The sequence below is a fragment of the Phodopus roborovskii genome, unplaced genomic scaffold, assembly GCF_943737965.1.
Source record: "Phodopus roborovskii unplaced genomic scaffold, PHOROB, whole genome shotgun sequence".
NCBI lineage: Eukaryota > Metazoa > Chordata > Mammalia > Rodentia > Cricetidae > Phodopus > Phodopus roborovskii.
Window position 1 is genome coordinate 15276142 of NW_026125397.1, and position 71787 is coordinate 15347928.

Consider the following 71787-nt stretch of genomic DNA (forward strand, 5'->3'; position numbering starts at 1 on the left):
GTCTACAGAGCTAGTTCCAGGACAGGCTGCAAAGCAATACAGAGATCCTTGTGTGAAGTCCAGGCTGGCCTCAAACTTGTACTGTTCCTGCACAACTCCAGTAGGCAGAGATGACCGATACAGGACATCATGCCTGTTGTCCTTTTGTTACAGTTATAGGAATAAAGCTGGAGAAGGGAGTGGGGTCCCAAGGTAAGGGACCACGTGGGAGAGCACAGCAGGTCCCATAGCAGGTGAGGGTGACCGAGGTGGAGGGAATAACACACCAGGCAGACAGAGCTTAAGTGAGAAGTGTATTTAGAAGGGGGGACGAGGGGGAAGGGAAAAGAGACGGAGAGAAGAGAGGAGAGAGGTGAGGAGAAGAGCAGAGCAAAAGAGAGCGTAAGTGGGCGGGGTCTGACTTTCAAGGGGTCCTTGACACCTGCCTGCAGACTAGTACTCATCGAACCCTAGGCTGACCAGAGCACTGCCTGAGTGCATTCTGCCAGGTGACATGGGCGGGCCAGCGTGATGCCTGAATCCTTCCAATGCCAACTAGTAAAATGACCTTTGTGTGCACTAATACTTTATTGTTAGTGTACTGACTTTAAAAAAAAAAAAAAAAAAAGTGGTTTTTTCGGGGCTAGAGTGATGGCTCAGCCGTTAAGAGCTCTGGCTGCTCTTCCAGAAGACCTGAGTTCAATCCCCAACACCCACATGGCAGCTCACAACTGTCTGTATAACTCCAGTTCGCCGGCATCTGACACCCTCATACCAATGCACATAAAATTAAGTAAATTATTAAAGCACTGTAACACTCTGAAATACACAGTCCCTCTAGGAGAGGCCCTGAGAAATCCACAGGCCTTCCCATGGTGATTAAAAAGAAAGAAAAGCAGTGGTTGTTTTCTATACATATACAACCGGGAAAGCACTCTCAAGACTGATCACCGTGGTACCTGCCTGTAAACCTAGCATGTATGAGGAGGAGGGCAAGGACCCAGACTCCAAGGTCAGTCTTAATTACATATGTAGTTGGAGGCCATGCCCCAAACAAGAGACCCTTTCTCAAAACATACATACATACATACATACATACATACATACATACATACATACGAGGAACAAATCAAAATGGAGGCAGGCGCTCCAGGCCAGCCTTGTCACAAGACAAGTTAACGACCAACCTGGACTACAAGGAACTTTATCTCTAAAGCAAAACAGAAAGGCAAGTTGGTCATGTGACAGTAACTGAACGAACGTGTGACCTTTCCTTCCCAAGGGAATATCACCTCAGCACTGAGGGGAGTATCTGTGAGAAATCTGACTGCTCCTCCTGAATCCTGATTTCTCACAAGTTCAGACGAGAAGTTTAATTCTGAGGACTCTTTCACTTTTTCCCATTTTTCGTTTTGGGAGGGGGGATAGTCACTCAAGTTAACAAGCCCCCATGGCTTGCACTGAGGGCTGAAAGTTCCTAGCTAAGAGGGAAGTTCCTTAGTTCCTTTGTCAATCAGGTTGACAAGCTCTGGCGCCTTCCCAGCAAGACCTCTCCTAGGACTGTCCCGGAGAGCAACCAAGCGGAGGGTGGAGGGCTGCAGGTCCCCAATGCAGCCACTGATTTCTCTTGTCTCCCTGCCTCCCACTGGGGACCTCACCACTGTTCTACAAGCTTGGAGCTTGTAGTTTTCAGTCCAGTGGTTTTCACCCCAACCTGTTGGAGCCTAGTGAAGGAATTAAGTCCAAAGCAATGGCTTCCTGAGGGGGTTGGGGAATGCCTGGTGGTAGAGACATTTCCTGACAGACACAAGGCCCTTCTTTGAGAACTACAATTAAAAACATGAATATTTTTTATTATTTATTTAATTTTCTGTGCATTGGTGTTATGCCTGCAAGTATGTCTGTGTAAAGGTGTCAGGTCCCCTAGAATTGGAATTTCAGACAATTGTGAGCTGCTTTGTGGGTGATGGGAATTGAATCAGGGTTCTCTGGAAGAGCAGTCAGTGCTCTTGACACCTAAGCCATCTCTCCAGCCCCGAATTTATTATTTTTTTTAAAAATCAAAACCAAAGCCAGGTGGTGGCACACGCCTTTAATCCCAGCACTCAGGAGGCAGAGGCAGGCGGATCTCTGTGAGTTCTAGACCAGCCTGATCTTCAAGAGCCTTCTAGGACAGCCTCCAAAACCACAAAGAAACCCTGCCTCGGAAAAAAAAAAAAAAAAAAAAAAAAAAATTCAAAACCAAGCACTAGTCTTCTGTGAGTTTTATTTTCAAGGTTGTAGATGATAGGAATTGAACCAGGGTTCTCTGGAAGATCAATCTGTGCACTTAACCCTGAACCATCTCTCCAGCCCCAAATACACACACACACACACACACACAATCAAAACCAAGCACTAAGCTGGGCGGTTGAAGCACGCCTTTAATTCCAACACTTGGGAGGCAGAGGCAAGCAGCTCTCTGTAAGTCCCAGGCCACCCTGGTCAACAGAGCAAGTTCCAGGATAGACTAAACACACACACACACACACACACACAGAGAGAGAGAGAGAGAGAGAGAGAGAGAGAGAGAGAGAGAGAAACCCTATCTCAAAACATAAATTATAAGCACTAGCGTCCTGTATGCTTTATTTTCAAAGATGACAGAAGCAGTCCCTGTCCCTGCACAGCAGTAAACAGGGACATGCAGAAACAGGCAAACTGAAATCACAGGCCCAGAATCGGGCCAGGGAAGCAGATGAGTGCCATGCTTAGCCATCATCAGAGAAGCTTCCTCCTGCAGCAGATGGGAACAAACACAGAGACCAGCCAGAAGATGTGCAGAAAGCTAGAGACCCTGGAGCACTCGGCCTAAATAGGATGTCTCCATGAAATCCCTCCCCTCGGGCCTCAGAGAATTCTGTGGAAGGAGAGGCAGAAAGTGTTTAAGGGAATGGAATGGAACGGAAAGAAAAAAGGGGGAAAGAAATAAAAGAGGAAAGGAGGAAAGGAAAGGAAAGGAAAGGAAAGGAAAGGAAAGGAAAGGAAAGGAAAGGAAAGGAAAGAAAATTTAGGTTATCTTCTGGCCTCCACATTCATAGGAGTGCACACATAGATGCGCGCGTGCGCGCGCGCGCGCACACACACACGCACACACACACACACTCCTTTTTTAAAAAGAAAACAAAAACAGTGAAGAAAACATAAAAGGAGAGAAAATAAAAATGAAAATAAACATAGCAAAGTACTAATATTCATGGCATAAACTGTAACGGCTGTCTTTAAACAATTGTGTCATTGTGTGTGTTTGTTCACTTGTTAAGACAGTTTCGTGTATCTCAGGCTGTCTTTCTTATGTAGCTGCGGATGAGTTTGAATTTATGATCTACCTCTCTCCACCTCCCTCGTTCTAGGTTATGGCTGTGCAGCATCAAGCTCGGCAACGAGTTATGCGCTTGAACAGAATCTGTATGCAAACAGAAAACACAGAGAATGGGAAGGGGCTGGCAAACGAGCTTGCAAGCCTGGGAGCCTCGACCCAGACCCATTTCCCTGCTTGCTCCTTCATTTCCTGCTTCCCGTATCTGACCTCATCAGCGGTTCCCAGCCCCAAGCCAGCTTGCTCTGGAGGCAGAGCCTCCAACACCTTGCCTCTTTCTGCCAACCCATGCTTCAGAACTGTGTCGTTTCCTAAATTAAAATACATTCTACCTTGTAATCCCTGGCTCTCCGGTTCTCAGAAGAAAGTCCAAGTTGATTGACATGCAAATCAAGTGACTTTCACAAGCGTTCTCCCTCACTGGGAGTCACCTCCACCCTATAATGGCTTTTATGCACAGCTTTTAAAGGGCTTGCCGGTCCCCACATGCATTCCCTTGCACAAACTGGCCTCTTTGCCAATGACAACTGACTTTCTCTTAATCTAGTGAATCCCTATTCAACTCATGGTAAATACATGAGTAGTCCTCAGACGCATCGCGTTGTCGACTGCATGGTGGCTTCCTTCTGTCCTGTTGCTGCCACCCTTCACACTGTGGGCTCCTGCAGAGACCCAGAACTCAGGTCCGGTTGGTGCTAAGTGCCTGGGAAATGAACCCTGGAGGAAGTGGCTTTACTCAAGCATTTACTTTCAATTCCTACTGCTCTAAAGTCACTGTGTCCTTTTGGCCGTTTTCTTTGAAAAACCTGAACTCTGTTAACAGATTCATGAAGATGAGGCAGGAGGAGGATGAATTCAAGGTCAGCACAGGCTACACAGTGACACTCTGACTCAAGAAAGGAAAGGAGACAGGACTAGAGAGATGGCTCAGAGGTTAAGAGCACTGAATGCTCTTCTAGAGGACCCAGGATCGATTCCCAGCACCCACAGGGCAGCTCACAGCAATACACCAATGTACATTAGAAAGGAAGAAAGGAAGGAGGAGGAGAGAGGAAGAGGGCAGAATAACTCAGAAGTGGGTAGGCTGTGACATAGGTATGAGAGCTAACTAAAAGGAAGGAACAGAGTTAAACTTCTGGACTCTTGCTTGAGAAGATGAAGGCCAGAGCCAAGGCATTCAGGGCAGGACAGAGAGTTTCTCTTCTGGGAAGCTTTAGGGCTTAACTTCCCTTCCAAATGTCTCTGCTCTCAAGATCTCTTTTGTTTCTTGGGAAATTCTAAACATATTACATGGCCTTTTCAATGAAGGGTCTGTTTCCTGTAACTGATGCCTCCTTTCAATTAAGATCAAACGGAATTCAACATTAAGCGGAGCCACGACTCTCTCTCAAGTTAATGTTAATTATAACTTTGGTGGATGTGTTGCAGCCTGCTCTCGACCTATCTGATTTTACTAACAGACAGGGACAAAACTACTAGGAGACAGAGTGTTTTGCCTCTATCATTATGGTGTTTGCCTGCAATGATCTTCGGGAATTTCTTCCCAGGAAATCTTCATATACGTATTTATTATATGGAGAATGTGCACCTTTATTAGTAGCTAACAATACAGTCTGTGTCTATTCAGTTTCTGTTATGTACTTAAGGCAAGGGGAAAAAAAACCCTCAATTTTGTTTTTGCATATTAGTGTGGAATTTACTACCTTAAAATGTTACCTTCCAAGAATTTGATATTGTAGGGAAATACAGGCAGCCATTTTTTAACTAAAGTCTTGAGAATAATCTTGGAAGCCCTAAGGGAAGGTCACTGGCAACTTTTGTAGGGAAGCAATCCAAAACAGTATGCTCATTGTTGGTGTGAGAGTTAAAAAAGAGGAATTCAGCTTACAGCTAGCCTCATTGCATAAAACACAAGCAAACGATTCAGGTTTAACTGAAATACTCACATTTCTATTATCTAGGCCACCCTGCTTGCTAGACTGATATTATTTAGCACTAATATTGTCAGTTTTTTTTTTTTTTTTATAGAAATACTTGACAAATCAGGCTCTTGTTTTAAAATTACGGCTGCTGGAGCTCATTACACACTATCTCTTCTATAAATGATCTCCAGTTATAAGGAGCTCTCCAGTTGACCTCTTACTTCCTGCCTACCCCGTGTCTATACTTTTCTCTCTGCTCTTACCCATTTGTATGTTTACACGCTTCATGACTGCATATACCCGCCATCTGCGGCATCCTTACCTCAGCCATCTCCATATCCAGTTGAGAATCAGATAGTTTTGTTAGAATGGTGCCTTACTATAGACATTGTTGTTCATAATTATAAACACCTGAAAAACACTAATGGTTTAGAAACAATACTAGTGGTTTCTGAGGTATTCTACAGTTTAACCCACCATCCAATTTCTCCTCAGCCCAAAGCAGTTCGGAGGAGACACTGTCACAGTGTAAAAAAAAAAAAAAAAAAAAAAAACATTGTGGATTTTACACGAGAATGGTGTTTTAGTCCTGCTATAAAACTAAAACAGCCATGAGACACTGGAATATTCTTTAATCTCTCTGCACATTGGGTGCGTGAGTCTATGTTATTGTCAGTAACCCATGATTCTGGGTTGGGTGAGATGGCCCAGTGGTTAGAAACACTTGATGCTCTTGAAGAAGTCCCAGCACCAACATAGAGGCACAAAACCACCCAAAACTCCAGCTCCAAAGGAACCTGAGGGGGACCAGGCATGAACATGCACGAACATGCATACAGGTAAAACACTCATACACCTAAAACTTAAAGACTAAAGTCTTTTAGGAAATAACTAGTAATATACTGTGAATTTAACTCCTAGCCCAGACTTTCTGTAACTGACAAATCAGAGCCTGAGCTGCTGTGGCAGTTAGGTAACTTTCCCGTGCTACTGTGATGTTTTATGACACTGGAAAGCATTTATCTATTGTCAGACTCGCATAGCATCACTGCAGATTGCTAGGAGACAGTAAATGTTTTTACAAGCAAAAAGCCTTCACTTTTTCCTACTGCTATCTACTGAAGGGGGGGAAAAAAGAAAAAAGAAAGGAAGGGAGGGAGAGAGAGAAAGAAAGGGATGGAGGGAGGGGGAGAGAGAGAGGAAGGAAGGGAGGGAGGGAGGGAGGGAGGAAAGAAAGAAGGAAGGAAGGATGGAAGGAAGGAAGGAAAAGAAAACTTAGTCCTGCTTCTGATCTACAACCTACAGGCCCTCTGTTTCCAAGCAAAGGCTGAACCCTTTCAGATCTAACTGAAGAAAGCAGTCTGACTCTTTTTATCTAACCTACAGCATCTCTAAAGAAAGACGGAACACAGCTGGGTAAGCAAAAATTACAGCATACCACTGAGGCTGGCATCACGGGCACAGAGTATGATGGCAAAACTGGGGAGGTAGAGACTAGAGGGAGACAGAGGCTACCATGGACTAATAGCAAGTTCCAGGTCAACCTGAGCTACATTACGAGTTAGATTCTCAAACAAAACAGATTGTCCCTGAAGAGCTATTGTTAGTAGTCCCCTGCTTGATGCAAATCCTCCAAATGGTCTGTGTTTTGAAAAGCAGGGAGGTATGACTCTTCATTCAGATCCCGGAGACAAGACCACACCTGAGCACCTCCCATTCCCCCGTGAGGAGTAAGCTCATAAAACTCTCTCTTCATAAAAACTAACAAGATTGCCTCAACATTAATTAATATAATTAACACATTATCAATAGCTGCCCCTAGCACCCTCCACTATGTGTCCCCAGCTTCCTGTAATCTTAGGTCACAGCCTTTCCAAAGAGCCTGATCTTACCCCCTTTCCCACCGTTACCTCCCAAACCGAAAATCATCCCATTATAAAACCTGGGAAATGAGCCAGACAAAATTATACACTAAACAGAGAACTAGTTAGCCATGAGAGCGGGAATGTGCTTCACGAGTTTACTAAATTGCTGCACTGAAAAAAAGAAATGATAATCCATTGTTGTACTCAGTAATCATTTAGGATTAAATGAAACTAAGCAACTGAAATGAAATGGAGGTGCCTGGGCCACATAGCAAATTTAAGGCCAGCCTAGGTAACAGAGCAAAGCCCTGTGTCAAAATAAAAATATTGAGCCTAGTGTGGTGGTGCAGGCCTTTAATCCCAGCCCTGGAGAGGCAGACACAGGCCATCACTGTGAGCTGAGTTCCAAAACATAGTTCCAAAACAGCCAGGGCTACAAGCAAGTCCCTGTCACAAGAAACGGGGAAAAAAAAAAAAAACCAATAAGACAATAAATAAGTAAATAGATGATCAATTAATAAATAGACATAAAAATATGAAAATGACTTTGGTTTTGATCTCCATCACTGGATTCCATTCTTCTGAGTGGTCTTGTCTGTTAATCATGGTGTCCACTTTGGCTTTTACCTCTTTGTTTCTGCTTTTGCTTTTCAATGTTTCAATGGCCTTACTAAATTTCCCTCCGTATTTTGAACTTTTGCCTCCAACTTGCTGTTCCATTCACTGTGGAAACTATGTTGAAAGGTCTGAGAGAGTTTTCCTTAATTCAAGCATGTTTGACTGGTCCCTGCATATGATCATGAATGATGATTAACGCTTGTAAACTGTAAAGCCCAAACCTCTTCCACAGATCTTTCAGCCATCTCTAATCTTAGATTCCCTTATTTGAGAGTTAGTTGTTTGGTCATGGTTCACGAGTGATAGCTGTGTCATTTTTGTTATTGTTGTTTTGGTTTTTGTTTTTCCGAGACAGGGTTTCTCTGTGTAACAAGCAGCCCTGGCTGTCCTGGAACTCACTTTGTAGACCAGGCTGGCCTCAAACTCACTAAGATCCTCCTGCCTCTGCCTTCCAAGTGCTGGGATTAAAGGCCTGTGCTACCATTGCCAAGAGCTGTGTCATTTTTAAAATACTGCTTTCTTTTGTTTTATTTATAAAATCAAAATAAAGGGTTGGTAATTTTCTTGGTGAGAGAGCCTGCCTAATGAAAGGTACAGGCTTCAACTCTCTGAACTGAGAGTGGTTGCGGGGAAGAAATACAGTCAGCAAAAAGACCACTTAACAATACCAGCCAGCATGGCTGGGGATACACCTGGACTTTTGGTTACTCAAGAGACTGACTGGAAATGTGTAGTAATCCCCGGAGTTCAAGACTGGTCTGGGCATTGTGAGAGGAAGGAGGAAAGTGTGTGTGCATGTGTGTGTGTGTGTGTGTGTGTGTGTGTGTGTGTGTGTGTGAGAGAGAGAGAGAGAGAGAGAGAGAGAGAGAGAGAGAAGGAAGGGAGAGTTCTCCATCTCTTGTTTTCTGCAGTGTTGAAATCTTAGTGTGTTAGAGACAGTGCTAAAGGAAACAACTTTGCAAGATGCCGGACAAAGAAAATTTCTTATCAGCACTGGGAGGCAGAGGCAAGTGTATCTCTATGAGTTTAAGGCCAGCCAGAGTGAGTTCCAAGACAGGCTCCAAAGCTACAGAGAAACCCTGTCTTAAAAGAAATAAACCAGAAAAGAAAGAAAGAGAGAGAGAGAGAGAGAGAGAGAGAGAGAAAGAAAGAAAGAGAAAAGAAAAAAGGAAAATTCCTAATTTTATTCTTGAAGGACAGAGGAAGGGAATTATGTTTTGGGAAGGGAGTTAAGTAAAAATAATTACATTAACACATACATGTATACAAAGTCTTAGAGGACAGGACAACAACAAAATACTACAGTATCTATTACAATGCTAGTTTGTGAGAGAGGCAAAAGGAATAATTTTTCTCGATTTCTCCCACAAAAGTCACAAAATAAGTCTATATTCAATGTAAATAAGGTTATCTTTTAAATTACTTAACTAGAGACCCAAACTCTGGACTTTGAAATCCTAATAGAGGAAATAAGGAGATGGTCTGGGCCTACAGACTAGGAGGCACAGGACAGAAGTGTTGATCTTTCTAGGTTCCACATATACACCCACATGATTCTATAATTATTAAATGTAAACATAAACAAAATATTAACAGTCGGGTGGATAAATCACAAAAATGAGATTGGCATGTTCCCATTTTGTTCTGTGTTGAATACTTAACACCCAAAGCACACTTATGGTTTTCTGCATGGTTCACTAATGTATAGAACCTATATGCCAAAAGACAGGCCAGAAATTGCGTTCTTAATAGGATAATATTGGTACTGCTACTGGAGATGACTTGGATGAAAAGGCTAGGGAGGAATTTGTATACATTATCAAAAGAAGAAAGACACTGAAAAAAATTCAAGCTGACAGGTTAGGAGTTGAAAGTATCCTGGAGAGAAGGCTCAGTGATTAAGAGCACTGTCTGTTCTTCCAGAGGATCTGGGTTCGATTCCCAGCACCCATGTGGCAGCTCACGATGGTCTGTAACTACAGTTCCAGGGGGCCTCACATCCTTACACAGACATCAATAAATCCTTTAAATAGTTCAGTTTTCTGAATTTGGAAAGTCGAGACTAACCCCCAGCCTGAAGTTTGGACTGAACGGAGGACCGGGTGAGCTCATCCTGAGAATTCTCACAGGCGTTGAGAGACACAAACTCCCACACTGCCGACAGCCGGCAAGTGTGTAAATTCAGCACTAACTTGTAATGCAGTGAGAAAAACAATTTAAGGTGTATAATTACAAGGAGAATTAAATCAAGTCACGCAGGAAAGGTGCTGCCCTTGCACAATGGCAACGTCTTCCTGTGGATATTGATTTCTAGCTAGACATCGGGTGAAGGCCGATGGGTAAGGCTGTGGGAGTATCTCGGGTTAAAAAGGATCACTCTGCAAAGGACTAGCATTACTTTAATTAGACCTTTCTGCTCTGGAGCCTGACCCTGGAAATTACAGGTGAATTTGAAACGCAGAAACGTGATGGGGTTCAGCTAACTCATAAAAGAATGAGACGTGCAGCGGCGGAGGCAATGGATCTGTGTGTTCGTTTGTATTCTAGAATCCACGAGGTATTGTGACATAGCTACATTCCGCGTGGAAAGTTAACAGTTTTTCTTCTGGGGGTTTTGAGAGAAGGTCTCACGGAGCCCCAACATGATCATGGCACCTCTGTCTCCTCGTTGCTGGGATTACAGGCCTGTGCCACCACGCCTGCTTTTACTCATACTGAGGTGGAACCCAGCGCTCTGAATGCACTAGCTGCCTCAGCTCCTGGAAAGTGGACATACAAATCACAGGACACTCAGAAGAAAGGCATGCTGGTACATGACTGCCCTCGATCACTCAGGAGACAAGCAGGATGGAGAGTTTGGAACCCCCAATCCATATAGGACCCCTAATCCATCTAGGATCTCCCCAATCTATATAGGATCCCCCCAATCTATATAGGAAGATCTTACCAAGAGGATAAGGAGACAAAAACAAAACAAAATAAAATATGTGGGGAGAATCAGGTGTTTTATTACAATATTCTTTAAGATTTTTTTTCTTTTTTTTCTCTTCTTTGGGGGGTTTTGGAGACAGGATTTCTCTGTGTAGCCCTGGATGTCCTGGAACTCACTCTGTAAACCAGGCTGGCCTCGAACTCATATATCTTCCTGCCTCTGTCTCCCAAGTGTTGGGATTAAAGGCATGTGTCCCCCCACTCCCAACCCGACCCCTCCATCCCCCCACCTGCCACTGGGCTTCTTTTAGAATTATTTTATTATTGTATTTATAATATTTTTTAGTTATTATGTGTATGGCTGTTTCTCCTGCATGTACGTCTATGCACGAAACGCATGCTAATGCCTGAAGAGGCCAGAGAGGGTATCAGATCCCCAGAGACTGGTGTTGTAGACAGTTGTGGTTTGTCATGTTGGTACTGAGAATCGAATCTGGATCCTCTGGGAGAACAGCCGTAAACACAATTTTTTTTCCATCCCAAATAACCAACTCAGAGGCTGAATATGAATTATAAATACTCAGCTGATAGCTGAGCTACTAATTAGCTCCTACAACTTAAATTAACCCGTTTCTATTAATCTATGTATTGCCACATGGCTCGTGGCTTTACCTGTCCTTTAACATGCCTTGCTTCCTGGGCAGCAGCTGGCTGAAGCCTCTCTGACTCTGCCCTTCCTCATCCTATCATTCTCTGGCTTTGCCAACTACTGTGTCCTGTTCAGCTACTGGCCAGTCAGCTTGTTTATTAAACCAATCACAGCAACATAGTTACACAGTGTAAAGGAATACTCCACAGCAAGCAGCCAGTTCTCTTCACCACTGAGCCATCTCTCCAGCCCATCATCTTATTATATTATGTGTATGGGTAGCCCGTGTGTATGTATATCTGGGCACCGTGTGTGTGTGTGTGTGTGTGTGTGTGTGTGTGTGTGTGTGTGTGTGTGTGTGTGTGGTGCCTGTGGCGGTCAGAAGAGGGCATAAGATCCCTTGAACTGGAGTTATGGATGGTTGTAAGCCTCCTCATGCCTGCTGGAAACCAACCCAAGTCCTGGGCAAGCACAAGAAGTGGTCTAAACCTTGGAGCCAGCCCTGTTATTGAAATATGTCCTGACATCACATCGCAACTCTGAGGTCTGCATTTCCCCACTGGGTTGAGACTGACTTAGGCTATCAAAGGCTCACCTGTTGGAGTCTGATCCACTGAGATTTGGTTTTCTGTTTCCTAGCTTATTATATCTCTTTTCTCTCTCTCTTTTCCTTCACTTTACAATGGATGATGGGGTTTAGCTTAGTAAACACTTCAGTACAATACCAAGAATGTTTTGTTAGACTTTTGGGTGTTTCCAAGCCCCTGGTTAAAAATTTAACCATCTTTTAGCTGCTCTCATTGATAGCAAGGGTTGCTCCATATGGTGGATTTACTCCCAACAGTGACCTTAATTCCCTATTGTCTCCTGTTTAGATTAGCACATACTCTTTTCAAATACCAGTTATAACCTTAATGTTTGGCTATGTAACCACCTCAAAAGAATAGTTCTGGGGGGAGGGGAATGTCTTTTTCAATTAGCTAATAAAAATGAATATAGTCTTTTAAAGATCTGTTCCACAAAAGAGCCACATCCTTCAGGCCATCCAGCTGTCCATTGTGAAATAATGACATATGAATACCAGGGACTGAAATCTGCCCACCTACTGGGTAGACCGGTGTTACTGAGTGGCAAAAATGTAGTAAGAAACAGATTTGGAGGGCATGGAATTAATTTTATCTGGAACCTGATATGCTCTGCATTCCTGTGAGCTATCAAAGTATTTTTCCGGGAGACAGCTCTGACTCAGATGAAGCGGTTGCTTATAGTGACAAATGTTTCCCAATGACCAAGCAAGAAAACAAAGACAATCCTTTGGGTCTAACAGTTTATGTGTTGTTGGTGACCAAGGTGAGAAGGCCCAGAGCAGCAGATGGGTGAGATTTCAGTAGGTGGAAGGGTGAGTTGGGCATGTTTTAACAGAGCATGCATGAGATTCCTTCTACAAGTTTGGCTGTGAACACCAGGAAAGAGATAACCCAGTGGCGGCCGAGGTGAGAGGTCACTTACTATTTTCCTCTGTGTTTCTACCAGTTGGAGTTGAGCCCGATTAAATGCTGACTACAGAGAGAGAAGAAGTTGAAAAACAGCAAAATTCAACAGAAGAGCAGCAAGCCTGGGAGCACAGGAAGGTCACACAGAGACTGGAGGTATCAAGGCTGGCTGCTTCCATGCAGTTGTGATAACCAGTACATCAACAGGTGTGGTGGTTGACCTGGGGCTGACCTGAGGAATTGCAAATGCCCAGGGACAGCCCGGGGCCCAGCTGTGACAGACAGCTGCTATTGTTCTCTGGACAGGGTACAGACCCAGGTTCCTAACCACCTGGAGTAATTATTCCGAGGAAGCTTGGCCTTCATATGATTTCTGTAAGACAGCAAAAGCAAAGAGAGAAACAAGCAAAAATGCCTCTACTCACATTTGCGTGTTACAGCTCAAATCAATCCATATATCTGATGCTGTTTACAGTGGAGAACAGGGCTTGAAAAGAGCTGACTCCAAGTTAGACTAAAACTTCAGAAAAAAATTATCACATATTTTTTTTTTAAATGTTGAATTTCCCCAGTATTCAGGAGGAGACAGGGGCAACACATTGTTGAGAGTTTGGGGAAAGTTTTGGCTATGTAGTGAGTTCGAGGGCAGCCAGAGCTACACACAAGACTTTCAAAACATAACACCAACCAGCGATTATCTAAAATGGAGGTGACAGGCTAGGGCTGCAGCTCAGTTGGTAGAGTGCTGGTCTCACATGGCCCAAGTCCTGGACTCAGTCCCCAGCACCACTTAACCCTGGTGCTGCAGGTCTATAATCCCAGTATTCTGGAGGTAGAAGCAGAAGAATCAGCAACTGAAAGTCATTATCTGAGATATAGTTATTTAGCTCAAGGCCAGCCCAGGATATGGCAGACACTGTGTCACAAAACAAAATGAGAGAAAAAAAATGAAGCATGCCCGGAAACTAAAAAGAAATTGAACTTTATAACTTTGTAATGCTGTTTTTCATATTAATGGGGTTCAGTTTGACATTTTCATATATGCATACAGTGTGTACTGATCAAATCCAAACTCTTCCTTTACCAACTTTACAACATTTTCCTATCTGAACATTTCCAAGACACTAAGGATGGTATGCCATAAGCAAGGCTGATAACAGTTGATAAAAACAAGGGCTAAAGTCACAGCTCAGTGCAAGAGGGTTTGCCAAATATACATAATGCCCTCAGTTCCATATCTAGTACTGCAAGAAAAAAAAAAAGTCCTGTCTGGTCTCAAAAGCAAGAATAATAATAAAATTATAATAATAAAGCCTGAAGAACACTTGAGGATGAACAAATTTACCTATATGCTCCTCCAAAAATAAAATACTAAAAAAATATGTCACTATAATGGCTAAAATACCAGGCACCAGGCTACATGCATGTACATGACTCATTGATTGCTTAAGACTCCGACATGGGCCCCAATGCCAAAGCGGTTATAAGTCTAAAACAGAGTGAATGAGCCTTTTAGATTTTATTTTTGCATTAATTTACTGTTTAGTTCATGGACTGCAGCCAGTTCTATGCAATTTGGTGGGTCTATTTTTAAAACACAAAGAGACACATATTAAATTTATAATGCAGTCAGTAACTACCCAGGATCAAGATGCTCCATGCAATTCAAGTGTTACCCTTTTGATACAGTCACATTTTTACTATTGGTGGCTACAATGTTGATGTTTTGTTGGGTTGGTTGTTTTTTGTTTGGTTGGTTGGTTTGGTTTGGTTTTTAGAGGCAGGGTTTCTCTATATAACAGTCTGGCTGTCCTGGAACTTGCTCTGTAGACCAGGCTGGCCTCAACTCATAGAGACCCACTTGCCTCTGCCTTCTGAGGGCTAGAATTAAAGGCATGTGCCACCATTGGCCAGCAAAACTTGTAATCTTATTTAAAACAACAACTATCCATGCATGGTTGGAGCATTCCTAAAATTCCATCACTTGAAAGGTAGGGCCAAGAGGATTGCCACAAATTCAAGGTCAGTCAGTCTTCATAGTTCCAAATCAGCTAGAGCAACATAAGGTAACATTGTCTCAAATAAAATAAAATTAACCAAACCCGAGAAATTCCATAAAATAAGTTCAGATTATACACCCCACCCCACCCCCAATGCCTTTCAATTCCTCTCCACCTTCCTTCACACCTGTATCCACTCAGTTTCTGTATCTCATTAGAAAACAAACTCACATGTAAGGGCTAATAATAAAATAGATAAATCAAAACCAAACAAATCAGAATATGACAAAAAAAAATAAAATAAAAAAAGGAACCAGAGAAAATGCACAAGAAACACCTATGGATGCAGAGACACACTCGTTCACACACATAGCAATCCACAAAAACACAAAATAGGAAGCCACAGATACAGCAAACAAACCCCAAACAAGCCCCCAAAAAGCCCTGGCTTGACATTATGCGACAACAACTCCTGAAGACCAAAGACACTTGTGGAGTGTGTTTTGTGTTCACCATCTACTGCAGGGCATGGGGCCTGCCTTTAAGAATGATTTGTTTCTGGGGAGATTTCCTTGGAGGAAACTAATTGTTTTTATTTGCAAGTGATCATCAATTAGAGACAACTTCTGGGTTAGGAATGGGGGCTTGTGTCCGTGTCCTCCTTTTAGTCCTTGGACCCCATCTGGTTCGGACGTGTGCAGGCCCGGTGCACGCTGCCTTCATCTCCTATGTGTTGGCCCTATTGTCATTAGAGGGCCTTACTTCCTAGGCGTCCTCCAGCCCCTCATGCTCTCCCACCCTTCCACAGGATTCCCTGAGCCCTGAGAGGAGGATTTGATTGATGCATTTCTTTTAGGGCTGAGCATTTCAAGGTCTCTCCGTTTCTGCACAGTTTCAGTCTGTGTGTCAATCTCTTTGTTTCCATTTGCTCCAGGAGGAAGCAAATCTCTGATGATAGCTGGGTAAGGCACTGATTTATGAGCATAACAAAATTACAATTTATTGCTACATCCCTTTAAAAGAACAGTAAGTAGTATCTGTTTTAACTATTTATTTATTTATTTATTTATTTATTTATTTATTTTTGAGTCTTCAAAACAAGGTTTCTCTGTGTAACTGTTCTGGCTATCCTGGGACTCACAAAAATCCACCTGCCTTTGTCTCCTGAGTGCTAGGATTAAAGGTGTGAGCCGGCCACCACCACCTGGCTAGTTTCAGGTTCTTGACCACTCAAGCAGTACTGAGTATGAACTCCATATTATAGAGTTAGCATTAAGTCAAATCAGATGTTGCTTGGTTATTCCCACACGTTTTGTGCCTGCATTGCACTAGCACACTTTGCAGGCTGGAGTGTTTGTAGCTGGGGTCCTCTTTGGTAGTGAACCACCATTTTGTCTTCTATTGAGTTCAGTGTATCTGGTTTTATGCTGAGGTCTTTGATACATTTGAAGTTAGTTTTTTGCAAGGTGATAAGTATGGGTTTATTTGTATTCCTCTTCAAGTAGCCATTCAATTTGACGAGTACCCATTGTTGAAGATGGTGTCTCTTTTCTACTATGTATTTCTGACTTCTTTATTAAAAAATAAATAAATAAATAAAAATAAGGTGTCCATAGCTCTTTGGACTTCTGTCTAGGTCTTCAGTTTGATTCTATTGGTCAATGTGTTTTTGTGTTTTGTGCCAATACTATGCTGGTTTTATTACTATAGCTTTGTAATACAATTTGAGGCTAAGGATAGTGATACCTACATCAATTCTTTTATTATACATGTTTGTTTTATATATTCAAGTTTGTGTGTGTGTGTGTGTGTGTGTGTGTGTGTGTGTTTCCATATGAAGCAGAAATGTTTTTTTCAACTTCTGTGAAGAATGGTGCTGGAATTTTGGCTAAGATTGTATTGAATCTGTAGGATACTTTTTGTAAGATGGCCATTTTCACTTCATTAATCCTACTAACCTACAAGCATGGGAGATCATTCCATCTTCTGATATGTTCCTCGTTTCTTTCTTCATTGTCCTAAAGTGTTTATTATACAAGTCTTTTGCTTGTTTTGTTAGATTTACTTCATGATATTTAATATTATTTGAGGCTATTGTGAAAGATGTTGCTTCTGCAATTTCTTCCTCAGTCCATCTGTCATATGAATATAGGAGGGCTATTGATTTTTCTGCGTTAATTTTGGATCCAGCTACTTTTTGCAAGTGCCTTAACATACCGTGCTGTGGTGGTGCTTGCCTTTAATCCCCACTAGGGAGGCAGAGGCAAGTGGTCTCTGTGAGTTCAAGGCCAGCCTTGTCTACAAGAGCTAGTTTCAGGACATCTTCCAAAGCCACAGAGAAACCCTGTCTTGCAAAACCAAAAAAAAAAAAAAAAACAAGCTTTAATATTTCTAGGAGTTTCCTGGTGGAATTTTAGAGGTTTAGAGGTCAGTTATGCATACAGTTATATCATCTGCAAATAAAAATATTTTTACATCTTCTTTTCCAACTCCTACGCCCTTGATCTTCCTCAAGAGACTTATTGCTCTAGCTAAGACTTTATACACTATATTAAATAGATTTGGAGAGAGTAAACAATCTTTTTCCTTTTGGTGGATATGCTTTGAGTTTTTCTCCATTTAAATTGGTGTTGGCTATGGACTTGCTGGAAATTGCCTTTATTATGTTGAGTTATGCCCCTTATATTCCTAATCTCTCCAGGACTTTTATCAAGAAGGGATGTTAGATTTTTGTCAAAGGCCTTTTCTGCATTTAATGAGATGATTGTGTAGGGTTTTTTTTTTTTTTTTGGTTTTATGTTTTTGTTGTTGTTTGTTTGTTTGTTTGTCTTTCAGACTGTTTATATGGTGGATTACATTTATTGATTTACATGAATTCAACCATCCCTGAATCTCTGGGATGAAGCCTAGGTGATCATGGTGAATGATCTTTTTGACATGTTCTAGGATTGTTTGCAATTATTTTATTGAGAACTTTTGCATCTATGTTCATAAAGGAAATTGGTCAGTAATTGTCTCTCTTTGTTGGGTCCTTACATAGTTTAGTTGTCATGATAACTGTGGCCACATAAGAAGAACTGAACAAAGTTTCTACTCTTTCTATTGTATGGGATAATTTGGAGAGTGTTGGTATTAAATCTTCTATGGAAGTCCAGTAGAATTCTGTGCTAAAATCATCTGGCCCTGGGATTTTCTTGGTTGGTAGACGTTTTAGTGACTGCTTCAGTTTTACTAGGGGCTATGAGTGCAGTGAAATTGTTTATCTGATCTTGCTTTAACTTTGGTAGGTGATATCTATATTGACTAAATTATCCCCACCCCTGCATTTTTGAGACTGGGCCTCCTGTATCTCTGCTGGCCTTGAATTTGAACTCACTCTGAAGCTGACAATTGCCTTAAACTTCCTTCTGACTCTCGTGCCCCACCCCCAGAGTGTTGTGATGATGGGTGGGTACCACCACACCTGGTTTATCAGTAGCAACTTCTTCATCTCCTTGTTTTCCTTTTCTTTAACCTACAATGTAGCCAAGGACAGCCTGGAGCTTGCTACCTTGCTACTAACCCAGGCTAACTTTGAACTCATAATCTCTGCCTGCCCCAGCCTCTTTGGGTTTGCAATTACAGGTATGCACCATAGCAACTATGTCTCATTAAATTCTTTTTTTTTTTTCCCCTCAAGACAGAGTTTCTCTGTGTAGTTTTTGGAGCCTGTCTTGCTGTCTTGGCACTCACTCTGTAGACCAGGCTGGCCTCCAACTCACATACATTTGCCTGCCTCTGCATTCCCAAGTGCGGGGACTAAAGGTGAGTGCCACCACCACTGAACTCAGTGAATTCTTATTATTTGCTGCAAAACTAGAAATGCTGGGTGTGGTGACACAGGACTGTAATCCCAGCACTCTTCATCAGGGGGAGACAGGAGAACCATGTAAATATCTCATATCTCAGGCTACTCTAGGTTATATCCTTGGACCCGATTGCACACACACACACACACACACACACACACACACACACACACACACACGAGTGAGAGAGAGAGAGGATCGGATGATCTATTGTCTGGGTAACTTAGTTGAACCAATGAAATGTAGGATGTGGCGAGAAGGGGTAGGAGTGTCTGCTGTTAAAGCTGACGCCATGGGCATTGCAGGGAATCTAGTCAATTTAGCTTTACTTTTCTCCTCTCCTTCATACACAGTGACCTGTCCTGTGTTGAGAAATCGAGCAGTTAGTTACCCCTAAGCAGCCTCAGATGTCAAAATCTCTCGCACTTCATTTTATAAACAAGTTAAGCAAGCTGAGAGAAAGGGGGGGGGGGGAGAGAGACCTCCATCCTGGGTAGACTCTGCACGCAATGGAAGAGCAAGAATGAAAACAATTGCTCATGTGAAGTCAAGCAAGTGAGCTGGGTCTCCAAGGAAGCGGTCTTTCAAGACAGGAAATGCATACGCTTGCCTCCTTTTCCCCTTCCTGCCCCTTCTTGAGATTTGTGTCATGAGATGCTTTGGCACTGTCTCCTCCATTTCATCAGCAATGTTATCTCTTGTTTCCCATCTTCTCACTTTTCACCTAGCCTCGGTGCAGAAGTATTACAGCACTCTAACCACTGAAGGCTGCCGTCTCTCCTTTTCTACTGGGAATGACTGGGTAGGTCCCTATCAAATCCGTGTGTGGTTTAAAATAAAATGGTCCCCAAAGGGGGTGGCACTGTTAGGAAGTGTGACCTTGTAGGAAGAAGAGCGTCTCTGTGGGGGTAGGTAGCCTTGTGAGGTCTTTTTCTGAAACTTAACACAGCATGACAGCTGACTTCCTGCTGCCTTCTGGTCAAGATGTAGACAGCGCTGTGTCTGCCTGCATGCTGCCATGCTCCCGGTGGTGATGATAAAGGACTGAACCCCTGAAACTGTAAGCCGACGCCTCAATTAAATGTTTGCTTTGTAAGAGTTGCTGTGGTCACCGGGCGTTGGTGGTGCACGCCTTTAATCCGCACTTGGGAGGCAGAGGCAGGCGGATCTCTGTGAGTTCCAGGATAGGCTCCAAAGCCACAGAGAAACCCTGTCTCAAAAACAAACAAACAAACAAACAAAAAAATTGCTGTGGTCATGGTATCTCTTCACATCACTAAAAAACCCTAAGTAAGATACAATTGTTCCTTTGAATTAACTGTAGAAGCACAGAAAGGAATCAGGTTTCCAGAAACTTTTAGTTAGATTTGTTTTTTTAAAGGACCTCACCTTGTAGCTTGGGTTGAACAGGCACACTGTGTAGGCCAGGCTGGCCTTGAACTTGTGGAAAACAGCCTCCCCAGTGCTGAGATTACAGATAGAGCATCACAGCTGGCAAAGCACTGCTGTTTTTTTTTTGTTTGTTTGTTTGTTTGTTTGTTTGTTTTGTTCGTTGTTGTTTTGGGTTTTTTCGAGACAGGGTTTCTTTGTGTAGCTCTGTCAGTCCTGGAATTCACTCTGTAGACCAGGCTGGCCTGCAACTCCCAGAGATCCACCTGCCTCTGCCTCCCAAGTGCTGAGATGAAAGGTGTGCGCCACCTTGGCTAGGCAACAGTTTCTTTACTCTAGAAATGATTGATTTATCTCAGTTTTTGTTTGGTGGAAGCTTGAGTGACTCAAACCTTTGGAGTTAGTGGCATCCTTCTTAGAAAGTTAAAAAAAAAAAACAAACTAAAATTGTATGTGGAAGAATAATAATAATATTTATTAGGGGCTGGAAAGACGGCTCAGCGGTTAAGAGCACTGGCTGCTCTTCCAGAGGACCCAGGTTCAATTCCCAGCACCCAAATGGCAGCTCACACCAGTCTGTAACTCACTTGCAGGGAATCTCACATCATCACATCAATGCACATAAAATTAAATAAATTATTCTTTTAAGAAAAGAATATTTATTATAAATTGATCTAAAAATAGTTGATTGAATTATAAATCTCCTAGAAACAAAACCTAATCTGAACATAAAATAACCCTCAGCTACTACCCAGGCCTATATCCAGGACTTTGAGTTGGCCCACCCCAACATCGGTTGCATCTATGATCTGCCTGCCAAGGACCTCATGCTCTAGAGCCATAGCTGTAGGAACTCCATGACTTGGAGCAAAAGCAGGATATCTGCGAAGGGTCCAGTATTGATGGTGTGGCAGAAGCCAGAGCCTTTGAGTCAGACCAACAATTCATTGCAATGAACATGTCCAAGTAAAACTGTTTGGACAAAAGGGTACACTGCATGACACGCCACAGCTTTCAATGCCACTAAGACAATTAAGTGATGGAGAGTGGGAAAGATGGAGGAACGAAGTGTTTTGCTGCTGTTGGATTGCTTGTTTTTTAATTAATGTTTTTATTTTCCTTACGGGGATGCTGTAAGGGTGAAAGGTATATATGAAGGGACTGGGAAATGAGTTGGAATTTCGATGCATGATGTGAAATTCCCGAAGAATCAATAATAATAATAATAAGAAGAAGAAGAAGACACATTGATTGTTAGTGAAGTATTATTTCTGAACTTCTTGTAGCTTTGAAATTTTCTACAAAAAGTTATTAGCATGTTTCTCTTCGAACATTCTCACATCAGAACAGAGTATGTTGGGGGAGGTAGTTTTCATCTGGACCAAGAGAGAGGAGGAAAGAGTTATGAGTCCATCCATTGTCAGGAAAGCCTACAGAGTATGGACTGAACCACTGGGTTTGGTTCATCACTGTCACCTGGTACCTCATTCGCTCCCCCCAGCTGTGTGGGCTTTGTGCTGGCATTTCCCATCCTACACTGTTATACAGCTCCTACTGTACTCACCTGCATACCCTCCTTCCCACCCCCATACCGGGCTCTCCCCTGATAGCGCTGTGACTTCCCCTTTTCTTGCTCTGGGCATCTGGGCAAACATGTGACTCATCCTTCTATTGGCTGGTCTCACAGGCACAATGTTTCACCAAAAGACTAAAGAGGTTATGTTTGATTGTATGTATGTATGTGGCTGCACGTACACGTAAACGCATATGGAGGCCAGAAGAGAATTTTAGATCTCCTAGAACTGGGGTTACAGGCAGTTGTTAGCTGCACAATGTGGGTGCTGGGAACTGAACCCAGGTCCTGTATTCAAGAGAAGTATCTGCTCTTAATCACCGAGCCATCTCTCCAGCCTCAGATCCATGTTTTAAAATTTTTAGTTACATAATAAGTTAGAGACATGCAAGGGGGGACATGGGGTTAATTGTATACTTTGTCTTGACGCAGGCTGTCGTGTAGTCTAGACTGGCCTCAAATGGTCTGTGTAGCTGCAGTGTGGACTTGATCCCCCTTCCTTCACCTCAGCAGTGCTAAGATCACAGTCTGTGTAGTGCTGAAGACGAGTCAAAGTCAAAGGTGTTTGTGCAAGGTAGACAAGCACTCAATGCACAGAGCTACACCTCCAATTCTCACTATTTTAAAAACTAAAACAGTTGTGGCACACGCCTTTAATTCAAACACTCTGGAGGCAGAGGCAAGCAGATCTCTGATTTCCAGGCCAGCCTGGTCTAGAGTAAGTTCCAGGATAGCCAGGGCTACACAGAGAAACCCTGTCCCAAAAAATCAATAATAATAATAATAATAACAATAACAACAACAACACTCAGGGCATGCTTTCATATGCCTTTAATCCCAGCATGCAGAGGCAGAAGGAGGCAAATCTCTCGAAGTTCAATGCCAGCTTGCTCTACAAAGTGAGTTCCAGGACAGCCAGGACCGTGTAGAGAGATATTGTCTCAATATCTGGGCTGGAGAGATGGCCTAGTGCATAAGAGCCTTGGCCTTTCTTCCAGAGGACCCAAGTTCAATTCACAGCTCCCGCATGGCAGCTCACAACGGACTGTAATTCCAGTTCCAAAGGATCTGACACCCTCACACAGACATACATACAGGTAAACACCAATGCACATGATAAAAATAAATACATTTGAAAAAAAGAAAAATTAAACACAAAACAGAAAAAAGTAGGGGCCTGGTCATTTTAAATGAGGGAACGAACTATCACACACAAATTTCTTTCTTTCTTTCTTTTTTTTTTTTTTTTGTTTGTTTTGTTTTGTTTTTTTGTTTGTTTATTTTTTCCAGATGGGTTTCTCTTTGTAGCTTTGGAGCCTATTCTGGCACTCTGTAGCCCAGGCTGGCCTCAAACTCACAAAGATCCTCCTGCCTCTGCCTCCCAATTGCTGGGATTAAAGGCATGGGTCACCACTGCCTGGCCACAAATCTATTTCTAACCAATGTCACTATTAATAAAAGAAGCATGAATTACAATAAATTAGACTCTTTACATGTCAGAATATCAACTAAAATATTTCAAATTTAATTCTTAAAAATGTTTCAAGCTGGGCATCATGGCTTATACCTGTAAATTCTAGCACTCAAAAGGCCCAGGTAGGATGATGGCCATGAGTTTGAGGCCAGCCTTTGATCAGTGGTAAATCCCAGGCTAGTCTAGGCTATAGTATGGAAATTGCTGTTCAAAATTCTTAAAATGTATCCTTAAAAATGTCTTAATTTTTCAAAAATGGAGCAAAGTTGTTTTATATTACACACAGTAGTAAATTGTGGAGTATTAAATGTTCCCCTGTGGACTCCCCTGTGGAAGAGTCCTCATAATGGTAGCCATGCTTGAGGAGTTCTGCTTGGCAAACATGGTTATATTGGAATAGGAATACAACACAGGTGGAGAGTGTACATAGCATGGATTCAGCCCTGGGCTCAATAGCCAGCACCACCCTACAAAGCTAGACAAGAAAAACTCCAAGTTCAACTACAACTAAAAGTACAAAAGTACCACTAATGCTTTCAACAGCAAAGCAAATATATGGTCTCAGGACACAGCTCAGTTGGTAGTGTGCTCGATTAGCACCTGGAAAGTCCTGAGTTTGATTCCCAGCTCTGCACAAAGTTTGCAATCCCAGCACTCTGGAAGTAGAGATGGGGATGGATACAAATTTGAGGCCAGTCTCATCTACATAGCCAGTTCTGGGCCAATCAAGGATACATAGTGTAAAACTGTCCCCCAAACCTGCTGGAGGCAGAGGGGAGAAAACTCTGTCTCTCTGCACCTTCATCCACCCTTCCTTTTTGTCCTGAGACAGAGTCTTGGTATGCTTTCCTTGTGCTCTCGGCAATGCAACTATCTAGCCTAGGGTGTGATAGAATTATAGGCATGAGCCACCATGACTAGCTTCCACTGTAATTCTTCTCTGGTGAGTTGGTATGGTTTTTGGTTTTGATTGTTGGATTAAGGGTTTTTCTTTTTGTTCCATTTTTAGAATTCTTTAAAATTTTCTGTAATACATTTCTCTTATAGTTTTGGAAACTATATAGCTTAGTGGTAGAGCTATTGCCAAGCATGCCCGGATTCAAGCTCAAGAAAGGCGGAGATATAAATAAACAAATAGACAGACCTTTAGCACAGGCATAAGCTCCACTATGAGGACTCTCTATGCTTATTAGAAGGGGTAACTCATGGGTTGGGAAATCTGAACGATGCCTTGATCTCCACTCTGATAGTTGGTCCTGTTGAAATCCATCTTGTCCTTTAATTACAGCTCTCTGTGTTAAGCAACTAACTAGGCAGAAAGTAAAAGGGAATTGCTGAGTAAAGGGGAACGAGAGGGCTCTGAAACATCCTCAATCTTCCCACAGAAGAATGAAAGATAGGACTTCATCCCCTCCTGAATCCGTAACTGCCATTACTGTGGAGGCTTCCTCCTATCTGTGGGCAAAGAGAAGGCCAGTCACATGGCATGCCCCCTGTATGACTGCAAAGCCTGTGCCTGCAGAACTTGACCTAGGTCCTAGGCTATTTGACTAGCTAATGTTTCTTCCTTTAGTTTTACACACTGCTGGGATAATGCACAGACACCGTAATATTATTTATAATAAAGGCAAGTTTGGCAAATAAAATGTCACACAACGAAAGAGTAATTTTTTGCAGTATGAAATAGTTACTGTACAGAATGTTATACAGCTATTTAAGATGAGGTAAACTTGCTGGGCCACGGTGGCTCATTCCTAGAATTCCAGCACTTGAGAAGTAGAGGCGGAAGAACCAAGTTCTGATCCAGCCGGGGCTGCACAATGAGACCCTGTCTCCAAAAGGGAACAAAACCAGTTTGGTAGATTGAATGCTTGCCTCGAATGCAGGATTGTGCCTTCCTGTATGCCCAGCTCTGGGGTGGGGTGGGTTGGGGGGAGTGTGAAAACCAAAAAGCATTGCCAGGGCTGGCTGGGGACTATGTCCAAGTTCTGACAGACCCTGTCTCCAAGGAATAAGGTAGAGAATTATAGAGCATCTTCCCCAAGCCAGTTTGCACACAAAGGAATACACAAATGGAACACAGAAAAAGAAGAAAGGAAGAATGAAAGATAGGCGGGAGGGGGGAGAGGAGGAAGAGGAGGAGGGAGGAAAAGGAAGGAGGAGGGAGAAAAAAGGAGGAAAGAAAGAATTTGCAGCAGCTGCCACCACGTATTGTGAGGCTGTCCCCCAGAGCTGAGATGCCTGTCCAGAGAGGGCGTCACTACATTTGTTAACCACTGCAGGCCACAGTTTGTTCTAATGCTTGAGACAGTTCAGCGAGTGAAGGCACTTGCCACTCACAGCCCTGGCACCCTGAGTTGGAACCTACAGGATGGCAGGAAAGAACCAACATCCATATGTCAAGTTGTCTCATTTCCAAATTATTCTTTTCATACACACAATGCTGCAGGGGCTTTGTTTTGCTTTGTAATAAAATTGCATATACTAAATATTTATGGGTCGAATGCCAATTTACTAAAGAAGACCCATATCTGGAAAGCAGACTATTATCTCCAAGTATGAGACAAGTGTATAGAAATAAAAAAAAAAAAAATCACTGTACACCCATGGTCTCACCACGAAGGAAAGAGAATGGTAAACTCAAGCCAGTCTTCGCTACGCAGTGGAGATGGGGAGGAAGAGAAGTCAAGACTGATCCTTGGAAGGAGCCTGAGAAGAGCATCATAGTCCTGTCTTCCTCCTGGCTCTGCTTCAAGACCAAGTGCTCCTGACAGAGATTCAGTTGTTAGTGGCTTGCTTAATTGAGAGCCAGTTGCTTGTTAGTGAGTTAATTTTTTTTTTAATGTTTTGCTATTTAAAACAGGCTTGCATTTGAATTACAGGCTGGCCTGGAACAATGTAGTCTAGGTTAGGCTTGGACTCATGACCCTCCTGTCCCTGCTCCCCAAGTGTTATAATCACGGGCATGTGCTATCTCATCCTACATAAATTTTGCTTTTCTGACAATAGATGTCTTCATAACTACAGCTTTGATCCAAATTGTTCTGTCTGTTTGCTGGCTTGTTTAAGAGTTTGGGCATCATTATGTTGACCAGGCTGGATTTGAACTACTGGGTGCAAATGATTCTCTTGTCTAGACATCTCCTGTCTCCCATGCCACAACACTCAACCTGATCCTTTTTCTTTATCATTGTTTATCATTTGTTTCAAGGCAGGGTTTCTCTGTGTAGCCCTGGCTGTCCTGGAACTCATGCGGTAGACCAGGCTAGCCTCGAACTCACAGAGAGACCCATCTGCCTCTGCCTCCTGAGTGCTGGGATGAAAGGTGTGCACCACCACCACCCATCTTGACCCTTCTTCTATGGTATCATTTATTCACTGAATTCTCAGAGTTCCACGACTGACACCATACATACTTCTCCACTAGTGGAGCTGAATTATTTTAAAATATTCCTTACCTGGTGGACAGTGAGACATAGAGATTGGCCTTGTAATTGAAAAAAAAGAAACATATCATTGTTTTCCTTGTCAAAACTTTTATGAAAGTAGACAACACAGAGATGATGTGTTGACATTCAGAACAGACTGTTTACTGGATTTTCCTCTTGAAAGCAGATGGTCCCCTTGTTCATTTTCCTTTTGAGAAAATTGTAAGCATTGCTTAAGGCCTCCTATTCATCAAGGACTTGCTCCAAGAATGCTCTTTTCTTGGTGTGTGTATGAGTGTGTATAGGTCAGAGGATAACTTTCTGTAGTCGATTTTCTTCCATCCTTGGATCCAGGGGTCAACTAAGATCATCAGCCTGGTAAAAGCCCAGTGCTTTTACCCATGATCCATCTCTCTACCTTGCCTCACTTGACCCGACTGTTTTTGAGACAGAGTCTCATGTATTCCAGACTGGTCTCGAACTTCCTATGTAGCTAAGGATTACCATGAGTTTCGGATCCTGCCTGACTCCATCCCAGCCATGTTTTACTTAGTTATTTGTTTATTATTTATTTTTGAGACCAGTTATCCTATGTCATTCAAGTTTGTCTCAAACTCACAGCAATCATTCTGTCTTAGTCCTCCTAGGGCTAGGATTATAAGAATACACTATCATACCTAGTTGTCTCAAGTATGCCCTGGTACACACATCTCTTTTAATCTCCAAAAGACTTTTGCTGGAATGGTTTTTTATTTTCTGTTTCTAGGTCAGGATTGTGACTCAGCGGCAAATACTAGGCTGTCAGTTTGAGTTGACCCCATGATGTCTACCAGCTTCAAAACTTCCTAGGTCCATACATTAAAAAAAAAAAGGGAAATTCCTAAAGAGACTTTAAACACATTGTGTTTAACATTACAGGCATTGAAATCATGAGAGGAGTCTGGCGGTGTGGCGCACGCCTTTAATCCCAGCACTTGGGAGACAGAGGCAGGAGGATCTCTGTGAGTTTGAGACCAGCCTGATCTACAGAACCTGTGTGTTCCAGGACAGGCTCCAAAGCTACATAGAGAAACCCTGTCTCAAAAAACAAACAAAAAAACTTGAGGGGAAAAATGTTCCGTTTCCCAAAGTATGCGCACCCTAATCAGTGATGAAAAATGCGTGTGCTGAGCTATCTGTAAGAGCGGACTGGGAAAATAACATCTAAACAGTCCACACAGCTTTGCCCTGACATCTGCCTATGCTTTGGTGTCTGCAGGGCTGGGAAGGAGACGCTAAAAATACAAGAGACAAGTCTTGTTTTAAAGCCCACCTTTTAGGATGTGTATTTTGAGCTGATGAACGAACACATGACCAAGTCTTCCTGAATGACGCAACAATTTCTTCAGACATCCTTTTCTCTCTTGAGTCCGCTTACTTCATTTTTGCTTGGAATACTGCTTCACTGTAGCACTGAGTGCCTGGCTCTTATGAACGCTTCTTAAGAAGCGGCTAATTTATGGCGTGTGCCTGTTGGAAATCCCCAAGAAACCCTGGGATTTTTGGAAACTCTGAAGATGTGCATGCTTCTAACTTTTGCCAACACACCCAGCCTCATGGTAACGCTGCCGTTAACACAGCTGCCTCATAAAGGTCGTGGGGCATCAAGTCCCAGAGTCCTTCATAAATATGTTAATGAAAAATGAGATGCCAATTACACGCTGGGATTGATCATAAGGTTACCTTTGCCACCGCTAACTGTAAGTTCAGTACTGGTAAAGTTTAGTACTGATATTAGACTGAACTGAAAAAATGAGAAAAGGTTGATGCCCCCCACCCCACCCCCAGTGACATGGCCAGGACCAGGCATCCTACAAGGCAGGTTCTTTTGCCACTGAGCCAAGCTGGCCCAGCACTTAGCCCTTTCTTTCTTTTCTAAGGGGTTTTTCTTTTGTTGTTGTTTTACATGGGAAGGAAGTTTTATGGGGGGAAGGGGGGGGGTAGAGAAGAGAGGTGGGGGAGGGGAGGCAGTGACAGATACCTGTCGCTTCCTCAGATCTTTGTTTTGGTTTTTAAGGTAAAGTCTCTCCATTTAGTTCTGGCTGTCCTGGAATTTTGTAGATGCTTTGTAGAGCAGGCTGGCCTCAACTTTGGACATCCACCTGCCTCTGTGCTGGGATAAAAGGCACTTTCGGCTCCACACGGCAGCTGGCAGCTAGTTCTGTCACCTTTGGCGTGCTTTCATGTGAGCAGCTTCCTACTCTGAAAATCTCTTCTAAGTCAGTTACTTGGGTTTTATTTTGTTGAACACTCCTCGAAGAGCGTATCTTATAACCCAGGCTGGCCTTGAACTCCCGGTCCTCCGGCGGCCAGCTCCCAAGTTGGACTAAGGGTGTAGGCCACCAAGTGCGGTTTATCTTACAGTTTCCTTAGCTCTTCTCACCCATAGTGGCTTATTATCAGAGAGAAGCATCAGTTTAGAGTCTGAGCTTGCTCTAACGCTGACTGAAATCGCTGGTCTCTTGCCAAGCAGTACCCTCGTTCCCACATTTGCTATGTTTGGAGTTTTAGATAATGATCACCTGCATTCCTCATCCTCTTTAATTATGAAATACTTTAATTCTCCAGACAAGTGAGAACCCGAGAGCAAAGATAAAAATTCAGCATGCTTCTTTCTCATAGGTCCCAATGTGCTTTAATTACAAAGGTTAAACATCTGCAGACTTCCCACAGCTACTTTTGAGACAGATCACTTGGCACTTATTTTTATAAGGTAAATATGTGGGAGTGGGATGTAGGGTGTCAAGGGATTTACATGAGGAGTGCTTGACTCCACACATGAGCCAGAAGAATCGAGTCAAAAATGGTTCTGAAATATGACCAAGAAAAAGAAAGCGAAAAAGAATTTGATTTTTTAAAAATCTTTATAGTTAAGTTATTTTAACATCAATTCTAGATTCAAGGTCAGAAACCATTTATAGAGCTCTGGAACGTCTGTATGTCAGGCATGGACACGCGCATCTGTGTCTGTAATTCATAAGGGAAAAGCCTGAGGCAGGAGGGCAGGAACTGAAGGCCAGCCTGAGCTACACGGCCAAAGTCAGCCTCAAAACAACGGGCAACAACACACACACAACAAAAGAAACTTCAACAGCAAAATCTGTGATGAAGTTACGCATGTACTTCCGCGCCGTCACGAACTAGCAAAGCTTCGAGTAGTTAGATGGAAGCAGACTAGTAAATGACACCAGGTAGGTGGTGGTGGTGCACCTTTAGTCCCAGCACTCTGGAGGCACACAGAGGCTGAGGCAAGCTGCGCAGAAACCCTGTCTGGAAAAACCAAACCAAAAAGAAAAAAAATAGAAAATAACAGAAGAGGGAAAGCTTCCCTTTGTTTGTTTCTTTGTTTTTCAAGACAGGGTTTCTCTGTGTAACCACCCTGGCTGTCCTTGAATTAGCTCTACAAATCAGTCTGGCCTTGAACACACAAAGATCCACCTACCTCTGCCTCTGGAGTGCTGGAATTAAAGGCCTGTGCCACCAACCCCCAGTGAGGGAAAGCTTTTAATTCAAAGGATGAGAATCTCAAAAATAGTTTATCATATGTGCTGTTTTTATTTGTAAACTACAAAATAAACATTGTAAGTTATGAGTCCTACAGACTATATCAGGATCGTCTTGGTTATCGAGTTGAGTTTTGGATTGGGTTGTTGTTTTGTTTTGTTTGGCCTAGACCTAGAAGGTCATCTAGCTTCTACCTACAGAGTCCTGAGACCTAGCTTCTGTTACAGTGTTAACATACTGAAATATATATGTTGGGGTGCTGGGTGTGGTTACATTTAAATTACAAATTATTTTAGTCTCACCAAAATATTATATCTTTTTTTTTTTTTTTAATTTTTTTTTTAAGACAAAGTCTCTGGCTGTCCTGGAGCTCGATATGTAAACCAGGCTGGCCTTGATCTCACAGAGATCCCATCTGCCCTGCCTCGATGGTTCTGGGATGAGAGGTGTGTGCCACTATTCCTGGCCTCACTAAAATATGAAACTCATGAATGTAGAATGGTTCTCCTAAGAGATTTTTATTTGTTTTGTTTTGTTTTGGAGACAAGCCTTCAGATAGCCAGAGCTGTTCTTGAAATCAATGTACAGCTAAGGATGATCTTGAACTTCTGATTCTCCTGACACCCCCCCCCCTTCCTGGGATTACAAACATGTTCCATGGTGCTTACTTTTTTGTTTGGTTTTGAGACAGGGTCTTGGTATTATAGTTCAGCTGGGCTGGAACTCACCGTGTAACCCAGGCTGACCTTGCAGTCACCAGTGTCAACCTGTCTCTGCTACCGAAGTACTGCCATCACCTTCTTGTCACCACACCAGGACATAAGCACTGCCTTTAGTTTTCTTGACAGTGTCCCTTAAGTTTTTATTGACACTCAGTGAGTAGCTTGGTTGAGTTGAGGTCGGTATGCTGGAGAACTACTCCAGTCAGTTGCATTCTAGTTGCTCTGAGTTGGGAGAAACTTGAACTGGAGCCACAGCTGTATCAGAAACATCTGTCTTCCAAAGCCTTGGCCATTCAGACTCTGGCACTCTGGCTAAAGGTGAGGGTCCCAGTTCTGTCTAACTAATCTTGATAGTTTACCCACGACTTCTAAAGGGATATAAGTTGAATTCAGAGTTATTTTCTTAGTTTCTGCTTAAAGATGATCTAAATTACTTTTTATATTATTTATGTATGCACTTGTGTGTATGTGTGTGAGAATTCCTGCCACTGCACCTTTAGAGAGAGAGCTCAAAAGATAACTAGGGGGAGTTAGTACGCTCCTTCTACCAAGAGAGTCCCAGGGCTTGATGGGTAGGCTGGTAGGCTTGGCAACTGGCCTCTTTACACACCTACCAAACCATCTCATCAGGCTAGAATAAATATTTTTTGGAGTTTTGTGTGTTTGTGTGTGTGTGTATATATATGTATATATATATATATATACACACACACACACATATATATAATTTTTATGTTTGTGATGTACATGCATATTTGAATATATGAATATATATTGAATATATATATGGGCTCATATGTGTACAGATATGCTGCATCTGAGTATATGTAGGCCCTTATGTGTGCATGTGTGTGTGCACACACATGCGCTCATGCACACACACGCACACACCCCCAAGGTGATGTTTGAAGTCTTCAATAGCTCTTCCGTGTTTCTGCTTTGTCTTCTTGTTTTTTGAGACAGGGCTTCACTGTATCTCTGGTTGTACTGGAACCCCCAGAAATCTGCCTCTACCTACCCCCTGCCTTTGTCTGCTGAGTGCTGGGAGTAGAGGCACACACTATTATATTCATCTAGAATTTTCCAGAGCTCAACCTATGCCCAAATTTTCCATCTGAGATTATGTGTGTATCTCAATAGTCTGTCTTCGGTGTTTACTTTTCTCTATTACCTCCTTCCTCTTTTTGAAACAGTTTCATTTATATAAACCAGGCTATCCTTGAACTCACAAAGATCCACATGCTTCTGCCTCCCCAGAGCTGGGATTAGACATGCAAGCATGGCTCTATTTACTAAGAAAATAAAACAATGGTATTGACTTCACTACCATAGCAATGAAAACCTCTCTTATACTATCTTCGCCAAATCTGGTGCTCAGCATAATTAAAAAGTAACTGCCAAACAAGGGTGTAGAGGAAACTCCCAAAGAGGTTCCAGTGTGTGCCACATTGCTTGGTGGCAGGTGGCTCTGTGCATTAGATGTCTGGGGCAGAGGGTTTGCCTCCTGGGTGTGTGTGTGTGTGTGTGTGTGTGTGTGTGTGTGTGTGTGTGTGTATGCGCTGTTGTTGGGGGGAAATGGGGATGCCTCTCAGGACTGTTTGTATTCAACGAGAAGGTGTGTGGACACTGAAATTTTTCCACATCAGAACTCAAGTAAGCATTTGGCCACTTTCCAGAAACATCTGGCAATGGAGGAGGGGGGGTGGTCCAAAAATATGAAAAAAAGAAACGAAATTTCACCGTTTTTGAAGACCTCCCCATTAACCAACTTTTCCACGGGCTACCTGTTTTTCTTGCCTTCTCCATGTAGTATTTTGTGCAGTTTGTTCCGAGTCTCCTCTTCTGTTCTGGAAGCTGCCAGCTGCAAACTTCCCACATCAGGGGCTCAGTTATATTTGCCTCAACCAAGAAAAAGTAAAAACAGAGGTGAGGAGCCAATAAAGCCTATAAACAAGTTCCTACCATCGGTGCACTGCCGTTTATGGAGAAAACTCACATTTAAGATTTTAATAAGCTCTCCAACTTCATCATTATTTTTTTTTTTTCTCCCTCCAAGCACAAAGCTCAGCTCAGATGTTTTGGTAATGTTGGAAACTGAAGTCTGGAATTTATAGACGAGGTAACGTGTGGGTGGGGACCTAGCACCCTGGGCAGGTGAAGAAGTTGAGCGACTTTCCCAAAATATGATAAAAGGACAGCTCTTGGCCTGGAAGCTTAACTCACGCTTCCAAAGACTAAGGTGAACAAACATCCACTGAGGAAAACAAGGGAGTTGGACTGAGACTAAAGATATGAGACGATTCTGCTGCCATTAAAAGAGTGAACGGGATTGGGGAGATTGCTCACGGGTTTTTTCTTTCTTTTTTTCTTTTTGGAGACAGGGTTTTTCTGTGTAGTCCTGGCACTAGCTCTGTAGATCAGGCTACCCTTGAACAGATCTGCCTGCCTCTGCCTCTCAAGTCCTGGGATTAAAAGCAGACAGCACCGTACCTGGTTCAGCATTTTTCTTTTTTTTTCTCCCCTCCCATCCCGCCCCCCCCCCCAAGACAGGATTTCTCCTGGAACTCGCTCTGTAGACCAGAATGGCCTCATACTCAGAGATCTGCCTGCCTAAGACATGCACCACCACCACCTGGCTTTACAGTTAACAGCTCTTAAAACTCTTGCAGGGGACCTGGGTTCTGTTCCTAGCACCCACCATCTGTGGACTCGCTATTTGTTCTGAAGCCCTCGGGTCTCTGTGGGCACTTGTATGCATGTGGCACCCACAAACTCACACACGTGCACATAAATGAAACTAGTAAGCCTTTAAATATACAATAAAAATAGTGCATTGTGGTGGTGGTGCATCACCTGTAGCTGCCATTGTAAGCTACATCTTAGCTAAGTTATCCCTGTTAGCTTCTAACTGCATCTCCCTGCCTCTCCCTCCGGAGTAACTAGGATTACAGGCCTATAGCACGCAGCCTGTTTACATAGTGAATTCTAAATGAAAAGAAAGCAATAGAAAACATGACCGTCAATCATCTAAAAACAACTTAGGAAGGGACTGGTGAGATGGCTCAGTGGTTAGAGGGCCCCTTGCTCTTCAGTAGGACCTGGGTTCAGTTGCCGGGGATCTGACACCTTCATACAAACATGCATGCAAGCAAAACAACAAAGCACATAAAATAAGAACACATAATTGTTAAAAGATGCTAAAAAAGATTGGAAGAGTTTTTCTGGTTGTGGTGGTACGAACCTTTAAGGCGGGGCCAGGAATTCAACCAAAAACTCATTGTTATCCTCTCCATATTTATGTCTATTAGAAAAATGAACAGACCATAAATGTCCCAATGTCTGGAAGGATTCATTCTGTATGCTTTTGGGGATAGTAACTACTTAACTAACCATACCTGGTAGTGGTCAGTATGTGTGTAGAATAAATTTCTTCTGTAGATTAGGACTTCTCATGTCCACTGACGAGTGTGAAGAGATGGTAAGTTTGACCCTGTTCTCTGTACTTCTTTATGCTCAGATTTTGTACAGTTTTCTTGGGCTGGAAATGCAACCGAGGTTTTTGTTTTGTTTTGAGGGGGTGCAAAGCAGGCCAGAACGGGCTGGGGCTCAGCGGTAGCTAAAGCCTGGAAGCAGCAAGAAAAGCATTTATGGTGGATGGACTACATGACCAGTTTTGTCTTTTATTTTTAGGTTTTGATTCTTTTGAGATTGGGTCCCATTCATATATCCCAAGTTGGCTTTAATCTTACCTAGCTGAGAATGCCTTTAATTCCAGCACTTGGGAGGCAGAGACAGGCGGATCTCTGTGAGTTCAAGGCCAGCCTGGTCTACAGAGCAAGTTCCAGGACAGGCTTCAAAGCTAGAGAAACCCTATGTGTGGGTTGGGAGGGTGTGGGGGGAGAGCATGTTATACTGTATTTTGGAAACTAGTATGTAACACATTGGGTAACATTGTAACATTTTAGTGTTTTTATGACCCACATTCTCCCGGACTTCCCAAAGGGCTCTAGTTTATGCAGTTACTGGAGATCAAACCCAGGACTTTATACATGCTAGGTAAACTGGACAGCAGTGATTCAGCCTTCCTAATGCTGTGACACTTTAATGAAGTTTCTCATGCTGTGGTGACCCTGACCATAAAAATGATTTTTGCTGCTAACTTCCTAACTGGAATTATGCTACTGAGTGGTGCACCTCAGTCCCTATGACCATAGGAAATATATTTTCCAGTAGTTGTGACCCACCAGTTGAGAACCTATATATAGTTAAGTCTCCATCCTTACACGACTACTTCAGAAGACAGAGTCTAAGGATCAAATTTAAGCTGTTAGTCAGGGTTGCTCAGCAAACACCTTGGCCTAGATGAGCCACCTGGCCAACCCAGCATCAGTCTGGACTGAGATGACAAAAACAAGTGCTTAAATCACACCAGAATCACTTTGCCTTTGCCGGGCTCACTCTTGGGACTTTTAGGTTTTGATCTAGGCAATCCTCCCCAAAACTGTAACCACTAGGTCAGGCCTGTAATCCTCCCGTGTCTAGGAAGCTGTGGAAAGAAAATGCAGAGGCTTGCACAACGTACGGAGCCTGGTGGGAAAGTGGAACTGTATTCCCAATTGAACATTTATATGCTTCTCAGTCAGTTAAAGTATCACTCCAAAGTTCCAAAATCAGGGAGGCATAGAACACAGCTCATGGTGAGTGACCTTTAAAAAACAATTATACCGGCTTTCCGACTTCCCGGGTAAAGATGGCAGAGAGCGGTTACAGCTTTTCGCTGACTACATTCAGACCATCTGGTAAACTTGTCCAGATTGAATATGCTTTGGCTGCTGTGGCTGGAGGGGCCCCTTCAGTAGGAATTAAAGCTGTAAATGGCGTAGTATTAGCAACTGAGAAAAAGCAGAAATCCATCCTGTATGATGAAAGGAGTGTACACAAAGTGGAACCGATTACTAAGCATATCGGTTTGGTGTATAGTGGCATGGGCCCAGATTACAGAGTGCTTGTGCACAGAGCTCTGAAACTTGCCCAGCAATACTATCTTGTGTACCAAGAACCCATTCCCACAGCCCAGCTGGTACAGATGCAAGAGTATACCCAATCAGGTGGTGTTCGTCCATTTGGTGTTTCTTTACTTATTTGTGGGTGGAATGAGGGACGACCATATTTATTTCAATCGGATCCATCTGGAGCCTACTTTGCCTAAGAACTATGTGAATGGGAAAACTTTCCTCGAGAAGAGATATAATGAAGACCTAGAGCTGGAAGATGCCATTCATACAGCCATCTTAACTCTAAAGGAAAGCTTTGAAGGGCAAATGACAGAAGATAACATAGAAGTTGGGATCTGCAACGAAACTGGCTTTAGGAAACTCACCCCCACTGAAGTGAAGGATTACTTGGCTGCCATAGCGTAATAAAGATGTGCCTAAACAATCCTGATCTCACACAATCTATCTACTTATTCATGTTTAAAGTATGTTTTGTTTGTGCAGACTTATTTCTACATGGTTTAATGGATTCACATTTTTAAAATAACAATCATAATAAACTGTTAAAACCAATTTCTGGTTTTTAAGAAAAAAAAAAACCAAAAAAACAATTATACCATCTCTCTAGTTCTGAATATCGTTCTTAAATATTCTTAAAAATATGGACTTTAGCTGGGTGGTAGAGGCAAGGCACACACCTTTAACCCCAGGCAGAGGCAGGTGGATCTCTGTGAGTTCCAGGCCAGCCAGAGCTCCACAGAGAAACCCTGTCCTGAAAAACAAACAAGAAATTATGGACTTTAAGGCTGGAGAGATGGCTCAGTGGTTAAGAGCATTGGCTGTTGTTCTACTCATAGCCTGATTCGGGTCCCAGCACCAATCTGTCAACTCACAACAACTATAACTCTAGTTCCAGGAGATTTGACATCTGGCCACTGCAGGTACCAGGCACACACATGGATCAGACAAAATATCAAAACCCACTTTTCAAAAATCATGAATTTCATCAGTTCAAGACATTATAATCATTAGATCTATTTTTGGTAATCTTGAATTTATGTGATAAGCTTTTTTTTTTTTTTAGTCATACAAGACATCCAGACTATCTTTATACTAAATTAAAACTTTATTGAATAAAGAACACTCTCCCGAGCACATGACTGGATGGACTAGGTCTACATTACATGTAATGAAGCTGAACATGACGGTAGTTTAACATGGAATGTCAAACAAATTAGTTTTTCATTGTACAAAACCATTTATGTAGCTGACGTGCAAAAAGAAAAATAGGATACTCGGCATTTCATCAATCATGTGTAATGAGTTTTTTTTTAAAGGTATTTGAAGAAACTGGTAAATGTCTTTAGTGTATATTTCAAATAAATTAGTTACATGTGCACTACTGAAACCTCCTTTGACCCCTCTTGTATTTCAAATAAAATCTTAGTGCAAGCATCAACGTTGCCCATCCCTCTAAAAGACTGTTACACTCAGAATACAAGTTCTGAGTTAATGTGTAGTTAAGTAGGACAAAATCTAATTACCAGTTACTACAAAATTCCATTAGGTACACTTAATAGTCCATTCTAAGCATTTCTTTTTCTAAGACTCTCACATTAATAACTAAAGCCTGCTTACAGTACTAAATTTCTATCATTCAAGCATCAATGATTATATTTCAGAGAAAGAAAATCATTCATTTTATTAATGGCATTATTGCTACATTCTAAAAGGAGGGAAAAAATTAACAAAACCAATATCCATAATAGGATATGGGAGGGGAGACTTTTAGGGCAAAAGCGTGCTTTACTTGCACAGCAGGAATTCTAGAATGTAAACACCATATTGGCCCACACCACAGAAATCCATGAGGAAGGTTCAAATTTGAACACTGTGTGCATTAGATTCAAATCTGCATTTGTGAGTTTATACTACCTCTGCTTGTACCAATAATGACATAGAACACACTCTTCCACACACGCACACCCACATGTAGAAGTGGTTGTTAAATATTGAGCATGGCTTGCTTCCCTGATGCTAACTCAAAAAAAGAAACCACTAAATGACATTATACGACCATTAGAAATGTTGAGAGAAACCATTTGGTGAATGTAAGGAATAGTTGAGGATGATGTATGGGTGACGGCCACACCAAGGTGAGACAGATGTGAAAAGAACCCGCTGAGATGGAGTTACACGAGCATTCTTTTTCTTCGAGCCTTGTCTGAACTTTAAAAAACAGGTAAGTAGCACAAGGTTCCACCCACACCCGGGTCAGCCTCAGAACGCTGATCTGCAAACCCCAAGCTTTTGACACTGGAATGTTTTTTTAACAGGGACATAGGACAACCTATCGTTTCATAAGGAAAATGCAATGCTGAGGAAGCATGGATTCCTGGCCAAAGCTATTTCCGTTTCTTGATAAAAACAAAAATAAAAATTATCACCCACTCACTCACATACACAGAACCGTTCTTAAGGTTCGGTTGGGGGGCAGAAAGAGAAGGCCCTTATCTAGCTATGATCACCCAATGCAACGCTTACTAGAATTTAAGTTCTTCGAATCAACTACATTAAATTAGCATTATGTACCTCCCATAACCCCACCTGTTCTGCCCAGCTATCCCAAACACCCCCAAGGAACCTAGGTATTATAATGTCTTTGTTTTCTACGCCTCATAACTGAGGCTGTTGAGTACCACCTCCACGGGAACAAAATGAACACACCAGGTACACTTTCTCCTCCACAATCGAATGAATCGCATCTTGATGCGCTATCTAGATCTCCAGGTCATCGGGCCGAGGTCGGCTGCTGGCACGGCTGCTGGCTCTGCTGGAAGGTCGCTGGTCCACAATGGCTAGGGGCTGGAGTTCATGTCCAGCAGCAATTTTTTTGGCATTCTGGTTGTCATCGGGGAAGTCAAAAGGTTGGGCATGGGAGTTGGAGATGGTGCTTCCGGCCTGGCCCATTCGATTTTGCTCCGCGCTGTAATTAGCCCAGTTTTGCTCACTGGCTTGCTTGTTGTAATTGCGGCACGAGGAATTGTTTCTGTCACCGGTCACCAGCTTGTACCCGGGAGGAGACATAGGCGAGAGAGGAGCTGTTGGTGAGGAGCAGCCATTGAAGTAGGCGTATTTTGGAGAGCCACAGTCTTTTGAGGGGCTCAGTGGGCCGGTGGTGGCATGGTAAGGATCGCTCCTTCCCTTCACGCGATCCTTAACGCCCTTGAAGAAGACGTAGAAGAGCTCAATGATATTCAAAGCGAGGGACACCAAGGACACCACCAGCATGAAGATGATGAAGATGGTTTTCTCTGTGGGCCGTGAGAGGAAGCAGTCCACCTGATGGGGGCAGGGATCTCTTTTGCAGGTGTAGACGGCACTCAGGCTGAAGCCATAGATGTACCACTGGATGAGTAGGAAGGCCACCTCGAAGACAGACTTGAAGAGGATACTGATGATGTAGGTTCTCAGCAGGCCTCCCCTCATCTTCACCTTGCCGTGCTCTTCAATCCCGTACTTGAACTTCTTGATTTCGATCTGTTTCAGGTGCATGTCCACATTGGCACCGTCCGTCTGGGCCACTTTGAGCTCCTCCTCTTTCTTGTTCAGTTTCTCTTCCTTTCTCATCACGTAGAACACATGAGCCAAATACAGGAGCGTGGGCACGGACACGAATATGATCTGAAGGACCCAGAAGCGCACGTGAGAGATGGGGAAGGACTTGTCGTAGCAGACATTTTCACAACCAGGTTGTTGAGTGTTACAGCGAAAGGCTGACTGCTCGTCGCCCCATGCTGACTCCACCGCTGTCCCCAGCAGCAGGATTCTGAAGATGAAGAGCACTGACAGCCACACCTTCCCACCAGCGGTGGAGTAGGCTTGGACCTTGTCCAGAAGCTTTCCCAAGGCACTCCAGTCACCCATGTCTGGGCACCTCCTAAGGGGGGGGGGAAAAGGCAACTCAGTGACATATAGCCAAATTGGTGCATGCATTATCTATATTTTTTTGTAAGGTGACTACCAAAATAAAACAGATTCAATCCAATCCAAACCAAAATTCAAATGCAATCCTGGCCGCGTTTTCCGGAAGATGAAATTAAGTCAGAAGTAATAGCACCTAGCTAGTTCAGGGAGAAGAGCAACCCTAACCCCTGGGATGTGTTCCTAGCTGTCACCACCACCTTGGCATGTGACCTCTTTCTGCTAAGTGACTCTGCTTTTTGTTTTACTTTCAAGACAGCGTTTCTCTACATAGCTAGCTAGAGCTAGCTATGTAGACCAGGCTGGCCACGAACTCACAAAAATCCACCTGATTCTGCCTCCCAGTGTGAGCCACCACAGTCCGACTGCCTCTGCTTGTTTATTTGTCTGACAAACAAGGGCAGCTCTTGGCTGGAAGGCCAGGATCTGCCTAAGCAAAAAGTTGATGTGTACTACTAAAGTATATGGATCTAAGTAAGGACTTAGGAAGTAACTCCAGGGCTTTACATAGCAACCAACGCTATTTCCCAAGATGCCAGGATATTGTTTTAGTCCTAATTTTAGCCTGAAACGTTTCTCCATAATATCAAGCATTCAATTTGTGTGCCTTTTGTGTTAAGGACATCGGTCCATTTCTCTTCCTTTCTTTGACAGACCTCCTGCATTGGCCCAAGTTGTTTTTGAAGTTGTGATCTTCCTGCCTCTCTGCCTCCTGGGATTCTAAGCATGTGCCCCCCCCCCATACTTGGTCTGATTTCTAGCAGGGGGCAAGAGGATTGCTATGAATTTGAGGAGATCCTGACACTTTGCCTAGCTAATAAAAATCTCCAGACTTATGACCACATTTCCACTGAGTTCACTTTGTCTCAACACCACTGACCAGCTCGATAAACAAAAGGACCATACATATCAAGAGTATTTTCCCGGCTTTCATCGCAGCACTCAAGAGGCAGAGGCAGGCAGATCTCTAAATTCAAGCCTGGTTTACAGAGTGTTTTTCAGGACAACCAGGGATACATAGAGAAACCCCGACTTTTTGTTTGTCTCAAAAACAAAGAATATTTTCTCAAGAAAAAAAAAAAAAAAAAAAAAGATTGCCTTTTCCAGCTCTTAGTGGGCTTTGGGCCTGGAGCCCGTGCACTCATTCACTTGAACCTTAGTTTATGCCCATAATCTCCATACTGAGCAGGCAGGAGGTACAGGACAACCACTGCACAGGAGTCAGCCTGAGTTCAGGCCAGCAAGGGCTACAAAGTTAGACCCTGGCTCAAAAGGCAAAACAGATGGGGAGATGGCTTAGCGGGTCAAGACTCTTCTTGCCACCAAGCCTCACAACCTGAGTTTGAGACCCCACGATTCACTGAGCAGGAGAAAACCACCCTTGAAATTGTTGGGATAAAGGAAACAGCTTCCTGCCTAACCCCGAAGACTCATGGTCCTCAGACGCAAGACATCCCCATGGTCACACACAGGCAGAGGAAAGTTTCTCTGAGGTTAGGAAGATGTGGACACATAGTTTACTCAACAAGGGGGGGGGGGGAACCAGGGACAAAGCAACAAGTAGCAATCACAGAGGCAGTCAAAGATTCAACAAGTGCTGCCCAAAGCTCCTAAGGGAAGGGTGTGGTTGTGAGCTTCTCCTGGCTCCCTGGGTACCTTTGATGATGACCAGACTCCTGCCAAAACCAGAAGAGTAAGATGTGGGTGGGCAGGTCCACGCAAATACTGTTTTCTAAACAGTCATAAATAAATGGATCTTTCCTTCTACTTTTTGGAAGGTCGTTGCAGACTGTGAAATGACAATTCAGAAAGTAAAGTCAGCGCAGTGTAATCAAAGAGAAGCAAGGAAGGGCTGGCAGGGTCCAGAGTTAAAAAGCCGAGGAAAGGCTTGAAGAGGAGGAGATAGATTTAATCATGATAGACAGTATGATGGTTCGAGAACAAAGAAAAAGCCTGTAATTTAGCAGAAATGCTAGACTAGAACTAAGGGGTAGTCCACAGGGGTCACACAAACACCAGAATTTTTGGAGCCATCTCCAGGACAGTTCTATGCGATTATGTGTAAATTGGCCCCATTTCTGTTTGTAAAGAATTATAATACTCTGCCAGGGTCATCTGCTTTTGCTCAGATCTCCAATCGTTGGGAGGGTGGAGTGTTGGAAACAAAGTGATCGCACGGTCGCACACAGCTCATCAGGGTCCCGCAACCATTGATGATCAAGACAAGCTGCATGCTCAGAGGCAGAGTGGGCACCACACAAGCTTTTACCTAGTCAGCACCTCCTCGTTCTTCAAAGAGAACCACAACTGAGGGATGCTGCTGGAAGTTCATTATTACATCCTTAACATTCTGGACTCAGCAACTTCACTTTTGTATAATTCCAAGATTCCTCAAAAGTATCCACAGTGCCAGGGCATGTGAACTAGGTCACCAGTCAGTTCTCTGGGTAATAGTTTTTTCTTTCTTTCTTTTTTATTGCACCAGCGATTTAATTGCAAAGCTGTCCTTTCTTTAAGCACCCACGCAGTAGTCATTTGCATTAATGAGTTACAGCCTTTCATCTGAATAAGATATGAATTATCCAATTTGGGCACTCTAGCTCCTGTGACATGTAGATACCTGTTATTACCACTATCGTAGACACCATCAAATAGTGCCTGATGTGATGGCTCATCCTGCGACTCCAAACTTAGTTACCTCTCTGATTTTAGCTGTTCACTGTTACCAGTCAACAGCTGTTGTTCTTTTTTACTAGATCCTGTTTAATATTTTCACTTTTCCAGATTTTAAAGACTTTCTAGCTCCCCCCCCCAAAAAAATTTTTTTTTGTTCTTCACAGGGTCTTGCTATGCACTCTTGACTAGCTTCCAGCTTACTTACTATGTAGTGGTGGCTAGCTTTGAACTTATAATAGCACACTTCCTACCTTAGCCCCCCAGAATATAATTATACCACATTCTAAGTTAATGGTTTGTGCAGAATTCTCAGATACAGATTCTCTTTTCAAATTTTCTTTTCCTCTTTGAGTCAGGGTTTTATGTAGTAGCCCAGGTTATCCTCGAAATCAACATATGTAGAAGAATGGCTTTGGAAAACTTTTTTTTCCCTTGAAACAGGGTTGCTCTGTGTAGCTTGAGCCTGTCCTGGCACTCTCTCTGTAGACCAGACTGGCCTTGAACTCACAGAGATTGGCCTGTCTCTTCGCCTCCTGAATTCCAGGCAGTAGTGGAGCATGCCTTTGATCTCAGCACTCAGGAGGTAGAGGCAGGTGTATTTCTGTGAGTGCAAGTCAGCCTGGTCTACAGAGTGAGTTCCAGGACAGGCTCCAAAGCTTTAGAGAAGCCCTGTCGAAAAAACAAAAACAAACAACCTAACAAACAAGCAAAAAACAAAAGGTTGACCTTTGTCCTCCAGCCTATAGCTTTGCTCTAATTACAAGCCAGAATGAGCATTCAATTTAGCTAAATCTCCAGCCCTTAATAGCTAGCAGAGAGAGACCAGGTCAGTCACTCTTCTAATACTTTCTATAATGTATCCCATGCTAGATCATTTTCTTTTGCTGGCCACAATCACCAAAGCTAGATACTCGAAGCCCCAACCATCCAGTGTGCAGTGTGACCTTGCTGAGGACCACTGTAGAACCTCACCATTCACACCACAGCGTTTGCTAACATACATTATGCCTGATAGGAATGAATCTGATAGGCAAGGCTAGGGAAATTAGCCTTTTGTTTTTTTTTTTTTTAACTATTTATGTCCAAGGTCACTCTAAAGTTTTGTAGGCAAGCAGTAGCTCCTCAGAAGTTTGGGTGTTTTCCTGCCCCAGAACATCTGGGAAGGAGAGAAGGCCAGAGTGTCTAAATACTTAGTCCAAATCTAGCACTGGGTTTCCTTTGTACCTGACGATGACCTTGAACACTTCATCCTTCCGCTTAACTGAAGATTACATGTGTGTACCAACATGGCCAGCTGGTAACATGCTTTTTTGGGAGATCTCACTATGTAAACTAGGCTGGCTTCAAACCCAGAGATCTGCCTGCCTCTGTCTCAGAAGTGCTGGGATTAAAGGTGTGTGCCACCATGCCTAGCAAGCAATCACCTCAGTGAATTTAGATGAAGGTCCTTTAAAATTTTAAATAAAATTACACACTATCTAAAAACACACAAGGGAAGTCACTTAATGGGCAATTTAAGGGAGGAGGTTGTTGCTTTGTGTGAGCTCCGCCTGCCACAATGTCCCCACCCTCTTAAACTAGTGTCTGGACAGATAGCCTGGATGACTGATTACTTTCTCAGCCTTTCAAATGCTGAGATTTCCCCAGTTCCACTGTAGGGTTTTGCTTCTCTGAGTAGCACAGGCTGTCCTTGAACTCAGAGATCTGCCTGCCTCTGCCTCCTAAGCACTGAAATTAAAGAGGTGTGCCATCATGTCCAATATAATATCCTAAGTCCAAAAAAACTATGCCCCTGAAACCTTAAATACAAACCCTAAGGAGACCCGGCCCTTAGACCAAATTGCTCAATTTTGACTTTCCTTCTTCACTTCCAATCACAGCCAGGTGGATGGGGGGGGGGGGGGGGGGGGGGAAGCTGTTTGTTTCTGGCAACTTTGAGTTGACACATAATTAACTTACCAGAATTTAATGTGCACATAAGCTTCATCTTCAAGATGAAATCAGGCTATGACTACTTCCTTTCCCCATCCTAGGGTTTAGCCTGACTCACCTCTCCAGTTTTCCTGCCGCTCCTCCTGCCAAAATATTTGCATCTCAGCCCTGCATAAACACATCTTCACTTATTTCAGTTCTCATTAGTGAACTCTCCTGAGCAGGAACTATGAAAGAGAGTCCTTTCCCAGGTTTCAGGATTTCCTGTTTCTCCTGTCCCATTTCCCCCCCCCCCCCCAACCAGCTTTCCTCTATTCCACGTTAACTCACATTTGCCTTCTTGTCAGGATCCTCTAGAATATGAACCCTGTGAGGGAATTTGGGGGAGTCTCATCTGGCGTAACCTCAGCATTTAGGAAGCAGAGACAGATGTAGCTACTGTGGGCGAGAGTGAAGTCTACGAGAGCAAGACCTGCCTCCTCAAGACAAAGCAGTGAGCAAAGGTCTTAAAAAAAAAAAAAAAAAAAAAAAAAAAAAAAAGCCAGAGGGGATTGAGAAAATGACCCAGCAGCAAAGAGAGCTTGTTGTCCTTGCAGAGGACATGGGTTTGGTTCCCAACATGCCCATGGCTTCAGTTCCAGAGCATCTATGCCCTCTTTGGACTTGTGGGCATCGGGGACACACGGACACATGTTGTACGTGCATATACTCAGGCAAAATCCTCATATGTTCAGCCCCCTCAAAAAAAGTACTGCTGTTTGTTGAAACAATATGCTTCAATCGCTCCAGCCACTTAATTTCTTCCTTTTTCAGAGGCAGAGTTTCTCCATGTAACCCTAGCAGTCTTGGAACACTGTAGACCAGGCTGGCCTCAATATCAGAAACACCCCATGCCTGTCTCCCAATTTCTGAAATTAAAGGTGTGCACCACCACACCCAACTTCAGCTGCTTAAATTTGAGATGAGACCTCAGTGGTGGTTAAGACCCTCCCCCAAGAAATGCCCATGCTTCCCCCCCCCCCCAGTTCTGAGTGTTCTAATGGATGTTAACACACAATTTCAAGGCAACCAAGGACAGAAATCACAGAAGAAGTCTGCTTAAAATGCTTACTTCAGGAATGACAAATGTGGGAGATGGTTCTGAACAGGGGAGCAGAGCTTACATTAATCTCTACGTAACCCGACACACAGGCAACAAAGTGATCTGAATCCAGCACACCGAAGAACACGTCTCCAGATCAGACAAAAGTCAACCTTTGCAGCTTTATACCTGGAGAAGAGGCTCATAGTTCTTGTCAATGAGAGCTATTCTATGTAAACATCATTGTTACAAGTTCTCTGTCTTACACACACACCTTTCAGATGGCCTCAGTCCCTTTCTTTGTAAGGGATTCCTTACTATTCCCAATCTCATAGGTGTTGATGAAACATCAGACAGCTTTTGTCCTGCTTACAATTACACACCCTCATCTGAACACAGAACAGACCAGACTCCACAGAGTGAGATAGATAACTATGGTTAAAGGACCCCACCCAAAGGTAGGTGGTGAGCCAAGAGGCAATCTCTTCCTGCATTCTCCAGCCACTCAGCTTCCCTGCCAAAGGCTGCATACTAAAAGCCACATTCAACTGCCATCCAAATAACTTGGAAAGCAGTTATTTTTTGTTATTTCCTCTGCCTCCATTCACACCCACCCTCAAAGATAGCTTACTAAGCAACCCCGTTACTCCGTGACTATGTAAACACAGGTTTAGGATGCCCAAGTATATTAAGAACAGTGTATGTGCCTCAATAAGTGCTGCATGAGATAATGCATGTATCCCATGCTTTTAGTTACCACCACGATAAAATGTAGCTCTTTCAAAAGAACTGTAAGGATCTCATGTCTTCTAACTTTGCTAGCTTTTTCAGTAGCAAAACAGTAACTAAAAGTGTTCAAACATAATTTCTAAAAATTTTAGACAGCTAGAAAAATTGAGAAGTTTAGACAAGTTACCGCAACAAGTAACCATGGGTTAAATTTTGGCAAAAAGGAATTTAGCTCACACATCTCTACACGGTAAATTAACAGGCATGCAAAGTGGAGAATCTGTAATCAGTTTATCCCAAAGATTCAAAACGCATTTGCACAGTCCTACCTAAAGGCAGGTGGCCTGGAAGAGTCTATACTGGTTGTGGATGTTAACGAAACACACTAGATGCCTACATTTTTCTCTCTTGAGCTGAGCAGGATGTGCTTCAACACATCACAAGTCAAACAGAATCTTGAAGGGAAGTTATAACAGGAAAGGTGGAGCTGTAGGTATTAATCAGTGGGTGACTTTCCTATCATTCCCTTCCCTTGGGGCATATAAAGTCTCTACGGTTCACAGCGAGAGCTACACCACTGCATAGTGTAATAAAGCAAGGCGCAGTGTCCGCCATCCCTTCCCTGTGTGGTGGGGCTGGAACAGTCTAAGGGACCAAACGCTGTTCCCTCTCAGGAAGGAAATGCAGCCTTCCTTTGCCTGCTGCTAGCTTTAGAAACGAACTTCCCATGGAAGGTCATGGGGGGATATGAAGCCCGACTACCAACAGGGCATCAGTGAACCTGAAGACCCTCAAAGGGACACTGTAAAAATGCGTTAGGCGTTGAGACAGTGGGCGATCAAAGCACTAGCACCCGGAGCTGCAGGCAAAGGACAGTAACTTTCACACACTGGGGAGACAGCCCAGTAATTCAGAATTCAGCGCCTCACCAGGACAGAATGTACAGTCTGGAATTGTGCTCATTGTCACTCAACTTGGCCTACTAAACAGAATCTGCCCCCCCACCCCCTAGGTATTCTAGGTCCCCATTGGCATATTTTATTCTACAGGCTTTTATTTTCAGCAATCCTCCAAAAAATTAACATTAGGCTTCCTCAGGGGTCACTACGGGCCATTCAAGGTTGCCCAGTGCTCTTTTGGACTGGTACGATTCATCACTTTCAGTCACTAGTAATTTTGGTTGAGGAACAAAGGAAATTAAACCCACCTCCAACACAGCCCGGTAGGTTTTTAGATCTCGATTCAGCTCTGCCCACCCGAAACCCAGCACGGTGAGGGAAGGGAAACTCGCCTCTGCGCGCGGGCCGGGGAGCCCCGTCCAAGGCTTTGCCAGACGCGCCTGGCGAGCGTTGGGTGGACCCGAGGGCGCGAACCGGAGATTTCTGCTCGGGAACTCAAGGTTTGAATTTCCCAATCGTGAGCGGATTTGCCTCAGCACACGTCAGTAGCTGTGGCACCATTTCTCGAAGGGTCTTCTTTGCCCCTCCTTCTTCCGCCCCGCCTCGTTCTTAGGGAATTTCTAGAGTTTCCCGGAGTGTTACAAGTGCATTTATCAGCTCCGGGACTCCCTAGGTGTTCAGAGGCCCTTGCAAGGGGCTGCGCTCAGCTTACCCGACGAGTTTAGGGAGAGTGGGGTGAGAGAGGGCAGCGCGGGAGGGAAAGCATTAGACCGACAGCTTTGATGCAGTCGATCTCTTGCTCTTTGACCCTCCGCCGGCGACCCCGTCTCCCCTCCCCCATCGGGGGCAGAGGTCTGGACCTCGAAGCCCGGAGGCTGCGGGGAGCGCGAGCTGAGCTAAGATGCTAAGATGGCAGGAGGGCCCGCGCAACCGGCCTCCCCAAAGCTTCTCAGCCTCATCTGGTTAAACAAAAAACAACAACAACAACAAAAAAAGTAAAAAAAAAAAAAAAAAACTTCAATACAGACTCAGCTTGAGTAATTTCGGTCTGGATTTAGGCGGGACAGAATGAACTCGGGGGGCAAAGTGCTTTACAGAATGTGTTACCAAAAAAAGGAAAAAAAAAAGCTTTAACGCGGACCCCTTTTAATGTCCAGTGCTTAGTACTCTGGTAGCGCCAACTCAAAACTGTCCCCCAACAGCTCCGAAGTCGCCACAGGTCTGCGCAAGCGGGGGAGGGGGTGCGCGCGGCGCGGGGGGTTAAGCTCGCTCTAAAGTGCTGTTTCAAAGGAAAAAAAAAATGCCTTTTCCCCTATTCCTTCTAGGAGCTCGTGTTCTAGCAGTTGATTTTGGAAAAGCATCCTGGCACACACGCTGTCTCTAAAACGCCCGTTTCTCCTCTAACGCTCCTTAAGTCACCACCACCCATTGAAGACTTCTCAAGCCCGGAGTTGCCAGCGTGGAGGAGTAAAAAGCTGGCAGTGCGCGCTAAAGGCTTCACTCCGAAGCCCCGCGCAGACTTGGACAAAGTAACTACTGTTGGTCTAAAAGCCCTCACGGCAGCACCCTGATCTCCAGATCTGGCTTAATCTGGAAAAGTCTAAGAAGGAACCACGTGCAGGTCAAGTAGCTGCGGCGTCTCAACAAAGCACCGCGTCACAAAAGGGATCTGCTTTTTCAAGGCTACGAACGGCGGCCACTATTTCCATACGAAAAACAAGCACGTAGTCTATACCACAGGAAGCACGCTAAGCAAACTTGATTGAAATGTCCAACCCGAGCCCTCCAACCGTTCCCCCCCACCCAACACCTACCCCATCCGCGACTACAGAAAAGTAAAAGTGGGCTCCGTAACAAAGAGCCAAATTCAGTAACTTGGAAAAGTTTTGGCTTTTACCTGTTGCATTGTCGGGAAAACTTTTTTACACGACCAACATATAAATCAGCACGTGGAAACTAAAGGCGCTTTGAAGTCGTCATTCTACTTACGGTACCCTAAGTCAAAGGTGACAACGCATTTACAAATCAATCACAGCACAAGAGTTTTCCTTACAGAAAAAGACGCTAGTAGGTAAAAAAAAAAAAAAAGGGGGGGGTCCCAAAACTTACTCGTTCGCTTAAGGAAAGCGAAGCCGGCGCGCCAAAGTGCTGAGGCTCCTTGGAGGCTGAAGTCAAAGAAAAGGAGAGCTCGGGCTCTCAAACCTGTCTATTTAAAGTTTAAAAGTCTGCTGCTGTTTGGTACTTTCCTCACGCCTTCCCCCAATGAAAGAAAAGTGCTGATACCTCGTAAAAGCGCTTTTCTAACTTGGAGCACAGCGCTTTTAAAAGTTTCAAGCCACTGACTCAACTGGGAGGAGGGGCTAGGAGAAAGGGGAGGGAGGAAGAAAAGGCGGGGAGGAGGTGGGGAGAAGGCTGGGGAGCGTGGGGCTGAGCAGGCACAAGACAGCCGGGGTCAAGATAAAGTTGTAGTGCGAACGCGCTTAAGAGAAAAAAGAGAAAGAAAGAAAACAGCCCTAGATATACGTCCGCCACCACTTGCCTGTGACTCCTCACAGATTAAAAACTGTTGAGTCTGTCTAGTGCCTCACCAGATGATCACGGACAGTGAGAATATGTACGTTTGATGTTATATTTTCTAACCTAAAAAAAAAAAAAGGTACAATAAATAAAAATGGGGGAGACAACGCTAACCAGTGCGGACTTGTTCTGGGCTGCCCAAGCTGTGTGAAGCTTGAGGTGGGTGTGAGTGATCTTTCTTATGACCTAATTCTCCTGCTCTTAAACATGGACAATTAACAAAGGAAAGAAACGGTGGGCATGGGAAAAACATTGCACAACCAGATGTGTGTAGGGGTTTGTCTAACCCTTCAGCCTCTGGACTAGGTTAGGTATTTCTATGTGTTCTTTCAATTAAGCACAAGAAAAGACTTATAATATGTCTTGTATATAATTTTTGACTGAAATGTTGATAGTGACCTCTACCAGATCTCCAAGGAAGTGAAAATTTATGCCTCAGGCCTATTCATGCCAACAATTTAACATTTAAATCTACAGTGAGATGTCAGAATTCTTTTTTAATTTTTTTTTTTTTTAACAACTGCAGACTAGAATTCTCAGATACATTATGTTGGTGTAAAGTGGCTCTGAAACCTTCAACCCCTCTTTTGATCACGTCCTGGGATGCCCAGCCTGGTGACTCTTTGCCTCTTTACAAGCCCGCTCCTCAGACCTGATAGGGTTCCTGAAGGCCTAAGTCATATGGCCTCATTCCTGAGGTGAGTAGCTTCTTTGAGGGCTCCCAGATGTCCTCCAAGAGGACTTGTGATAGGATGATAAACAGACTTCGTTGGTGTTGAGCAGGGAAACCTCTTGGCCTTTGTACAGACATCCATCTGATCATGCTAAACTTTTCACAGAAGGATGGCAAAGATTTCCTGGGAAATACTTTGCCCAAGTATCCTCTCACTGCAATGACTAAGGATTATTTGAAATCTCAGAGTTTGGGATGCTCTCTTATTTTGATTACCTCATTCTTATTAGAGGTTTGTATCTCTTTAAGTTCAGGAAGGGAAAAGATGTAGAAGCAGAAACTACAGTCTGACTTTCAAAGCTTTGTGCTCAGCAACCTGAAATTAGTTGCTTTTTTCCTTAACATTTAATGTGTGTGTGTGTGTGTGTGTTTAAGTTAGAAGACAACATGTGAAAGCTAGTTCGCTTTTCCCATCTCAAAGCTCAGCTCACATTGGAAAATGAGGCAACAAGCCATCTTGTTGACCCTTATTAAATGTATTTATTTACATAGTTAATATTTTTTGTTTTTGTGTTTTTCAAGAACAAAAAAGAAACTTCTCTCTGCATAGCTCCCTGGCTGTCCTGGAAATCACCACATAGAACAGACTGACCTCAAACTAACAGATATCTGCCTTCCAGCACTGGGATTAAAAGTGTACACCACCATGTCAAGCTCATCAAATTTATTAACTGATAAATTATAAGAGGTGTACATAATATTTGAGTAATGTGATGCTCTGATACATGTGTAAAGTGTGTGGTGTTGAACTCAGTGTAAGCATATTTGTCTGTTGAAATATTTCTCATTTCTTATGGTAGAATATCCAGATTCTGAAAAGAAACTCTTTTGAACACTTAGAACAACCTCAGTGCCCACATATCAGCCTCTCTTGGTTTTTCTTTCCCTCTTTACAAAAACAAATTTTACTTAATTTACAGAAAGATTTGTTTGCTAGGTGTGGTGGCACATACCTTCAATCCCTCCCTCCAGGCAGAGGCAGAAGGATCTCTGTGAGCTCAAGGCCAGGCTGGTTTACAAAGCAAGTTCCAGGACAGCCAGGGCTACACAGAAAATCTGTCTCAAAAAAAATCTTTTTTGCTTTATTTTATAAAATTATTTGTCAATTGCAATTATTACCAATATCTATTTCATCAATAACTTCCCTGTAATATCAATTCAGAATCAGTTGCAGGGGGGAAAAAACCAAGTTGTGATTGACAACCTTTTACAATATAATTTTTTTTCTCTCTTGATTTTTTGAGACAGGGTTTTTCTGTAGCTTTGGAGCCTGTCCTGGAACTTAATTTGTAGACCAGGCTGGCCTTGAACTCACAGAGGCTAGCCTGCCTCTCTCTTCCCAATGCTGGAATTAAAGTGAAAAACCTCAACCACCTGAGTGGAACAGTGCTTCTTAATAGGAGAGCTGACGTCATTTAAAAATTTTGTTTACAAACACACACGGAATTTTGAGACGCAGACAATTTTAGAGATGTTACAGGTCTGTCTTATGTTAACAGTTAGGTGATCCTTTTTCTTTTGAGACTGGGTCTAGCTCTGTAGTACTGGCTTTGAACTCGCCCAGTAGACCGGGCTGTCCTCAGATAGCCTTAAGATAACTTTTATTTTAGTGAGGAGCAGAAACATAAAAAAACTGGTGTTGAGAAGGATACAGGGGTCTCTGCCTATAGCCCCAGGCACTTGGGAGTGTGAGGCAGGACAGTCAACCGAGGACAGTTTCCAGCAAGCCTCACCAACAATGGTGAAATCCTGTCTTAAATCAAAAACAGGGTGTAGAGGCTGCTGTGAAGGGTATTTCAGTGGGTGCTAGACTAGAAGAGAGGAGCTATGCATGTGGACACTGTAAAAACCGGAAGAGAAGGGAAGAGGAAATGTCTGAATCTAACGATAGAATCCAGTGGGAAAACTGGCAGGAGGGAGGTGGGACACAATTTGGAAATTTAATTGGGAAATTATTACTAACACCAAAAAAAAAAAAAAAAAAAAGCTGGGGAGTGGCCCGCCAATTGGAAGATACAACAGTTTCACTCTGGAGTGAGGAAGAGCAGAAATGCCGTCTCAGCTGTGGGTTGAGGGGTTCTGGTTAAAATCGTTAAAGATTTTCGATTAAGTGAAAAGAATTGACAGTTTAAAGCCATGGGTTCTGAAATGCTTGTTAAGAGAATGTGGGCAGTGAATCTCCAAGACAAAGCCCACATAGAAAAAGAATGACAAAAGCAATAAGGTGGACAAAGAGAGGGGCATTCAATGCTGGGGGAGGGGAGGGGGCAGCTTGTTTGTAAGGAAAATGCCTCCAGGCCGAGGCGCTCTAGGTCTTTAACTTTGAAAGGGGAATTATTCATTGACAACGAGAGTGAATGCAGACCTTACCGGAAGTGGAGCACTGAGGTGGAGCTTTAGGAACCAGGAGAGTGAAGGTAGTTTCTCTCCAAGTGAGTGAGGTTGTCACCTGAGGAGTTGATATGTATCTCTTTTGAAATTAAAATGAATCAGTAGAAGACAGAGTTATCTAAGGTTGGGAGGATTAAGAATGGCATTGCAATGGCTCTCAGATCCCATTATCATTTTCCCTCTCTCCCTCCTTCCCTCCCTCCCTCCCTCCGTCTCTCTCATCCGCTGCCAGTGTCCACCCCCCACCCCCCAGTTCTGAGTTACAGGTGTGCACCACCACTCCTGGCCCAGCTCTATCTGTTGCTGCGTTCTATGCTGTTGTTTTAAATTTTGAGATAAAGTCTCACTGAACAGATCATGACCCTTCTCTCTTACTTCCTGTGTTGGGATGCTGGTGAATGGCCAGCCTGGGTTAGATTTCCTTCCATCTGTATCACAATTATTTTGTTTTGTTGTTGTTGTTGTTGCATGCATCAAATTTCAATTTAAGCTAATACTTTTTAGTCTGTGAGGAAGGAGTGAACGTGAACTTGGAGCTCAACAGCATGCAATATAGAAATACTTAAATTGGTCAACCAATCAGATGGTGAATCCTACTGTGTGGCTTCTGTGTAATTGCATATCTTACTGTGACTATTAGGGAGCCATGTTTCCCTGAGTAACAGCTTCCCAGCCAAACTGCACTAGAATTCTTTTCAACAAAAAAGGGAAAACCTGACAATTCGCCCTTTAATCCCAGAGGACCGAACCCTTGTTCTCCATTCATTTAGCAACCTTTCATCCTGGAAAACAATGTAAAGATCAAAGTTTGACTCCATCTAGGTAAAATTTCATCCCCACCCCTTACCTCTTAGTGAAAATGACCATGACGCTAAACCTAGTATTTATAAGAGGAAGAATTTGTTTTGTTTTGCTTTGCTTTGTTGAAAGGGAAAGAAATTTAGCTGTGGATAAATATATCTCTGGCTCCACCTTGTGTACAGAGTGAAAATGAACATCCAAAGGAGTAACTAACTGACAGCTCCCAGAGAAGGCCGAACCTACTGTTCCCTTCTTCCCAGCCCTTCACTTTCTCTTTTTGCTTTATCTACATAGAAGCCTTTTAACAAACCTCAGCTCTGCATTTTAAAACAATGTTGTCGATAAACCACTTGCTCTTTATTTAATGTTTGTGTGATATCAACTTTCTTTTAAATGGAGCTAGGTTAATCTTTTAGGATGCTTACATTTGGTTATGCAGTAAATATTTACTATGTCTTAGGAACTAAGGTAGATGTGGGGAGAGGATTTTTAAATTATGGAGTGAAGAAAAAAACGGTGTCAGGGTGAACTTCATGAGCTTAAGTCTTCGTGTTTTCTTAAGGGAATGTTGAAAAAGCAACGAATGATAAGCAAAGAGAAAAAAGAATGCAGTTTTGCTTTTCACAAGGGAAGACAAACTTCTCCTCCTGTATTTAGGAAGTGAGGCGCTATCTGGAACACTGAGAATAGAAGGCGGGTTGACAGCTTAGTGGTGAAAGTGCTTATTGATTTTCTAAATTTGACTTTACTTGGGATTTTAGTCTGCCGACTATCCAACAATAGAGAAGACAGTTTAAGACTCTAGGTTAAACAACATGAACAATACTCAATCATCTGAAAATCTTCTGACACTTATCTTTGATTCTACTACTGAAGAGACAGAAGCAGCCAGACCTCTAGAAGTTCCTGGCCAACCTGATCTACATGTCAAGTTCTAGGCCAACCAGAGATACATAGTAAACCTTGTCTGGGAGGGGAAAATCATTCAGCAAGATAGTGCTCTTTTCTGTGTGAGCTTTCTATCAGTTTACATTCAGCATTGTACCGCAAGCTCTGCAGACTTAGGAAGCACAGAGAACAATCTGTGTGTCAGAAGCATCCTTGTGTGTCTAATCTTTTAAAAATTTAAGGATGAGAGCAAGTGTACGGTTAATGTAACAAAATCAAGAATAAAATCATTCACACTAGTATTTCATTGAATCAAGAAAATGAAGAGAAGGAAAGACAGACTGACTTAACATTGCTTTAAGAGTTAGCTGAGATAAAAATTCCCAAATGAAATATTTACAATGCTTGGTTATAGTACCACTTACTAGGTCGTTAAAGTGCCTTTCTGTTGTATGTCTGAGTTGGCTTTGGTACACACTAAGAAGGACCGATCACAGCTTTGTACCATGCATGTCCTTGATAGACAGCACAAAGTTTTACAAAGTTTTCATTTATTATAAACATAAAACAACACAATTACTCCCAAGAAATCACTCATCATAGTAACTATAAATGCATTGATAACATTTCAGCTGAAAAGGTACAGATGACTAAAGCTGAAAACCCTGTTGGGCACTCAGGAAAAGCTCCAGTTCACTTATTGATAACAACTGACAATGGGTAGTAAATTAGTTAATATGTGTTTTGGCATAATATTGGCATAAAAATGAAGTTCAAAGTTACTGTAGCAGGGTTCATACAGATTCAAGGCTCTTGTGACTTTTAAAGATTAAGTGTGTGTGTGTGTGTGTGTGTGTGTGTTTGTGTGCCCTTGGAGGCCAGAAGAGGGTACTGGATCCCTTGGAGCAGGACTTATAGACAGTTGAGAGCCATCATATAGGTGCTGGGAACCAAACTAGGTCTTAACTATGGAGCCATCTCTCTCGCCTCCATTTGCTACATTTTAATCTCTTGGCAGTTCCTTTCATTCATTACTACAAAGCACCTGGGCCCCACATCAAAGTGTGCGTTCTATTTAAAAACTTCCCAAACTTTTTCAGACCCAAGCTGTCTCCCCAGATGGTTGCCCATGAAAAGTAGATTTCTACAGTTAGCCTTCCAAGTCCATTTATGTTTTTGTTTAATTTTAAGACAGAGTCTCACAGAGCCAAGGTTGGCCTTGAACTCAAGAATCACAAGATTAAATTGAACCAACCCTTCTGCCTCAAACTCCCAAGTGCCAGGATTCCAGGTCTGCAAGACCACGTGCTGCTTGGAGTTCCATATTTGGATAACAATACTGAAATCCTAGACTTCTAGGTAAGATCTCAAAAATGAAGCTGCCATGCATTTGACTGGCTAAAAAGAGTCGGCATAAGAAATAGACTGTTTCAAAGATAGAGGAAGAGCACTCAGTAGAGGGAAAGCAGAGGCCCCATACAGAAGACAGAAGTAAAAACATACTGTCGTCCTGGAACAGGCCCCTTAGCACAACTGACTCCATAATGGACATACCATTCAGGTCATAAAACTCAGCATTTAGACAGCACCACCTACCCAAATGAAAACAAAGACCTAATCTATCGAAGTCTATAGTTCTGGAAAAGTCTCTAAATGTGTTAATCTTGCTTGTGGCATCTATAGTCTGGCTAACTGTTCTTGTTAACTGAAGTGTATCATTCCAGAACATGATTTTTGTGCTTAGAAGCTCAACCTGAAAAAAAGCTCAACCTGAGAAAGGTTTGGTTCAACATTGGGGTCCTTAACATCCACTGTGGTCTCTGCCTGGGTGATAAAGACTTCCTATTGGCTTAAATGCATGTCCAAGCGTATCTGGTGGATAGCACACAAACAAGTTCTACCCTCAACTTAAGCCCCTAGCCCTCACAAGGCTCAAATTCCAGTGCAAGTTTTGGTGAAACTGTAATTCACCTGGCAGAATTTCACTTTGTCACACTGTGTGACTCAGAAGATGGTGATCAAGTGCAAGCTTGACACAAAAACCATTTATGAAAACAGCCACTCTGGGAACCTAAGAACAGAAAGTAAAGTAAGTCAGAGAGCCCAAACTTAACCTATCATTGACCGAAGACGAGAGACAGCTCTGGGAGGTAATTGTGGAAAAAGAAAGGGTGGTTGCTGGCCATCGCAGGCTGCAAAAGGCATGGCTCACCTAGTGAAGGGCACAGAGAAATCTATCATTGCTTCTGTGGTGGCTGAGAGCGCCTCTCAGCTGAAGATTGTCAGTAGGTCGATCTCTGGCGCCACCTATCGTCCTATAGCCGCCAGGATCAGAAGGCCAGGCCCAACTGGGTGCTCAGTACCTTGGAGGTCTTGATGGTACAAAGCCATCCTAATGTGGCTGGTCCCCACCCTCAGCTAGAATGCAAACACTCAGGTGATGAAAACTGGGGAGTCCCTGGAAAGTGACGGAACCGGCTCTGCCTACAGACTGCAAAGCCAAGCAAAGAAAGGAAGCCATTTAGGCCAAGACAGACCAGTTAGGTATAATCCTTGACCCAGCTGAATGGGTAAGATAAGAGTCCCCAGTTCAACGGGGAACCCTACATCTGTCCAGGTTAGTAGACGATGCAAGCTGCACCAACGCTGTGGTTGGTTGTATTTCCACTCCTTTTCTCTTTTCTATTTTACCCATTTGTTCCCCCATTTTTCTTTGCTTTAACTTCTTTTTTCATTTTAGTGTGTGTGTGTGTGTGTGTGTGTGTGTGTGTGTGTGCCTGAAAGGGGTGTGAGTTACATAAGAGCTGGAGTTAGAAGTGTGAGCCACCTGGTTGTGGGTGGCAGGATCCCAAATTCATTTCCTCTAATGGAACAGTAAACACTAAATGCTAAGGCATTTCTCCAGATACTATAGTGACTAACTTTTTACTTCATTGTATCTAAAGAAAAACCGCTTCCTGCTGGGAATCAGTTCAGTTGGTAGACTGCATACCTTACATGTATGAGGTCCTGGCTTGATGTCCCGTGCTAAAAAAGAAAACCTTTATGTTTTTAGTTTATATTCCACTCTATGCATCTATCCAATTTTGTTCACATGTGATGGGAGATGTCATTCTGTATATATGTTTCTCATACTGGTTAATGAATAAAGCACTGTTGGCCAGTAGGAAAGGAAGATAGGAGGGACTAGGAGACAAGGAGGAAATAGGAAGTAGTAAGGAGGAGTCAAGATGGAGAGACTGGGGAGACGAGTCGCTGGCCTCTTTTCCCCGGTAAGAAGACCATGTGGAAATATTAGGTTAACAGAAATGGGTTAATACTTAAGACAGAGCTAGCCGATAAGAAACAAGTAACGGGCCAACAGAATTATATCAGATACAGAGTCTCAGTGTGTTAATTGGGGCTGGCATGGCGGCAGGACAAGACCAGGCGGCGGGAGGAAAAACCGTACTCCTTACACACATGTTGTTTTCATTGTTGGGAAATCTTTATTTTCTTTTCTGTCTCTGTCTCTCTCTCCCACACACACACACACAAACACACACATTGTGAGTTTGCCTCATTTTTCCTCATTTCTACTATAATTCTAGTAGCATTTCACTTTATAATATTAGTTTTGAATTTTTTTATGGAGATGATGGATAGGAAGGTCTTGGGAAATCAAGTAGTTAGTAAATATTCCTCCATGGTTCTCATTTAACACTGAAAACTAGGATCATAGATAAACAGGAAAGAGAGTAAAGTGATATGAGAATAAAAACATACCCCGAGTTGGGCCTATCCAACAGCTGAGAAACCTCCAGCCACCTACAAGGCAACCTATGGCTGACCTCCAAAACAAAGGGCAAAGGCCAGTTGATATGCCCTGCTGTGCTTAGTTTTATCTATTAATTAGTTGTCGCTGGAAGTGGTGGCATACTCTTTTAGTGTAAGTGCTGGAGAGGCAGAGGCAGGTAGATCTTTGTGAATTCAAGTCTTCATCATCATTATCTTGTATAACCTACGGAGTACAATTAATGCTGCCCACAGGTGCACAGGCACAGGGCTATCCACTAGAGCTTGTCAACCTATCATGGGCCAGAAACCCGACTCTCTTTCCCTCAGTAGACATCACCACCTGGGACCTAGAGATGGAGTTTCTCCTATCCATGTTGGAGTGTTGACTGGCTTGACCAATTTCATCTTCAGATGGCCGTCTAAACTAAAAGCTAGAGTTAAACTATTACACAGATAAAATGGACTTAAAAGCTATTTATAGAACATTCTATCTGATGGATACAAAATACACACCCTCAGAAGCTCATAGGACCTACTCTAAAATACATCGATCATATTGTAGGCCACAGAACAAGCTTGGACAAAAAACAAATGACTTTCATATATCGTATTGGATCATAATAGAAATCAATGCAAAGAGAAACTACACAACTATTGGAGACTGAACAGGATAACCTTTAATGATTGGTGGGCATCAGGGAGGAAATCCCATTAAAAACACTAAACTGGAAGCCACAATTATTTTTTTTTAAGACAGGGTTTTTTTTGGTTTTTTTATTGTTTTTTTTTTTGTTTGTTTTTTGTTTTTTTCTGTGTAACAACCCTGACTGTCCTGGAACTCACTCCACAGACCAGGCTGGCCACGACCTCACAAAGATCTGCCTGCCTCTGCCTCCCGAATGCCAGGACTAAAGGTGTGCACCATCACACCCAGTCAGCAGAGTTTTTGAGCCCCAAGGGCAGTGATTTAATGGGACATTCCATTTAGAACTGAGTGTTCCAAAGTCTCTGCCTGCACATTGTCTGGCTGTGTGTCTCTGTGTTTGTTTCCATCTCCTATGGGAGGAAGCTTCTCTGAACATGGCTGAGCAAGACACTGATCTATGAGTGCAGCATAATGTCACTAGGAATCATGCTATTGCTACATCCTTTTAGGAGAAGAGTAGCATTTGGCTTTACTCTAAGTCCCTGGCCTATCTAGTCTGGGTTCTTGGTCAACCAGGCAGTGCTATGTATGGGTTCCATTTCACAAAGTAGCCTTTAAGTCAAATCAGATACAGGTTAGCTACTGTTGTCTTTAAACTAAATCTACATCTTTTTTAATTTTATCAATTAAGACTCAGGAGCCAGATGCTAGGATGAAAACCTGCCAGCTCTGAGAGGCAAAGAAAGCACCCAGCTGCTTCCTCCTTCAACACCATCCCAGGAAGAGAGCTTTCTTCTACACCTTCTCAAAACAAAAAACTCCTCCTCCAATCGGATGTCCCTCCCTCGACTACTCTCTCTGCCCTCCTGCCTGACTTCCTCACACTCCTTTTTTGTTTGTTTGTTTGTTTGTTTGTTTCCTGTTGACTGGCTGCTTCACCTCTTGACCTATGGTTGATTTTATTTCATTCTATTTACAATATTAAAACTCTTGGATTAAAGTTGTGTGCTAGAGATAAACCATACCACAGCTAGAAGCAGGTTCCTCCAGTAAACAACACAATCTGAGGGTTCACAGTGTGATCAAATATCCCCACAACAGGTTGCTCCCACAACTTTTCCCCACCACTGCTGTAGTGGGAGCACTGTAGAGCAAAGGATGTGGAGTTGGGTCGGTGCTTACCTTTCTCCTTTTGCAGCATTCAGAGTACCATCTAGTACCATGAATAACAGTCTGTAGGGATGAAACCTTATGTAGGTACCACCTCTACTACTCTGTGCTCAGCGAGTGTATGTATAGGTGTTGTCTTCAGCACATGGGTCTTGCTTTCCATTTGTGTCTTGGCAACAGCCTGGGTTGTCTGGGTTTGTTGGGGGTTCCCATGGGACGTTTTGGTTAGTATCTAAATTAGATGAAACCTATTCTGGGAGCTGGAAACTTCACTTGGTGACAAGAGATATTCAACTGGGACTCTGTCTTCCCCGTTATTTGGTGATTTCCTTTAAGTAACCTTCCATTTAGGAAGTTTCTACTGATTAGGTTCCCATACTATTACTCAAATGGCTCTGGATTTTAGCTGTGTCTCCCTGTATCCCTTCCCTGGTGCCCTCTTTTCTTCCCTTTGCCACTTGAGCCTCCCATCCTAGCCCCCCCCCACACACACACTATCATCCCCTTGTCTGCCCACTATCTGCTCTATTTCTCTTTTCTAGGAATAGCTATTTGTCTTTCTATGTCCGAGTTACCTGACACAGGATAATTTTTTTTCCTAGTTCCATCCATTTCTCTGCAAATTTCAAGATTTCCCAAGAGTAACATAGCTGGATCTTGAGGTAGATCAATTCCCATCTTCTCAAGGAAATGTTTCACTGATTTCCATAGTGGCCACATAAGTTTGCATTCCCACCAGCAACGAATGAGCACCCCCCCCCTTACTCCACATCCTCACCAGAATGAGCTGTCACCCGTTTTATTGATCTTCGTCATTCTGATAGGTGTATGATGAAATTTTAACATAGCTTTAACTTGCATTTCCCTGATGACTCAGGATGTTAAATATTTCTTCAAGTGTTTCTCAGCCATTTGAGTTTCCTCTACTGAGAAGTCTCTGTTTAGATCTGTATTCCATTTTTAAAAATTGTTTTATTTGTTCTCTAGATATGTAGTTTGTTGGGTTCATTATATAATTTGGGTATTAGCTCTCCATCAGATGTATAGTTGGTAAAAGTCTTTCCCATTCTGCTATTTTCAAATGTTAGTGTCCTTTGCCATGACGCAGACACATTTCAGCTTCATGAAGTCCCATTTATTAACTGCTGATCGTAATGTCTGTGCCTACAATGTTCTGTTTAGAGACTCTTTTCCTGTGCCCAGGAGTTCAAAACTATACCCCTTTTTTCTTCTATATGATTCTATGTATCTGGTTTTATGTTTCAGTCTTTGATCTGTTGGAATTCAGTTTTGTGAGAAAAATTTGCCCAAAATTCCATCTTTCAACAGTCTGTCATGTAAGAGAGAAGGGTTCATGAGAAGGGTTCATGAGACCCCCAACCCTTGCTGATACTCTATAAGTAACTCATGGTTGCTAAGTGGGGAGAGACCTTTCCTTCTGTGGGGCATCTACTACTAAGCACCTGTAAGGCAGGAGCTTGGAAGCAAGAGCTGAAGCAGAGACCCTGGAGGTCCACTGCTTACTCACTTTCTCTATACCACTTGTTCAGCTTTCTTCCTTTTTAAGATTTATCACATACAGTGTTCTGTATGCAGGTATGCCTGCAGGCCAGAAGGGGGCACCAGATCTCATTATAGATGGTTGTGAGCCACTATGTGATTGCTGGGAATTGAACTCAGGACCTTTGGAAGAGCGGGCAGCACTCTTAACCCCTCAACCATCTCTCCAGAGCACTCAGCTTTCATTCTTATACAACTCATGGCCACCAGCCCAGGGGTGATACCACTTAGGGTGGACTGGGCCCTAACATACCAATCATTAATAATAATAACAATACCCCACAGACTTGCCTACAGCCCAAGCCAATGGAGCTAATGCCACAGGTGAGGGCCTCTCTTCCCAGGTGACTCTAGTTTGTGTCGCGTTAACACAAACAAACCAGCACACTCAGTTTCACCCATACACGGTACGTCTCCTACCCCCACCCCACTCTTCCCACCACTGGCACCCTCCTCTCAAAGCAGATTTCTTCTGATTTCACGTCATATCTGTATATACAATAATGGGTGTGGACAGGGAGTTGTCTAGGCTTCACATATAGAAGACAACATTCAGTATTTGCCTCTCCTTCCTTCCCACTACCCTCTTGTATCTTTAATATTTTAAAGCGCAATATTTAAACGTACAATATTTAAAATGTGGTGGTATAGATCTGTGATTCCAGTACTCCAGACATTGAGGTAGGACAGTCATGAAATGTCAAGCTCTCCTAGGCTACATAGTAAGAGCCTTTCTCAAAAGTAAAACATACAGAACAATTCATTCTAACCTGTACATAGATGTAGCTTAGAGGTAGAGTAGAACTGAGCATGCATGAGCACTAAACTTAGAGGGGTTTAAGAAATGTTAAGGAACTGGAAAGATGGCTCAGCAGTTTAGAGCATTGGCTACTCTTCCAGTGGATGAGGGTTCAATTCCCAGGACCCACTTGGCAGCTCACAATCGTTCAGTTCCAGGAGAATCTGACACCTTCACACCAATGCACATAAGACAAATTTAAATAAATTATTAAAAAAAGAAAATTTAAGAATTAAGGGAAAAATTACAAGAATGAATCTTACTCAATAATAAACATGCTACCATAGTGACACAATGTTTCAAAAAAAATTTATTAAAGAGAAACCACAAAGCAATTCCACTAAAATCAGAAACAAGACAAGGTGTGTACTTTCTCCAGACTTGTTCAATATGGTACTTGAAGCCTTAGCTAGAACAATAAGTCAGCTGAAGGTGATCAAAGGGATACAAATAGGAAAGGAAGAAGTCATAACATAGTTGACTCTAAAAATTATACTAGGAAACTTCTCCAGCTTATAAACCCTTCCAATAAAGTGACCGGATACAAGATTAACTCAAAATTGTGTGTGTGTGTGGGGTGTGTGTGTGTGTGTGTGTGTGTGTATGCACCACATACACACACTGGATAAAAGACTGATTCTTCAGCAAATAATTTTGGTCAAATTAGATGCCTACATGTAGGAGAACACAAATAGATTCATATTTACCATACTGTACATAATTGAACTCCGATGAATCAGAGACAACATAAGGCCAGATATACTGAATCTCATAGCAGGAAAAAATGGGTATAGTTTTGAACTCCTGGGAACAAGAAAAGAGTTTCTAATAGAACAGTGTAAACATAGGAATTACGAGCAGCAATAAATAAATGGGACCTCATGAAACTGAAAAGCTTTTGCGTGGCAAAGAACACCACCATTTGGACAAAGCAACAGTTTCCAGAATGGGAAAGATGTTTACTAACTATACATCTGATAGAGGGCTAATACCCAAAATATATAAAGAACTCAACAAACTAGATATCTAGAAAACAAACAAATAAACCAATTAAAATGGGACACACATCTAGACAGAGAATTCTCAGTAGAGGAAACTCAAATGGCTGAGAAGCAAAGAAATACCCAACATCCTGAGTCATTGGGGTTTTGATGACTTTTTTTTTTTTTTCTTTTGAGGACTTTCTGTTTAGTTATCAGTTCAATTACTGATCCGATAATATGGTTTTTAGCTATTATGTTTTTCAGGTATTTGTTTATTTTGAGACAGGGTCTCACTATGTAATCCTGGCTGGTCTGGAACGATCTCTGTAGACCAGGCTGCCTTCAAACTCACAAAGATTTGTTGTGTGAAATTTTGTTTGTGTTCTGACAAGTAAAGCTTGCCTGAAGATCATAGGACAGAGCTAGCCACTAGTTAACCATAGAAGCTGGGCACATGCCTTTAATCCCAGCACCCGGAAGATGGAGACCAGAAGTGAGGAAGTGGTAAGGTCAGGTGTAGACAGCATCTCAGCTTTTTGGACTGAGGCTTCAAAAGGTATAGGCAGTAACTGGCGGCTGTTCCCGGTTCTCTGATTTTCCAAGTTCTTATCCCAATATTTGACTCCTGGTATTTTGTTGACTAAGATTAATCATATTAAGGCTTCAAAGATCCATCTCTCTTAGCCTCCTGAATGCTGGGGTTAAAGCTATGGTTTTGGGTTCAGAGCTCTCAAACTCCATGATTATTCTCAGTAGATGAGACAGTAACCTGAGCCACCCACAATGTCTCTCCCTACATACTCTCCAGTTTAAGTTGTCTTCAATGTCAGTTTATCAGGTTCCAGCTCCGATATGCTCTACTGGATCTGTCTTCACTCAAAGGCTGTAGTTTCATCTTTTTCATAACAGATGCTATGAGTTAGTGAGCAAAATAGTATGTCATATCAAAAACACAGAATTTCACATACTTGTCTTCTGGGTCTTATATTATTTCCAACACATTCTTTCACAATACTCCCTGAGCCCTGGAGGGAGAGAAAGCTGTAACTTTATCTATCTATGTAACTTTATCTATCTATCTATCTATCTATCTATCTATCTATCTATCTATCTATCTATCTATCTCTATCAATCATCTATCTATCTCTCTCTCTATCTACCTCTCTCTCTCTCTCTCTCTCTCTCTCTCTCTCTGTCTGTCTGTCTGTTTTTGGTTTTTCGAGACAGGGCTTCTCTGTAGCTTTGGAGACTGTCCTGCAACTTGCTTTGTAGACCAGACTGGCTTTCACAGTGATCTGCCTGCATCTCCTCCCAAATGCTGGGATTAAAAACCATGCTACATCTTCCACTGATAGGGAGGAACCACAGAGAAGGGACATCAGTCCCCACAGCACAATGAAAAGCACTGTTGACATTAAAATCTTAGCTCAACCAAAGGTTTTTTTTTACTGGTCATTAGTCCCCTTCTTACTTTCCAGTAGATAAATTGCTCTGGAATAGTGTGATGGCCATTCCTGGTTGTCAAAGTGACTAATCCTGAACTAAAATCCCAACATGGAGGGCACACCTATGAGGGATTGATTTTTATTTATTTTTCTTTTTTGTTTAATTTGAATTCTAATCTGGCTCTTTGAGTTAAGAAGATATACCTTTAATCCAGATCTTGAGGCAGGAAGACACACCTTTAATCTAGGCCATACCTTCTGCTGGTACCCCATGGGAGGGCAGAGAAGAAGGAAACTTTTGCTCTTTGCTTGCTTCTTTTTGCCTTCCTGGCAAGTCTATTTCTTCACTGGTGTTAGAGCATCGTGGACTGAGCAATTGCTTAATTCTGGGACTTTCCATCCATAGCCAGACATTGTTGGGTTAGCTAGGGTACAGTCTGTATGTCATTCTAATAAATACTATATATATATTCTATAATTTACTCTAGAGAATCCTGACCAATACAAACAGGAAGGTCAAATTTGCAAAATATATTATTTAATTGGCAAATTTACTTCAATTCTTATGTTTATTACCATTTGTTTGAGGCAGGTTTCATTAGCCCAGGCTAGCCTCTGGCTCACTATGTAGGTGAAGCTGGCCTGAAACTAATCCTCCTGCCTTCCTAATCTCAGTTCTGCCCTCACAATCTACACCACTGCCATGGCTGAATTCACGTTAAATGCTAATGATTGGAACCATCGAGCAGGAATGCTACGCTACATCTGGGTGTTGGGGTGGAGGCCTGCAATTTCGAAGATAAGCGTATGCCATAGTGAGTCCGTGGAGCCCAGAGGACAACTTTGTGGAGTCTGATCTCTCCTACGTACACAGGGTTTATAGGACTTGAACCTGGGCCCTCAGACTTACACAGCAAGTGCCCTTTACATCCTGAGCCACCCTGCCCTCCTGAGGACAGCTGTCTTTTCAGAGCTCTGTGGGTGATTGTGAAGCATCCCAATGTGCCTTCAGTGATTCCGGGAACCAGGGATGAGTTTGTTGAAGTCTTTCTTTCTCAGTGGACATTAACCTAGCAGTTGGGGTGCCAGAAGCTCATGTATGTTCACACAAAACCTTAACTTAGTCAGGAGCTCCACGTTCCTGCCTCAGTAATCTGAGGGATGGAGTTCTCGAACTTCAGGAGATGAGTTGTAGGAAAGACTTCTTTTTTTAATGGAACGCTTCGGGGATTTGCACCTCATGCTAATCTTCTCTGTATTGCTCCAATGTTAGTGTATGTGCTGCCAAAGTGAGCACAGGGGCTCCACTTCTCTGTTTTCTCATCAGCAAACGAGACGTGATAGTAATGTTCATGTCAGGTTTGCCATCTGGACTAAGGTAGAGCCCAAATATGACTTAATGTAGTTGAGTAAGAACACCAGCAAAGTGAATTATTATTTAATCATTGCATATTAGGATTGATGCCAAAATAATGTAAATCTGCCACCCAGCATAGTAAACTATTTCTCCCCACAGAACTTAAAAAAAAAAAAAGCTCATTGACTTACCCATATATTAAAATAAATAATTGCCACTGGCTGCCAGGGTCCAGGTACTTCAGTTCCCTACAAGCACAGCATTGAATACTGAGGGTTCCTTGACCTTAAGGGGTTTACATTGCAGTGGAAGATAAAGGTCAAAACCTCACCCAGTATTTTCACACTTTCCTCTTTGAAGTAGTTTATTAGTTGCTTTTCTGTTGCTATGAAAAACATCCATGGCCAAGGCAATGTACAGGACAAAGAGTTTACAAGTAGAGTTTATAGTTCCAGAGGGCTAAGAATCCATCCTGGCTGGGGGTGGGATCACGGCAGTCAGCAGCAGGTATGGCAGCAGGAACAAGAACCTGAGAGCACACATTTCAACCTCACATCCAAAGCAGAGAGAGCAAATGGAAATGAGGGCAGCTCCAAACTCTCAGAGCCCTCCTGCAGTGACACTTCTTCCAACAAGGCCTAAGCGGCCCCAAACAGTGCCACCAACCTCAGAACCAGAGTTCAAAAACACCAGTCTTTCCCCATTCCAAATACCACCCTAACCCTAAGTATAATCCCCTCACTACTAAGAAAATAAGACAGCGGGGCTCTGGGCAATTGTATGTGATGTCTTGTTCTTTTCCAAGGCAGGGTAGCACTCTGCTCACACTGAGAGAAAGACAGAAGTAATGGCTCTCTCCAACAATTAGTGATGGCATCCTCTTATCATCATAAAACATAGTGGAAAACACTCAAGTTGGTGTTTTTTGCTTTTTTTTGTTTGTTTTTGTTATTTGTTTTGGTTTTTTGAAACAGGGTTTCTCTGTGGCTTTGGAGCCAATCCTGACACTCGCTTTGTAGACCAGGCTGGCCTCGAACTCACAGAGATCCACCTGCCTCTGCCTCCTGAGTACTGGGGTTAAAGGCATGCGCCACCACTGCCTGGTTCAGGTTGATGTTTTTTAAAGAAAGGAAGCCAAACACAATTTCACCCACTTCCACAAAGACAATATTTACTCTAGGAGTTCTATCCTCAGGAGCAGTGTGGTATATTAGACATATTGCAGCTTTGCGGAATGTGTTTCTGTAGGAATTGTTCAAATAAGATGTGCTAAGAGGGTTCACTTAAGCTTGCCTAAGGTCGATGGCACTCGCTGTCTTTGACTTTTATGAGAGGTTGTATAATCATGTTGTCATAATTTAAAAAAACTTAATAAAAGCAGTGTTAATAGCCTTTTCATCATCTAAAATGTCTTCCCTGGAGAATTCCATTATTGCTTCTGATAAACTCCTAGAAAGAATATGAAGGATGGGAACTATTTATATTGTCGTGTTCATATTTTTAACAGCAACGTTTATTTTATTAGAAACAACAGCAATGATATGCAAAAGGACTTGGAGTGCTTATGGTCTCTAGAGTTGTGTTCTTTGCTGAACAGATCAAATGAGATCCATAATACATGCTCTCAGCTCTTCCTCAATTCCAAACTGGAGAAATGAACCCTCCGTAAAGTTTTCTTCACATGAAAGACAAGCAATGAAATTATAGTACATATAGGAAATAAGGGTAGAGGAGCCGGAGAGATCGCCCAGTGGCTATGAGCACTCATCCCCACAGAAGGCCCCAGCTTGGTTCTCAGCGCCCACAAGCTCACATCTTTGTAACTTCAGTTCCAGGGGATCCCCACCTTCTTCTTACCTCCATGGGCACCCGGAACACACATGGAGCACGTGCATACGTACAGGTACTCACATATACACACAAAACAAGCTAAATCTTTACAGAAGGAAAATTTAAAAAGAAAGTCTAGTTAAAAATCAATTCAGATGTCACATGACACTATCAATAGCAATAAGATTATATGGGATATATATATATGTATGTGTGTGTGTGTGTGTGTGGTATGTGTGTGGTGTGTGTGTGAGAAAGAGAGAGTAATGAAAAGCATCTCACTAACTTTTTAAAAAATTAAAGAAAATTTGTGGGTGTGTGAGTTTATCTGTTCGTTTTTTCTGTATATATGTTTGTGCACCATGTGTGTCTCTGCCTGGAGCCCAGTGAAATGAGGAAACAGTCTCTGGAACTGGACTGATGGATGTTTGGGAGCCTCCATGTGCATATAGAGACTCAAACTCTGGTCCTCTGCAAGAGTAACACGTGCTCCTAACCACTGAACCAACTCTCTGCCCCGCCCCCATTAATAAATTTTTAAAAATAAACTTTAACTGCTGGGGATGTAGCTTAGTGGTAGAATGCTTACCTACCACGTTTGAGACTTTGTGTTTAAGTTTTAGCACTACAGAAAGAAATTGTTTTTCCACAAAGCTAATACATTCAAGATAGCAGAACATAACAATGATAATGGTGTGATGATCTATTTTTAGCTACTATTTGGTAAAGTATGATTTATAAAAGTTTTTTTTACCCCTAAAAAAGGAATGAAATCAGCAAATTAAAACCAGAAGTCAGGCGCTGGTGAAATGATTGGTGTGTTCCCAAGTCTGGTAGCCCAGGTTCAATCCTCAGAAGCCAAGTAGTGGAAGGAGAGAGCTGACTCCCACTGGCTATCCTCTGGTCTCCAAATACATATCTTAGGACATGTACCACCACCAAACAAGTGCATAAATACGTATGGTCTAAAAGACCCAGAAACCAGTTAAGAAGTCTGAAAGTAATACCTTCCTGAAAAATCAGATGTTAGCTCGCAGCTTTAATTAAATAACCCATAGTTCAGAGAAGCCATAGGGAAGTATTAAAACTGTTGTAATTTAAGAAAAGTGTTGAGGTTTTTTTTTTAAATTAGGGAAAAGGATATTAAAAGGGGGAAATGGAAGTGGGGGGGGGGGAGTCTGGCCTGCGGAGACAGGAGCAGCGGGAGAGAGGAGAGGGAAGAGGAGGGAGAGAGAGGAGGGAGGGGAGGAGAGGGATCTGTTACAATAACAACCCCTTCTCAAATTTTACTTAAATGTCATTACATTTGTTTGTGTGCATGGTGTGCGTGTGTGAGACAGAGACAGACAGACAGAGAGAGAGAGAGAGAGAGAGAGAGAGAGAGAGAGAGAGAGAGAGGGAGGGAGGGAGGGAGAGGGTGAGAGAGAGAGACTTGGGAGAGTCAGTTGTCAGTTCTTTCCTTATACAATGTTGGTCCCGGTTCATCAAGCTTAATAGCAAGCACCTTTAATTATTGAGTCACCCCATCAGCCCTTTATATTTATTATACCATACTATACTGTACTGCACTATACTGTATTATACTACTCTATTATATCACATTCTTTTAGAGACATCACTTATCTCTAAAAGACCTGGAACTCTGTAGATGAGGCTGGCCTCGGGCTCACAGAGATCCACCTGCCTCCAATTCCTGACTGCTTAGCTTGAAGGTATGAACCATTGCACCAAATCCCCCACCCTTAACTCTAAAAGGGGCATTTATCAGATCATGTTACTAGGAATCCAGTTCCCTCCATCACTGGCTTCTTCTGTATTTCCTCTGTGTTGACTCCATGAAAAGCCTGCCTCTCTTCTGTGGCTGCTTGAGAGTTGATCTAGTTTCACCATCCTTAGTGCAAAGAGAGTAATTTTCCACAGACTTCATGGAAAAGACCAGGAGTGAGGATCTTGCATCACTCTGCCCTGGTCACTGCACTGCACGGAGGTCACAGCATTGCGGATGCCCAGACTCAGGTCCTCTTACAAGCTTTGTAGCGGAAGATGGATCTGGCCGCGCTCTAACCTGCTTGCGTTATGGGGTGGGGTGGTGTCACCAAGAGAAAGGGAAGTGGCAGTCACCAGGAAATAAACACATCAGCACTGCAATCTCACCCTTTGATAACAGCTGCAAGCCAATGTTAGAAATGGTAAGGGCAAAGATTTACATCCCAGGGCTAATTATTGCTTTAGTTATAATGCTTTGTTCAGAAACCCAAACAAGGCAAAAGCAACTTGAATAATGCTCTTGTCTGACAATACAAGAACTGTAAATTTGAAGAATATAAAATGTATGAAGGGACTATTAAATGAATGTTTAAAAGTAGCCTTTAGTGTTCATAAGGAAAGAGTATTGTATAATGTGAAGCGATGAGGGCAAAATATAAGGTAATAAAAATAAAAAACTAGGAAAATCTATGAGCTAATGATTAGCTCAAAAAACTATTGAAATTCAAATATTCATAAAGTGAATATTTTTGGAGTTTTATCCTATTATTTTCCTCATAATTATCCTATTATTTTCCTCATAATTTTCATATTTTTACATATGTTTATCATAGACAGCTGAGAGATTCTCTGCATTCCAATTAAAATTCTAATAACTACTTAAACCCTGGCCATGCTTCAAGCATCATTTTACAGTAGTTGAAAGAACACTCTTTCAGCCTGTATCTCATAAAATCCTCGTCAGCTGTATTTGTTCTGAAGGATATTATTCTTCTGTAGGAGTCATAAATAACACCTGTGATTGACAGAGCGATTCATTTGTTCATTCATCCAACCACCTATGATTCGTTGCAGGGATTAAAAATAAACCCCAAAGGAATTTTGGAAAATTAGGAAAGGAAGAAAGCTTCAGAATTAGCATGGGTCAGTGGAAAGGCTTTGGTGGTGATTGGGATATGTCAGTCATTCTTTGTTTTAAGTAGACGAGCAACAATGTGATGTTACCTACATTGGGAGAACCATTGTGAGAGAAGAAATTACACTTGCATAACATGGCATTTAATTGCAACCATAAAAGTAATTCAGGGCTCGGGATCTAGGGAAGGTACTTCAGGCACTAGGTTGGGTCATGAAGGGGTCAAGAAGTCCCTGAACTAGGGCAGGAAGTAGGTCTAGGAGCTGGGGAGAAAACAAGCCTGAAGGCTGCGGAGAGGGGCCCCTTGACCACAGCTGGATTAAACCTCCTTTCCATCTCAGCAGATAGGAGAGCCAGCTCCTGCTTCTTTCCACTTATTTCCTCTCTCAGTTCAGCCATCTTACTTCCTGTTTGTGCAAAATCATCTCACTTTCTGTCTGTTTGTACAGACCTCCAGACCTCTATGGTTAGCTAGTGGCACATTCCATCCTCTGATCTTTGGACAGGTTTTATTTGTACCAGCAGAATATCATCACATTGGAGAAAAGCAAGCTGTTCTTTTACCTGATATGATGGCAGCAATTTCCATTCCTATTTAAATATCTGGATTCCTTGCTATTGTATCTTCATCCACCTATATCTAGAAGGAAGTGGTTGGTGTCTTGGAGCCTGCTGTACGTTGTGATAAACTTTTGTAAAACATAAAAATTACAATGGCAGTCAGGCAATGATGGAACATACCTTTGATCCCAGCACTTATGAGGCAGAGGCTGGCAGATCTCTGAGTTTGAGGCCAGCCTGGTCCACAGAGTGAGTTCCAGGACAGCCAAGGTTACACAGA

The 71787-nt window shown here is 42.8% G+C and overlaps 1 protein-coding gene and 1 pseudogene across 1 annotated transcript; one reads left to right on the forward strand and one right to left on the reverse strand.

Moving 5' to 3' along the window:
- Positions 1-35525: 35525 nt before the first annotated feature.
- On the forward strand, positions 35526-36359 carry LOC127215114 (proteasome subunit alpha type-2-like; annotated as a pseudogene).
- Positions 36360-36889: 530 nt separating this feature from the next.
- Gja1 (gap junction protein alpha 1) lies at positions 36890-49305 on the reverse strand. The gene is made up of 2 exons (XM_051175506.1): positions 49197-49305; positions 36890-39726 (listed from the first exon to the last, which is right to left on the reverse strand). The coding sequence occupies exon 2, from the start codon at positions 39711-39713 to the stop codon at positions 38565-38567; it is 1149 nt and encodes a 382-aa protein (XP_051031463.1). The 5' UTR covers positions 39714-39726; positions 49197-49305; the 3' UTR covers positions 36890-38564.
- Positions 49306-71787: the final 22482 nt, after the last annotated feature.

Bases quoted from the DNA above. Each gene is read 5' to 3' on its own strand.
- Gja1 (XM_051175506.1), bottom strand. From the start codon at position 39,713: ATGGGTGACTGGAGTGCCTTGGGAAAGCTTCTGGACAAGGTCCAAGCC.